General features: G+C 42.9%; 1 long non-coding RNA gene across 1 annotated transcript; it reads right to left on the reverse strand.

Moving 5' to 3' along the window:
* Positions 1-27832: 27832 nt before the first annotated feature.
* Positions 27833-59417, reverse strand: LOC114670478 (uncharacterized). The gene is made up of 3 exons (XR_003720126.2): positions 59222-59417; positions 57138-57205; positions 27833-28695 (listed from the first exon to the last, which is right to left on the reverse strand). It is a non-coding gene; the product is annotated as an uncharacterized LOC114670478 (long non-coding RNA).
* Positions 59418-60948: the final 1531 nt, after the last annotated feature.

Below are 60948 nucleotides of genomic sequence, written 5' to 3' on the forward strand. Positions count from 1 at the left end.
AGAGGTATTTTTAGGCCCCAGTGCCTTTGCACATGTTTCCTGGAATACCGTTTTCCTTGTTATGCACTGAAAGTAACTCCCATGTGTTCTTATTTATTTAAATTTTTTGCATCCAGACTTTGAATTCCTCAAAAACAGTAACTGGTGTCATAATCACCTTGTTATCCCCAGCACATAGTTCAGGATTTGTCAACATGTTGAAAAGAATGCCTATGAGCCAATCAGACTACTTGCCACAGTCAGGAGGAAGAGGAAGGCTGGAGTAGCTGGGAATAGTACAGGATGAACCTCCTTATGAGCGTGAAAGAGGGAGAGCATCAACAGAGTTACCATGAATTGACACAGTGGCCACGTTTCCACCTGGTGGAGTAATCCATTTTTAACTCAAACAATCCTCAGGAAGTTACTTTTCCTACCAGAGAGATGGCAGGCTAAGAACAACGCCCTTCATTAATTCCTCCCGACAACTTGAATAATGGATGGACCACAGTGAGTTTAGAAGCCCAGGTTATGAGTTGTAAATATAGCTCTGGGCACGCTGGGCAGGGAGATAGGGGTGGTCCCTTGAACAGAAAGCCAGGGAAACTATTTCCCAGAGTAAATTAGAAGCAAAGCTCCTTATGAATATTGGGGAATGCCATTGATGTCCCATAAAGTAAACTTTAGTCAAGACATAGCAGAAGCTGGAGATTTTCTGCAAACAAACAATAATGTGAGGCCAGACATATGTAGACAAGAAGAGCAAGGTATCTTCAGAAGGAAGTCAGCAGTATTTCCAGGAAGAACCAGAACATAGTCCATTCTCTGAGCTGTTTCTAGCCTTGGGTTTTCACCCATAGTGACAGTGAAATTGCAGCTTATATCAGGTTCTTGTATACCCCATACTATATCATGTGTAGTTTTCTCTGTACTAGTATCCTCAAGTTGTCTATGTAGGTTCTCATTCTAGAACATGAGCTCAGTACTTTCTATTAACATTTTTGTGGTTAAAGTCCTAAATTGCAGTCTCTCCAGTTACTACATAAGGATACCCGAACTGGATGCCTCTGACCTGACACATGAAAACAAGATTTGGATGCCCACATGGGACATTCCTTCATTTAACAAGTATTTGTTGAGTGCCTACTATGTGCCAGATACTGGGAGTATAATAATAAACAAGAGACCCTGTGTTCTGGGAGTTGATAGTCTAAGGGGAGAAGGGACACTGACAAGCAGCCAGGGCTTGCAATACAGTCTATGTACAATACCCTATACTGTGATGGGGCATTAGAGGGGGCCACAAAGACACAAAGAAGAGGATTCTGCTTTAGACCAATAGGGGTAGGAAAGGCTTACTGGAGAAATGATGTCCATGCGGAGACATCCCATTAGACGATGTGAAGGGAAATGGAAAACAAGGCATGCTCCAGGCATATAAGCTAGGCAACTGCATATGCAGAGACCTGAAGTTGAGAGAGAGCATGGCCTGTTAAGAAAACATGAGAAGAGCAGGACAGGTCCAAGTATGGGCCCAGCCCAGTTCAGCCCATCTATACATGTGTTACCAAGGAAGAGATCAGAAAGTTAGGGGCACAGCTCAGGATCAGCCCCCACCTGATACTCCATTCTCACCTCAATTGTGGATTTGAAGATTCAGCTTCACCAGGGCTGCGAGATCAAATGGTCCTTTAACCCCCAAGCCTAGCAGCAGCTCAGAATCTCCCAGATTTCATCATGTAAGGAAGAGTAAGAGGAAAGTTGCAGCCATGACCCAAGACCTTTCTTTGCCCTGCCTGGCTTCCTGCTCTGTGGTGGCTTCATCTCAGCAAAAAGGCTGCCATCTTGGATGGGAAAGGACACTGGGGTGGGGTGGTTTGGGTGTTGGGGAGGGAGACCCAAACACCTCTCCAATTCAGTCAAAGAAGCTGGTTGTCATCACATGATCAAAAAAAGAGACAAATGACTGAATTTCAGTCACATTTTCTGCAGGCTTATAGACCTCTACCATGTCTACATGGTAGAGGTAGACATGGTAGACGTCTACAAGCCTCCACAATAGATGGAGGTATCCCTCTTGGGTAGGTGCTTCAGGAAGCTTCCTGGAAGTGATTACTCCACTCAACAGCCAAGAAGCATCTCCTAAGGAATGTGTGTTCTTTCAACCTGGGATTGGAAGAAGGGCAAAGTTCTTGAACAATATTTCATGGTTTACAAACATCTTGAGGTTTACCTAGCACTTGCTGTACACCAGGCTTCTGCTGGGTATTTTAATATCTAGCATGAAGTTGGCTTCTCATGACAGCCCTACAGGATAAGTAATATATCCCAGTTTTCAGATCAGGAAATTGAGGCCCAGGGAGGTGTAAGAAACTAGATCAAAGTCCACCTTGTTAAGTGACAGAAGGAGAATTTAAATCCTGACCTCCTGCTTCCTCTCACTCCCATCCCTGCATTGTCTTATATCACCATCTCGAGAGCCATGGTAATGTTGGCAATATTAGTAGTTTCAGATGAAAAAAGCAAGGCTTGGATAGGTGGCAGAAGGTACCAGAAGCAGGTGTTTCCAGCTGATAAATTTGGGCCCATCAGCACATTTTCTGAGGCAGCTCCCCCCTGCTGAGCACCACCTCCCACAATTTCATTCCAACATTTTAATGAAAAATAAACGTCTGCCCACCCCTGCCCTGTGCACTAGGCTATATCAAGCAATTACACAGTGTTTGTGTGGGAAGAAGACTGGTTCTGAGAGACCAAGCTGATAGGGAGGTGTGATGGCAGAGAGAACCCAGCTGGTTCAGCTGGGTCTTCCCAGGACCCCTCGGGCCCCTCTCCCACTGCCTTTTCCACTCAGAAACCTTCCCCCGCTGTCCATCCTGCCTGGGTGAGGCAGGATTCCTTCCCCTGGACCCTGGAACTAAGGATTTTACATGCTTTCCAACCCAACTCTAACACAAGGCCATACAGCATAGCAGTGAAGGGCACAAGAATTGTAATGACACCCACCTTCACTACTCACTCACTCTGAACTTGGACAGTGGCTCCATCTCTTAGAACCTGTGTTGTCTTCCGTGAGATAAAGATGATAGTAGCACCCAGGACACAGTATTAAATGAAATCACCCATGTAAAGAGAATCTGCCAGGGATAGTTACATGACAAGTGCTCAGAACACGAGTCACTTGTCTCCATTTTTGCTTTTTATTGAAGTATAATGAACATACTAGAAAAATGCATAAGTGCATAGCTCACTGTTTTTGCACAAATTGAACACACTTGTGGAACCTGCACCCAATTCAAGAAACAGCATTCTCAGCACCCCAGAAGCCCCCAGACTAGAGCTTTCTGGTTACTATTTCCTCCCAAGAATAACCCCTATCCTTACTTCTTAAAGCATAGATAAATTTCACCTGTATTAAAATGGTACTATTTGAGCAAAGACATGGGATCAACGCAGATGCCCATCAAAGATAAACTGGATAAAGAAAATATGGGACATATACTCTATGGAATACTAGGCAGTCATAAAAAGGAATGAAATCATGGTTTTTGCAGCAACATGAAGTTGGAGGCTATAATATTAAGCAAATTAATGCAGGAACAGAAAACCAAATACCACACATCCTCACTTATAAGTGGAAGCTAATACAGACATAGAGAACAATAGACATTGTGGATTACTAGCGGGTGGAGGGAGTAGGGGGGATGGGGAATTTTAAAAAGTACTTATTGGATACTCTGCTCACTACCTGGATGACGAGATTTGTACTCCAAACCTCAGCATCACACAGTATCCTCATGTAACAAATCTATACATGTATCCCCTGTATCTAAAATAAAAGCTGATTTTTTTAAAAAGATGGTACTATTTGTTTCGTTAACTATAATTTAAAATGTACCAGGAATATGCACAACTCTTTAGGTGTGTTACCTTATTTAGTCTTCATTGCAGCCCTCTAATGTAGGTATACTCACATTATCCCCATGTCATAGATGAAGAAACAGAGAACATTCTATGGAATCTGCAAAAATGCAGGTAGAACTGCAAGTAAATTTAGCAAGATCACAGCATACAAAGTCAAAATACAGAAATCAGTTGTATTTCTAAATATTAGCAACAGACCATTAAAAATTGAAATTCAAAATATTACTTACAAAATATTTAAAATACATTTTAAAACCATGAAATACTTATGGATAGATTTAACAAAATATATATAAGGACTACACAATCAAAATTATAAGGCATAGCTGAGAGAAAATTTTAAAAGATCTAAATAAGTGAAAGTATATACTATATTCATGGGTTGGAAGACTCAAGATTGTTAAAATATAAATTTATTCCTAACTAACCTATAATTTTAGGGCTATCCCAGTCAAAATTCCAGCAGACTTTTAAAAGTAAATTTAAAAATTGATTCTAAAATGTGTGTAAATAAGCAAAGGCCCTAGAGAAGCCAAAACAATTTTGCAAACCTGGTTTCAAGACTTCCAGTAAAGCTACTGGAATCTAGGCAGTGTGGTATTGGCACAAGAATAGAAAAGCTGGGTGCAGTAGCACAGGTCTGTAATCCCAGCTACTCAAGAGGCTGAAGTGGAAGTGTCACTTGAGCCCAGGAGTCTGAGACCAGCCTGGGCAACATAGCAAGACCGCATCTTGCTAAGACCAAAAAAAAAAGAACTTTGGGAGGCCAAGGCTGGTGGTGGATCACGAGGTCAGGAGATCGAGACCATGCTGGCTAACACAGCGAAACCGTGTGTCTACTAAAAATACAAACAATTAGCCAGGTGTGGCAGTGGGTGCCTGTATTCCCAGCTACTTGGGAGGCTGAGGTAGGAGAATGGCATGAACCTGGGAGGCAGAGCTTGGAGTGAGCCAAGATTACGCCACTGCACTCCAGGCTGGGCGATACAGCGAGACTCCATCTCAAAAAAACAAAGAATAAAAAAAGAATAGGCATACAGATCAATGAAACACAATAGAGAGTACAGAAATAAACTCATACATATGTGGTCATTTGGTCTTAGACAAATATGCCAAGTCACCCAATGGCACAGGGATAACTGTTTCTACAAATGGTGTTGGAATAACTGAACATACATGTGCACAAATAATAAGTAAATATAAAAAAGAAGAATCTTGTCCTCACACAACACATAATAATTAATTCAAATAATTGATCACAGACTTCACTTTAAAAGTTAAGACTGTAAATGTTCTAAAAGTAACAGAAGATCTTTACAAGATTGGGATAGGCAAGTATTTCTTATATAGAACCTGAAAAAAGGACCTATTGTAAAAAAAAAATGATAAATTGGACTTCATCAAAATTTAAAAATGACTTCTCTTTAAAGGCACCATTAAGATAACGGGATACATATGGGAAAAAATATTCACAACACATATGTCTGAATGGAGACTTATATCCAGAGTATTTAAAGAACTCTTCCAAGTCAATAGTTGGAAGAGCCTAAATTTTGTAAGTAGGCAAAATGTTTCTCAAGATACACAAATTGTCAATGTTCACATTAAAAAATCATTAGTAATCAGGTACTGGAGGTAAAAAGCAAAATGAGATCATATGGTATGTCAATTAGGATGACTAAAATTAAAAAGACTGACAACAAACAGTGTTGACAAATATAGCAACTGGAACTCTCATACACTGTGGTGGGAAAGGTAAAACAGTACAACCACTTTGGAAAATATTCAGGCAGTTTCTTACAATGTTAAACGTATGTCTACTATATAACCTAGTAATCTTACTTGTACCTATTTACCCATGAGAAATGAACACAGATGCCCATACAAAGACTTGTGTGCAAATGTTTAGTGCAAATTTATTCACAGTAACTGAAAACTGGAAACCACTCAAATTCCCATCAACTGGTGAACAGACACACAAGTTGTTGTATCATCCATATACCATCATAGTCAGCAATAAAAAGAAGCAAAACACTGAACTGATATATGCCATCACATATATAAGTCTGAAAAACACCTGACTGAGCAAAATGAGCCAGAACACAAAATAATAAATCTATATGATTTTATTTATAAGTTCTAGAAAGAATAAGTTTAATCTAAAGTAGCAGAAGATAAATCATTGGTTGCCTGGTGGGAGACAGGGGTGGGGAATAGGGAGGGGGTCCCTGGGAAGTATCACAAGGAGACATTTAGGAGTGATGGAAATGTTCCATAGATTGATTATGATTGTAGTTAATGGGTTAATGAGTATATCCATTTGTCAAAATGTATTGGATTGGTCATTTAAAATGAGTGCATTTTGTCATGTGATAATTATACCTTAATTATTAATAAAATGATTTTTTTAAAAAATGAATAATGAAAGCTATTGGTTTTATTATTATTATTTACTATCTCCCAGGAACTGTGGTAAGCTCTTTATGTGTATCATCTCATTTAATCCTCTCAACTGCCCTTTCATCTATGCACACTAACATCATGCCCATTTCACAGAGGAGAAAACAGAGGCTCGCAGAAGAATGTGAAATAATGTAACCAAAGTTCCCCACTAATAAGCAATCCAGGATTAGAATTTAGGTAGTATTAATCAATGAGAATACGGCCTTCAAAGCATGGGAAACTTTCTCTGTGTACACTTGAGTAATTATCAGTACATAAATGATTGTTACTAATAATGTGTTTGTATTGTTATTTGCAGAGGTGGTACTGAAAGTCTACCCCTGGGAGTGTCAAGATCACAGGCATGTGGGGTACATTTAACCTGAAGGACAGCCCAGTCAGGGACTGGAGAGAATGTCAGCACCCCAGCTGGATCAGACAAATTTTATCATAGGCCTCAGCCAAAAGAGAGCTGGGTAGGGAAACCAAAGGGAAGGTGTGCACATAGGCTAAAGCATGAAGGACATGAGCATCCAAGAAACACACACGCACACCAGGCCTGGGGCTCCAACTACCAGAGAAAACTCTGAACCCCACCCAGGGTGGGGCTGAGGTTCCCAACGCACTTCCTGTACTTGTCAGGGTGGGTCAAGGATTGGGCAGGGCTGGGCGAGGTTGGAGGCCAATCTGAAGAGCCTGGTTGACCAGTGTGGCTGTCCTCCCTGGCCCCTAGTCAATCTGAGACCAGTCACTCCTAGCAGAATGAAAAGTTTTCACATGGCTGCTTCTAACCTCAGATTCTCCCTCTTTTTAACACCAGGAAAGATTTCCTTTGAAAATTCCCCTGCTTCTCTGAGTCTGCAGTTATGAAGGGTGAGATCACACCCTGTAGTCATGACTTTGGTCCTGAAACAATTATTCATCCTGTTCGGCCCGTGCTCACTGGGTGATGAGCTCTCCCCCTAATCCCTCTCCCCACCAGTTCTCTCATGGCTCACTGCCCTGTTGGCTTTGTCAGGTGCAATTGCATCAGGTTAAGGCAAGGGAGGAGGGGTGAGGGCTGGGCCCCAGCTTGGGAATTAAGAGGTGGAGAGAGGCCAGAGAGAGAAGGAAGCAAAAAGACAGAGACAGACACAGAAACACTCCTTTTTTCAAAGTCTTAGGCATAAGGGGCCTTTCTCAATAGGTTACTATTTATAGGAACATACACAGAGTTGCTGAACCCAGACACGGGAGCCCCAGTGGTGAGACTTCTGGTCCAATGGAAATATTTGAAAGTCGTTACTTAAAATGTTACCTCAAGCCTATAATCCCAGCACTTTGGGAGGCCGAGATGGGTGGATTACGAGGTCAGGAGATCAAGACTATCCTGGCTAACATGGTGAAACCCCGTCTCTACTAAAAAATACAAAAAACTAGCCTGGTATGGTGGCGGGTGCCTGTAGTCCCGGCTACTTGGGAGGCTGAGGCAGAAGAATGGCGTAAACCCGGAAGGCGGAGTTTGCAGTGAACTGAGACCCAGCCACTGTAGTCCAACCTGGTCGACAGAGCGAGACTCTGTCTCAAAAAAAAAAAAAAAAAGTGTTACCAAGACAGCCACAGGCAGGCTCTGTATGTGCCCTCAGTCAAAATCTTCCCCACCCTCCTTTAAGACTCTAGGTTATGTTGGATCCATGAGAGGAGTCACCATGTCATCCTCAAAATGCCACTGAGAAACTGTCATCCAATGACTGTCATGGCTTTCCCCTCTTTATTTCTTCTGGAAGAGTGGAAGTAGGGGGAGGAAGAAAGTGTAGTGGCAGAGGATGAGGCTGACAGACCACAATGGGGTGACTGAAGTACTAAGACAATGGGGAGGTGCAAAAGGATGCTGAGCAGCCTGTGTTAGAATTGTGTCAGAGTGAGGACTGGATCAGACGCAGACCAGGGTGAGAGATCTCAAGATGGGCCTGGAGCATCAGTAGTGATGATGGAGGGTAGGAGATAGATTTCTATGGCAGAAATTTATTATTTTACGTGTGTGGCTGCCCATTAATGTTTGTGTTTGTTCATTGTTTTAGAGACAAGTTCTTGCTCTGTTGCCCAGGCTGAGTACAGCAGCATGATCACATCTCACTGCAGCCTCAAACTCCTGGGCTCAAGTGATCCCCCTCCGCCAGTTCCCCAAGTAGCTGGGACCACAGGCATGCACCACCACTTCTAGCTAATTTTTTAAGTTTTTTGTAGAGCTGGGAGCCTCACTGTGTTGCCCAGGCTGCTCTTGAACTACTGGTCTCAAGCGATCTTTCCGCCTCAGCCTCCCAAGTGGCTGAGATTACAGGTATCAGCCACCAATCCCAGCTTTTTTTTTTTCATTATCTTTTTAACAGCTTTATGCAATTTGGGGGAAATAAGACATAATGAGTTCCAGTTTCTGATGTGGAAGTCAGAACTCAAGTGATTTCCAGACTCCCTTGCTGCTATGCCATGAGCACATAATCAACCTTCAGCAACTAGACACTCCAGTTGGGAAGCGGTCAATTTGAGGAACTGGTCTATTTGGAGCTCACGCACAGTTTTGCTGGTGTAGGAAACAACCAAGTCACCAGTTTTCAGGGCAGCATGTTTGCCAAGCCAAATTGCCAACCCAGAAGTGACACTGATGCTGGTGACAGTGGTCACTTGCAATAAAGTCAGGTTTCTGGCATCTAGTATGCAGTGATAGCTTCAGCAACAGCAATCAAAATCTCAATATTAAGCCAGATCTGCAATGTGGTTTTGGATGTTCTTAGAAGTTTGGCCTCAAGCCAGTTTCTCCATCTCCTCCATCAATTATGGGGGCTACTTGACATATTTTGCTAAATAACTTTTCTTCCTAGTTTTGTATTCTGTCATTTGCAACTGAGAAACTGGCTGACACAATTCTTAGATATTTATGGGTAATATTAAGAGGATTGAGTGACCTAGTAGCCCAACTACTAGAACAGTGACTGACACATAGCAGACATTCAGTATACTTCAAATACTTGTTGAGAGGCAGGAAGGCAGGAAGGCAGGTGGGAAGGAAAGGAAAGGAAAGGAAAGGGAAGGGAAGGGAAGGGAAGGGAGGGAAGGGAGGGGAGACAGAGAGGGAGGAGAGAAGAAAAGAAGGATGAAGGGAAGGATAAACAGAGTGTATGTAATATGAGAAAGGAAGGAGTGTAGGATGATAACACATATTAGACAATTTTGTGGATGGTAGTGCTATCACTGAGACGAGAAAGGCAGAAGACAGAGCAGGTTTGAGAAAATGATGAGTCAGGTTTGGCACCGCTGAATTCAAGTTTCCTCCAGTACATCCAAGTGCCAATTTCAGTAGCTTGTTGGATACTTAAATCTAGAGTTCAGCAGGAAACTCAGGGCAGTAGATGACTTTGGGGTGACCCAGACAGAGGAGTAAGTGAGTTTTGCAAATGGAAAAAATGCCCTAGTGCAAAGAAGAAATGACAACAAATGGAATTCTGAAAAATACCAGCATTGAAGAGATAACTTGAGGAGTTGCTCACAAAAGACACTGAGGAAAACTGCCAGAAGTTCATAGGAAACCAAGAACTGCCCCAGAGAGCTGAGCTTTGTGGACCTACATGTCATCAAAGGCCAGTGATGACAGGACCAGGTGAAAACAAGACATCTTTCTGCTTCTGTTTCCACAGTGCATGGACCAAAACACTCACCTTCCCAGCTCCTCGCTGTGAATGGTCATGGAAGGCAGGCCTCTTGACCAAGCTGTAGACATTTATGAGCATCTACTGTGTGCTAGGCACTGAGCAAGGCAATTTACATTGATCGACCTTCTTAATTCTACCAATTGCACTGTGAGTGACTTATTATATTTGTCCCATTATTCGCTGAGGTTCAAAAAAGTAAGGTCACTTTCCACTTCCCACAGGGTTGGCTGTTAGAATCATTCAGCAAGAGATTCTGTACAAGGCTGGAGGGAGGAGGCTTCAAAAAGAACAACCAGTTTGCCTTACAGGAAACTGAGGCACAGAGATGTTACTCGCCTGACATCACATGGTTAGTGACTAGTCCTAATCCCAGGCCAGCCTGCCTTAAGGATCCAATGATGATAATGTTGATGACAACGTGACAGGAATAGTAACAGTGATAGTAACAACATCAGTGATTGCTGCTACATTTATGGGGCACCTGTAATATGCCAAAATTGGTGCGCTTCATGCATTGCCTCACTTAATCCTCATGACAACACAATGAGGTAGGGCTATCATAAACCCCTCTTCAGCCCTGAGAGTAAAGGGGCTCAAATTGTCACCGTGAACAATAATAATCCTACTGGGGCTTGGAACTGGACGTTGGCGTGCAGGACAGGCTGGAAACAGGCTGCTCCGCAGTGGATCCTGGCTTCTCAGACCCCAAGGCGGCCCCAGGGAGCAGACAGCCCAGCCCAACCCAGGAAAGGGAGACATTCTGCCCAGACAAACCGCAGAAGCGTCTGGGGCGCTGCTGTCTCCTGTCCTCTACAAACTTGTACCAGCTTGTGTGTGCAGATCTCTGGGATAAGACGATCAAGGACCAGCCCCCCGTCCCAAGTGCTCATGAGGAAACTGCCCTGTGTGCCATAGGGCCCATCTCTCCAGGCCTGCCCAGACCCAGGACCTTGAACTGAGCCATGCACAGGTCTATAGGCTGGGGAGGTGGATAGAAAAGTGGCCCCAAATAGTAGACCCTGGTGGGAATTTTAGCACCACCATGAGCCTTTGTTCTAAGCTTCCTTTCATCTGGCTTCCGGAACTAGGACCTGCTAGATGGTTTATTGCCTTTCCTTTTAAGTCACATTAAAAATAACTTTTCAGTAATCACTCTAACCGAAGGTACTTGACTTGCTGGGGATCCCCAGTGCCTAGAAAGGTGCTCGGTATGTACTAGAAATAACAAATATTTATTAAGCACTATGTGATAGGCAAGGCGCCATGAACTTTACATTCTTTATCTCCTTTAATGCTCACTACAACCCTATGAAATACATTCTCTTATTATCTCCATTTTACAGATGAGAAAACTGAGACTTTGAAAGGTGAGGTGACTTGGCTCAAGGTCACATAATGAAAAAGCAGCAGAGCTAGTATTTGACTGCAGTCTATGCTCAGACAGTCCCACCATGATACTGTGTTGTCTAAAACAGGTGAAAGAGTGTGTGTGTGTGTGTGTGTGTGTGTGTGTGTGTGTAGAAAGGCAGCCTAATTTGGTGGAGATATTTAGTGGAGATATTTAGGAACCTTGGGCGTGAAGCTTAATTCTGCTCTATAAAAGCTGTGTGATCTCGATGAAAGAACTTTACATCTCTGAGATTCAGTGTCCTCATCATTCTTTTCAAACCTTTAGTTGTGGAAGACAAACTATGGCTCTGAAATAACAAGTACAAATGCAATAGCAATACAAAGCATGAGTGAGTATACATAGACACTTGTGTGGCCCATGTGTGTCTGTGTGTGTGGCAGCTCCCTCGGCAGGTCTGTGCGTTTGTGTGTACATGCATTCACACGTGAGCGTGTGTAGCAGAACTCATCTCTGTTTCCTCTCTTGAGAGCCCCTGATTATGCACTGTGGGTCCAGAAAGGGTGTCCAGAAAGGATGTCCAGAGCTCACTCCTTATGCCCATTTGCCTGTCATACTTAGAAACTTTATTTTCTACCAAAGTGATGGCTGCCTCCCAGCTGTTAAAAGTCTGGGCTATGGCATGAGTGGAAGATCAAGGCTGCTTCCACTCCCAAATGCACGCTCAGCCCCTCACTCTGCCCATTTGTTGACTCTTGGCCCAAAACTGTCCCCTCAGAGATTTCCCTTAGGCTGGGGAAGGGAGCCAGTTATAGCCACCTGGGGAAAAGGAGCCTCAGACAATGTGGAGGGGCAGGGGAGAGGATACCTGCTCCAGGTCTTATTTTCCTCTTTCAATACCTAAGCAAATGCACCGTGACAAAGGAGGGGACTTCGGCTTTTCCACATAGAGTGGGTGCTCCATAAACATATATTAAAGACATCAACAACCCTCAATGGTCACTTTTATAAGACCCATTTTACAGATAAGAGAACTGAGGTTCAAAATATTTAAGCAATTTACACAAGGTCACAGGGCACATAAGCAGCAAAGACAGGATCCTGGCGCAGCTCCATCCTATACCAAAACTTGTGCTTATTCCACTGTGCCCTCGAAGGTACCAATCTGGTGCACCTGGCAATGTCATAGTTGAGGCAGCTGGGATTTCCCAGTCTGCCTTGACACGTAGCCTTAGCCTGGGTGACTCAGCAAGAAAGCACTGTCTCTGCCTGAAATTGTGCCAGGGAAAGGGTGCAGGCTCAAGAGACCAGCTTAGCAGTGCTGTAAGGGGCATCGTCCTGCCTGCACACTGTTTCCTTATCTGCAAATTGGTCTAGCACGCCACACCTCTCAGAATCAGTGGAGACCAGAGGAGTGTAGGGAGATCAGCACATATAGGTATGTGGACCAGAAACGAAAACCTACTGAACATCAGTCAGTGGGGATAGAGAGAAGGCAGAGGCCAGGTCCTGAAGGTCTAGTGAAGCCATCTGTATTAGTTTCCTGAACTTGGCAGCCTAAAACAACAAACATTTACTATCTCTCAGCTTTAGAGGCCAGACATCTAAAATGAGTTTCAGTGGGCCAATATCAAGGTGTCGGCAGGGCTGTGCTCCCTCTGGAGGCCCTAGAGGATAATCTGTTCCTTGCCTTTTCCAGCTTCTGGGGGCTGCCAGCTTCCCTTGATCTCAGTTGCATTGCTCCAATATCTGCCCCCGTGATCACTTTGCTTTTTGGTCTGTGTGTGGTAGAACCTCCCTCTGCCTCCCTCTTATAAAGAGACATGTGATGGTATTTAGGGCCCACCTGGATAAGCCAGGATAATCTCCCCATCTTAAAATCCTTAACTTAATCACACCTGCAACAGTCTTTTTCCAAAAGAAAAAATAAGGATTATTTATAGGGATTAGGAACAATTATCTTTCAGGGGCATTTTCAGCCTACTACACCATCTAAATAAGCTGATACTACATCTTGGTGGCACCAAGGAGCCATTGGAAGGTCTCTGGTGGCAGAGTGCCATGATGAGATCTATTTCCTGAAATAAATGTGGACTCTCTCATGGCCTGTGGCAAGTCCGCTCCCTGCTCGAGGTTTCTGAAAAATCCCAAAGGCTTTCACTCTTTTGTCACTCCTGGCTCCCTTCCTTTTTTTTTAATTTTTTTAAAATTTTTTTATTATATTTTAAGTTCTAGGGTACAGGTGCACAATATGCAGGTTTGTTACATATGTATACTTTCTCTCTTACCTATTATCTCCTGCACTTCTGCTCAAATGCAGAATTAAAATATTCTTCCTTGATCTTTACCCCTCCCCCCAAAAAAAATTCATTCACACAAGACATTTTTGTGTGTCGATGACTTTACTAAAGGTTTGTAATGCCAGATGGGGTTGACATCATAGAATGCAAACAATTTTAAATTAAGCATTAAATATCTCATTTTGATGCATCCTTGACCCACCCTGGCTACCTTCTTTCCAGACTTTCCCCTTCTACCATGTTCCCAGACTGCTTATTTTCATTCTTTTTTATTATTTTCCTTTTCTCTGCTCTACCCCTTCCCTAAATTCCTGCAGTTTATAAGACTGAGCAGTTAAGATATGTCTTACCCTCTCCAGGTGATTATTTTCCTAAGCAAGGGTAACTTCCTCCCCAAGAGGATCCCTAATACTGTAGTTGACATCAGAATTTTTTCATCCTATTGCACTTATACATAGAAGCATATTATATGTTAAACACATTTAAAGGGACATCGTACATGTAAATACCCACACACTCTCACACACACACATGCCCCAAAGATCACAGCTAAGTCCCAACTTGAAGGAAGCGTGTTCTAATGTCATCGCCATGACCCACCCACCCATCTGTTTTGAGCTGTGGTTGGCAGCAAATAATTAGCATTCACCAGGATGGCCAAGCCCAGCTTCCACTGTGGATCCCAACAGCCTGCCTCACAGCAAGAGACTCTGCTTTGGTGTAATTACCTATTCCTTGCACACCAGTTGCCCTGGTGTGATGTCAGCCCCTCCACATTGTTTATTTTAATTAAAACAGAAATTGCAGGTCTTAGGTGCTTGTAATTACAGCCCATGAACTAAATTGACTGAGGCCCCTAATTAACCTGAAACACGTCTACCTGGCTGGAGGTGTGAGTTTGGACTTGACTAGTTCAGGGCACTGCATCAGCACCAAAAAGAAAGCAAGGAAAGAGCTAGTAGAGATTCAGATAGGGCATTTGCCCTCCCAAAACAGCTACACACAGCCTGTACCCCTCAGACCACATTGTGGGTTCAATTTCAATTCCAAATGTACCTATTAGCCCAGGACACATTCAGCAAGAGTGTAGTGATAGCATCTAAAAATTAACTAATGTAATCATCAATAGAATAGAAAGCAAAAACAAAGGAATAAAAAATAAAAAAATCACATGATCATTCCAATAGATGCAGAAAAAAACTTTTGACAAAATCCAACACCATTTTTTTTAATAAAAACACTCAACAAACTAGGGATAGAAGAGAACTTCCTCAACCTGATAAAGAGTATCTATGAGAAACTCATAGCTACATGATGCTCAATGGTGAGAAACTGAATGCTTTATCCTTAAGATTAGGAACATGACAAGGATGTCTGCCCTTACCACTTCAACTCAGCATTGTTCTGGAGGTTCTATCCCAGGCAATTGAAAAGTAAAAAGAAATAAAGACATTCAGATTGGAAAGGAAGAAGTAAAACTATCTTTATTTTTATATGACATGATCTTATATATATAAAATACTAAGGAATCCACTAAAAAATAGAACTAATAAATGAATTCAACAAAGTTACAGGATACAAGATCAATATACAAAAATCAACTGTATTTCTATACACTTACAATGAGGAATCTAAAAATAAAGAAAATAATTTAATATGCAATGGTATTAAAAATAATAAAATAGCAATAAATTCAACAAAAAATAAAACAACTCTGAAAACTACAAAATATTGTTGAAAGAAATAAAAAAAGACCTATAAAACTCTAAAAACATTCCAGGTTCATGGATTGGGAAACTTAATATTGTTAAGACGGCAATATTCCTCAAATTGATCTATAAATTTAACACAATCCCTATCAGAATCCCAGCTTGCTTCTTTGTAGAAATTGAAACTGATTATAAAATTCATACGTCATTTCAAAGGTCTCACAATAGTCAAAATCACCTTGAAGAAAACAAAGTTGAAGGACTCACACTTCTCAATTTCAAAACTCACTACAAAGCAACAATAATCAAAGCAATGTACTACTACCACAAGAATGGACATAGAGACCAATAGAATAGAATTGAGGATCCAGAACTAAACTGATATGTCTGTGGCCAACTGATTTTTGACAAGGCCAACTGGTATTGAATGCCAAGACCATTCAATAAGGAAAGAGCAGTCTTTACAACAAACAATGCTAAAACAACTGCACAGCCACTCACAAAAGAATGAAGGTTGACCCTTACATAATACCACATACAAAAACTAATTTAAAATAGATCAAAAGCATAAATACAAGAGCTAAAACCAGAAAAATAAAAAAATATATAGGTAGATTTTTATTACCCTGTATTTGACAATGAAGTCTTCAAAATAACACCAAAATCACAAGGAACAAAAGAAAAAATAGATAAATTGGACTTCGAAATTAGAAATTTTTGTGCTTTAAAAGACACTGTTAAGAAAATGAAAAGGTTTTAATCCAGCTTGAGTTAATTTTTGTATAAGGTGTAAGGAAGGGGTCCAGTTTCAGTTTTCTGCATATGGCTAGCCAGTTTTCCCAGCACCATTTATTGAATAGGATATCCTTTCCCCATTGCTTGTTTTTGTCAGGTTTGTTGAAGAGCAGATGGTCGTAGATGTGCAGCGTTACTTCTGAGGTCTCTCTTCTGTTCCATTGCTCTACATGCCTATTTTGGTACCAGTACCGTGCTGTTTTGGTTACTGATGCCTCCAGTTTTGTTCTGTTTGCTTAGGATTGTCTTGGCTATACAGGGTCTTCTTTGATTCCATATGAAATTTAAAGTAGTTTTTTCTAATTCTGTGAAGAATATCAATGGTAGTTTGATGGGAAGAGCATTGAATCTATAAATTACTTTTGTCAGTATGGCTATTTTCACGATATTGATTCTTCCTATCCATGAGGACGGAATGTTTTTCCATTTGTTTGTGTCTTCTCTTATTTCCTTAAGCAGTGGTTTGTAGTTCTCCTTGAAGAGGTCCTTGAAGAGGACCTCCTTGAAGAGGTCCCCACTCCCTTGTTAGCTGTATTCCTAGGTATTTTACTCTCTTTGTAGCAATTGTGAATGGAAGTTTGTTCACGAATTGGCTCTCTGCTTGTCTATTGTTGGTGTAAAGGAATGCTTGTGATTTTTGCACACTGATTTTGTATCCTAAGACTTTGCTAAAGTTGCTTATCAGTTTAAGGAGTTTTAGGGCTGAGATGATGGAGTTTTCTAAATATAAAATCATGTTATCTGCAAACAGAGACAATTTGATTGCCTCTCTTCCTGTTTGAATTCCCTTTATTTCTTTCTCTTGCCTGATTGCCCTGGCCAAAACTTCCAATACTATGTTGAATAGGAGTGGTGAGCGAAGGCATCCTTGTCAGTTTTCAAAGGAAATGCTTCCAGCTTTTGCCCATTCAATATGAAATTGGCTGTGGGTTTGTCATAAATAGCTTCTATTATGTAAAACTCAAAACCATAAAAAATCTAGAAGAAAACCTAAGCAATACCAGTCAGGACATAGGCATGGGCAAAGACTTCATGACAAAAACACCAAATGCAATTGCAACAAAAGCCAATCATCAGAGTGTACAGGCCACCTACAGAATGGGCAAAAACTTTTGCAATCTATCCATGTGACAAAGGTCTAATATCCAGAACTTACAAGGAACTTAAACACATTTACAAGAATAAAAACAAACAACCCCATCAAAAAATGGGCAAAGGATGTGAACAGACACTTTTCAGAAGAAGACATTTACATGGCCAACGAACATGTGAAAAAAAGCTCAATATTGCTGATCATTAGAGAAATGCAAATCAAAACCACAATGAGATACCATCTCATGCCAGTCAGAATGGCAATTATTAAAAAGTCAAGAAACAATAGATACTGGCAAGGCTGTAGAGAAACAGGTACGCTTTTACACTGTTGACGGGAATGTAAATTCGTTCAACCATTGTGGAAGACAATATGGCTATTCCTCAAGGATCTAGAACCAGAAATACCATTTGGCCCACCAATCCCATTACTGGATATATACTCAAAGGAATATAAATCATTTTATTATAAAGACATATGCACACATATGTTTACTGCAGCACTATTTACAATAGCAAAGTTATGGAACCAACCCAAATGCCCATCAATTATAGACTGGATAAAGAAAATGTGGTACATCTACACCATGGAATACTACACTGCCATAAAAAGGAATGGGATCATGTCCTTTGCAGGGATGCGGATGAAGCTGGAAGCCATCATCCTCAGCAAACTAACACAGGAACAGAAAACCAAACACCACATGTTCTCACTAATAAGTGGGAGTTGAACAATGAGAACACATGGACACAGGGAGGGGAACAGCACACACTCAGGCCTATTAGGGGATGGGGGATGAGGGGAGGGAACTTAGAGGACGGGTCAACAGGTGCAACAAACCACCATGGCATACGTATACCCATGTAACAAACCTCCACATTCTGCACGCGTATCCTGGAACCTAAAGTAAGATTTAAAACAAAACTGCACGTTCTGCACATGTACCCCAGAACCTAAAGTATAATAAAAAATAAAATTTAAAAAAAGAAAAGAAAATGAAAAGGCAACCCAAAGAATGAAAGAAGATATATTCAAATGCTGTATCTGATAACAGACTTGTTCTAGAACATGTAAAGCACTCTTAAAACTGGGTAATAAAAAGACAAATAACCCAGTTTAAAGATAGGCAAATGATTTGGATTGGCCTTTATCCAAAGAAGATATACAAATGGCCAGTAAACACATAAAAAGATGCTCAACTATTAAGCAGGGAAATGCAAATCAAAACCACAATGGGATGCCACTTCACAACAACTAGGATTGCTTAGATAGCAACAAAATCAGAAAGAACAAAACATCAGTGCTGGAGCCGTGGGGAGACTGCAACTCTCATACACTGCTGATGGAATGTAAAATGGTGAAACCACTTTGGGAAACAGCCTGAAAGTTCCTCAAAAAGTTCAACACAGAGTTACCAAATTACCCAGCAATTTCACTCATCGTAGATAACCAAGAAAAATGAATACATATGTCACATAAAAAACTTTTACAGAAGTGTTTATGCAATTATTCACAATAATGCATTATACTATGAATTATTTATAGTAGCCAAAAAGTAGAAATAACCCAAGTATTAACATAGATCAACTTATGATAGACAATATATGGTATATCCATACATTGGAATAAAATTCAGCCACAAACAATGAATGAAATGTTGATATATGCTACTACATAGATGAACTTTGAAAAAATTCAGGTACTTGAAAGAAGACAGTCACAAAATATCACATATTATATAATTATATTTAAATATAATAGCCAGAATAGGCAAATCTATAGAGACAGGAAGTAAATTAGTGTTTGCCTAGGGCTGGGGAAAATAGCGAGGTAGGGGAGTGATCACTAAAGGGTGCAGAGTTTCTTTGTGAGGTGAGGAATATACTCTAAATAGCTGAACATATCTGTAACTATACTAAAAACCACTGAATAGTACTCTTTAAATGGATGGATTGTATGATATGTAAATTATATCTCAATGAAGCTGTTTTACTAAGTGTACTGAGTACCACATACATCCCAGGCACCATACAGGTGCTGATATAAAAGCTATGTCAAATACATAAACTGAGTGTCTTCTTTGTTTTTTAAATGATTCTTCTTCAATTTTTGAAAATTAAGAAAAACTATAAGGAAGAAAAGAGAAATAATCTATAATCATATCCTCCAGTGACAGCCATTATTTATATTTTTCATGCATTTTCTCTGTTTCTTCCATTCAAAATCCTTTTAATGTATTAGATGCCCTTTTGAAAATCTTAAAATATGTTTACATAACAAACCCTTACATGCTTACCAACCAACTTAAGGAATAAAACATCAGTAGAAGAAAACACCATCTATATGAATAATTATCCTGAGGAAATAATCAGAGGTTATCCAAGATGTATAGGATGCTCACCCCAGCATCACCCTTAAGGCAAAACAAGGCTGGGTGCAGTGGCTCACACCTGCAATCCCAGCACTCCGGGAGGCCAAGGGGGTGGATCACCTGAAGTCAGGAGTTCGAGACTAGCCTGACCAACCTGGTGAAACCCCATCTCTACTAAAAATACAAAAATTAGCCAGGCGTGGTGGCGGGTCCCTGTAATCCCAGCTACTTGGGAGGCTGAGGGGGGAAAATCGTTTGAACCCAGCAGGTGGAGGTTGCAGTGAGCTGAGATCACGCCACTGCACTCCAGCCTGGGTGGCAGAGCAAGACTTCATCTCCAAGGGAAACACAAACTTAACAAAACTATCTCAGGGAAGGTTTTTGGGTTTTTTTTCATCTTTGTGAATGTAAAAAAAAAAAAAAAAAAAAAAAATGTGTCTTTCATTTTTAATGTAAAGTTTTCGATAATAATGAGATATTTTTACAAATGTATTGTCTTTTGATGCTTTAGCAAATTATATGTGCAAGTCTTATGACCATTTTTTCTTTGGTTTTCTTTTTTATATGGTCATTTTTTAAAATCTCTGCATGTGTTAAGGATAGTAACCATTCTGCCATATACACTGTAAGCATTTTTCCAATTTTGACATTTTTCTTTTACTGTTGCTTATAATATTTTTAAAGATATAGATTCTTTTTTTTCAGTGGCCAAATATATTATTCTTATCCTTAAGATCTCCTCTATTGCTCTTAGGCTTAGAATGTCTTTCATCATCTGAAAATCAATTAAATATTTATTATATATTATTCTAGTATTACATACTGGCAATCTTAACTTTTCACTATGCTGTGTTAAGTAAAATTTGTGTATGTCATAACTGCCCAAAGCAATAACTGCCTGTATTTTAAAAAGTAACTCTTTAATCCATTTATAATTTAATTTAGGAGATAATGTGAGGTAAGGTTCTCATTTTATTTTATTCCAACGTTCATTAAAAAATTCATCCCTTTCCAAATAATTAACATTTCTTTTATCTTCTATTAAGCTTATAGGTATTCTAGCATGCAATTCAAGACTATCTCTTCTATTTCATGACATTATATTTTAATTGTTGTATAATGCCATATTGTTTTAACTACAGTAGTATATATGTCAAACACATAAGAATGACATTTTTACTTCTGTTGCAGGAGGCAATGCTTGTTTTGTCTAATGAAATCCAGAATCACTTTCAAAATCAAAATTCCAAGACACGTTAAATGTATGAATTAATGAGGGACTAATTAATATCTTTGCAATATACAATCTTTCCAACTAGATATATAGTTGTCTTTCTATTCATTCTTTTTTTATATTTCTAAATTGAAGTTTGCAGATCTGATTTTGGTTTCTTTCCAATACATTATAACAAAGTTTCAGGTGTATAAAAAAGTTGAAAGAATTTTATAGTGAGCACTTACACAGATTCTCCCACTGACAACTCAATTCCTTTATCATGTACCTATCCATCTAACCAAACATCAATCCATCTTGAGTTTTTTATACACTTTAATTAAATTATGTGTATATACACATGTATGTGTATATATACATTTATGTGTGTCTATATATATATCTCTCTCTCACATATCCTCCTTAATATTTCAGAATACATATCATTAACTGCAGTTCAGTATTTGTTTACAGTTTTTTGTGGTAAAATGTACACAAAATGAAAGACAAAAATCTTAACTATATATTGTCTGAGTTTTGACAAATGCATACATCTATGTACCCAAACCTCTATCAAGATGTAAACATTGCATCATTCCAGGAAATTCCCTCATGCCCCTTTTTCATCAATGACCATCCCTTCCCCCAGAATCAATCACTGTTCTGTTTTTCTCCACCATGAATCAGTTTCACCTATTTTAGAACAACATATTATGGAATACAGTTCCCATATGTACTCTTGTGGATGACTTCTTTCACATGACAAAACCTTTTGAGATTCTTCTGTGCTGTTGCATGTTCAATAATTTGTTCCTTTGCACAAGTAGTATTCCATTGCACGAATATACCATCATGTGTTTATTCATTCTCCTACTGGTAGACACCTGGGCTGTTTCCAGTTTATTATTATTATATATTAATAATATCTTGCTAGGAACATTCTTGTACAAACCTTTCTGTAGGCATTTATTTTCAGTTTTCTTGGTTAATTACCTGGGATTCAAATTTCTGGGTCACAGGGTAGATATGTGTTCAGAATTGTGAAAAATTATCAGACATTTTGCCAAACTCCCACTTGAGAGTTCCAGTTGCTCCACATTCTTGACAATTGGGATTGTTTCCATCTTTCATTTTAGAACTTCTGAAGGGTGAATGAGGATATCACACTGTGGTTTGAATTTTCCTGATGACTAATGATACTGAGTATTTTTATATCTGTTCATTGGCCAGGTGTATATATTTTGTGAAATGCCTGTCCAATTAATTTGTCCATTTTTATTGGGTTTTTACTCTTTTATTATTAAATTGCAGGAGTCCTTTACATATCCTGGATACCAGTCTATTGTCAGATAACATCTGTTTTACTTATAATTTTATCCAGTTTGTAGATTGCCTACCTAACAGTGTCTATTTATGAGCAGAAGTTTTCTTAACAATGTCTATTTACGAGCAGAAGTTTCAAACTTTGATGAAGTCTAATTTACCAGTTTTTCTGAGTCTTGTCAAAGAAACTTAGTCTATCCCTAAGTCATAAAGATACTATCCTATATTTCTATTGAAGACTGTGTGGTTTGTGTATTGTATAAAGTAGCAGTTAAAGTCCTTTTTTTCACAAGAATAACTGGCTATTGCAGCATCCTTAGTTAAAAGACTTTTCTTTCTGCATTGAATTGCTTTGGTGACTCCATCAAAAATTGGTTGGCCAGTGGAGTATGTTTCTGAGCTTTCTGTTCTGTTCCACTAATCACTTGTTGATGATTATGCCAGTACCACCTTGTCTTAATTGCTTTAGTTTTAAAATAAGTCTTGAAATCAGATAGTAAAAGTCTTCTAACTGTTCTTCATCAAGATTGCTTTATCAAAGTATTCTAGGTGCTTGCATTTATATATAAATAGTAGAGTCATTTTTTCAGTTTCTGCGAAAGTCTTTCTATTGTGATTATGTTGAGTCTATTGGTCAGTTGGGAGAGTTGACAACATTGTATCCTTGTATCCATAAATACCCATTGATTTGGGTCTTCTTTATTTACTCTCAGCAATGTTTCATAGTTTTCAGTGTAGAGGTCTTGTGCATATACTGAAATCTAATCCTCAGTATTTTTTGTTTTTGATAATCTGTAAAGGGTTTCTTAAAATTTTACTTTACTAACATTTGTTTCTAGTATATAAATAATAAAACTGATTTGTGTATGTTTACCTTGAATCTTATGAGCTTTCTAAATTCACATAGTAGTTCTAGTAGTTGTTTCATAGATTTATTAAGGTTTTCTATGTAAACAATCATGACACCAGCAAATAATATACAATTTTACCTCTTCCTATCTGTATGTATTTGTTTAATTTTTGGTTTTTGTCCTTTCATAATGGCTGCAATCTCAGTACAGTGTTGAATAGGAATGGTGAGAGAGGGCATCTTTGCCTTGTTTCCAACCTTAGTGAGAAAGTGTTCAATATTTCACCAGTAAGTATGATGTTTGATGTACCTTTTTAATAAATAATTTTTATCAGATTGAGAAGTTTCTCTTTTATTACTAGATTGTTTTATTACTAGATTAACTACTAGATTGTTTTTATCATGGAATGTTCATTTTTTGTCAAGTCTCTTTTCTCCTTGATACCTGTTTCTTCTTAGTTCTGTTAATGCAGTGGATTATACTGTTGGATTATTAAGTGTTTAACCAACTTTATATTTCTGAGATAATTCTGACATAATAAATATGTCATAATGTGTTATTCTTTTTATATACACTACTGGATTTGATTTGCTAATATTTTGTTAAGGGTTTTTAAGGCTCTGTCATCCAGGATTTTTGTCAGTAATTCCCTATCTTCCTTTAATTTTTTTTTTTTTGAACAGGAGGAAGTATCTGTCAGATTTGGGTATTATAGTTTCATAAATGAGTGTCATAAAATGAATTAGGGAGTGTTTCTTCTTCCTGTATTTTCTGAGTTTGTAATCCGTGTTATTTCTTCTTAAATATTGAGAGAATTCACTTGTGAAAATGTTGAGACCTAGAATTTTCTTTGAGGGAAGATGTTTATTAACTTCGTTGACCCCATATTTACTTGGAAAATTTGGTATGTGTTTAGTTGTGAGTTGGGGAAGGGGTTTATTTTAAAACTGATTATTTTTTTTTTTTCCAGCTTTTTATCTAATGGAGCTCTGCTCTACTGTAGTGGAATTCCTTCCAACTTTCCCTGCCTTATTCTCTGACATTCAAAATCAGCAGAACACATTACAGTCTGCAGTGTCCAGCAGGCCCTGCGGCTCAGTCTGTCCTTGTCTCTGTCCTCATCACACAACTTTACTTATAGTATCTATTCCTCCCAGGATCTGTGTATTAAGGTCACAACATTCTACCCTGACATTTTACAAAACGTATGATCCTCAACAAATATATTGAGGATGGCAAGATTTGGCTGCCTTAAAAAGCAGTACTCACAGACTTGAGAGATGTCCATCCAACTTTTTAATTGCTGCAGATGCTATGTCTCTGAGCCAATGCAAAGAGAGGAAGAGGGAAAGAGCGTCTCCACTTTTACGATGGCAGGGCTGCACTGTTTCTGTGTCTTCATTAGATAGGTTAATTGGAAATCAAGAGAGGCTGTGTCAGGGGCAGGAATAGCTAGCCAGATGCCATTTTAAACTGGAATTTATCCAGCTGATTTCTTTGAAAACCTACCATGCTTTGCTCAATAGACATACTGCTGGCTGGCACCAAGGAAATGACTGGTACATAAGCACACATTCAGCATTTAGTAGTTCATTTTTCTCTTCCTTCTGCTCCTTCAGCTGATCATGTCCTCAATTATACTCAGAAATGAGGGATTCCCTTCGTGAATCAGTAAGGGTTGAGAGCAGTGGCGAAGGGTTCCGACTGAGTCTTCCTCAACACATCTGCATTCCTGGTTACTGCAAAGTTTTTATAAGATCCTGGAAATACTAGACCCATTTAGTTATCTCTGGCTCATGTGCCCCAGCCATCAGCAAATTAAAACTTGGATGTGAGATGTCAGTGAAAGAAAGAGAAGCATGGTCCCTTAACTGCTACAAATAATATGCAAGTGAGCTAGTAGAGGTATGTGATGAAAGGGATGAGGGGCAAAAAGGATCTCCCTCCAGGCCTAAGAACATTCTGAATTTGATGCTTTCCTTTGGATTATAATCCCACAAGACACAATGCCAAATGCCATAACCCCAAATGTTGAAATCCCTGATGTTCACATTTCTAAAGTCTAAAATTCATAAGGTCTAAAACTCCAAAAATCACAATCACAGGATAGTTGCATCAGGTTAGGGAGAACGATTACTCTGTTAGTGTCTTTGCTTGGAAGTTAAGTATGGTTTAAGGACACACATATGGGTGCCAAGTTGACAAGAGGTGGACTTGTGAATTTAATTTTAGGTGTCAACTTGACTGGATTAAGGAATCCCTAGAAACCTAATAAAGCATTATTTTGGGAGTGTCCGTGAGGATGTTTCCAGAGGAGATGAGTGTGAGTCTGAGTGAACTCTGTAGGGAAGATCTGCCCTCAACCTTGGCATGCACCCTCCAATCAGCCAGGGTACAGAAGGTAAATCGATTTCTCTCTGAGAGCTGGGACAGACTCTTCTGCTGTTTTGTACATCAGTACTCCAGGCTCGCTGGCCTTTGGACTTCAGTTATTATACCTACTGGATTTGATTTGCTAACATTTTGTTAAGGGTTTTTGAGGCTCTGTCATCCAGGATTTTTGTCAGTAATTCTCTTTCTATCTTCCTTTCTTTTTTTTTTTTTTTTTTTTGAACAGGAGGAAGTATCTGTCAGATTTGGGCATTATAGCTTCATAAATGAGTGTCATAAAATGAATTAGGGAGTGTTTCTTCTTCCTGTATTTTCTGAAAGAGTTTGTAATCCATGTTATTTCTTCTTAAATATTGAGGGAATTCACTTGTGAAAATGTTGAGACCTAGAATTTTCTTTGAGGGAAGATGTTTATTAACTTCGTTGACCCCACATTTGGGATCAACGAAGCCCCCCAGGTACTGACACTTTCAGTTCTCGACTGATAGACCACAGTCTTCTCTGGATCTCAATCGTAAACACATTGACATTTCCTCCGTGGAGTAAGTGATGTTATTTTTGCTCATCTTCATTTTTGAAAGCTAAAATTTCTTGAGATCTCAGCTCTTTGCAAGACTGCATATGCAGTGGTGAGCCATTGAGGGTTTTGATCAGTTTCATCAAAATACAGGTTGTCTGACACAACCTGTGACCACAGTTATAAAGCCGGGTGCAGCCAATTACCAACTACGATGATATGCATTCATACATTTCGCTTTTTGATCTATTTCTTCATGAATACATTTGTCTGATCATAACTGTTACACTCCTGCAAATGCTTTTAGTATACCTGGGTGCTTATGCTTATAAAAATATGTGTGTTATTATTCCCTATTTTATTGTATAAATTGGCCTATGAAGTATTCTGTCATGTTTTTATATGTTTCTCAGGAAAACCAGTTTTAGCATGTAAATAAATGTTTTTTAAAGAATCTTTTATTATTTTTTCCAGAATCATATTTTCAGGATTTTGATCTTTCGGGATTTCAACATTTGCAATTATGGCATTAAGATTGTATCTTCCAGGATTAGAATCAGCTTGTGAATACTTACAGTCTAATGCCAGGGAAGAAAGCTAATGGCCAAAATATTTAAATAGCTTAGTCTTTTGATGAACAATTAACTCAGCTATTTGAGTTGCTAATGTCAAGCAAAGACAAAATTTCCAGGAATAACATTCCAGACCAAACTTGCTCAATTTTTCCATGCGTTTTAACAATGATCATGTATTGACAGAATAGAACAAGGATTTTTTTTTTTAATTGATCTGCAGAAAAAAATGGCTTATCTATATCTATCATGTCTAACATGGTAACAACTAGCCACATGGGGCTATTAGCCCATGTGAAATGTGGCTAATCTAAATTAATACGTGTAAACACACACCAGACACACGTACAAAGACAAAGACATAGTATGGAAAAAGGAATGTAAAGTATTTTACTAACAATGTCTCTGAGAAGTTGCATGTTAAAATAATCATATTTTTTTAATTAATTAATTTATTTATTTATTATTATTATTAAGTTCTAGGGTACATGTGCATAACGTGCAGGTTTGTTACATATGTATACTTGTGCCATGTTGGTGTGCTGCACCCATCAACTCGTCAGCACCCATCAACTCGTCATTTACATCAGGTATAACTCCCAATGCAATCTCTCCCCCCTCCCCCCTCCCCATGATAGGCCCCTGGTGTGTGATGTTCCCCTTCCCGAGTCCAAGTGATCTCATTGTTCAGTTCCCACCTATGAGTGAGAACATGCGGTGTTTGGTTTTCTATTCTTGTGATAGTTTGCTAAGAATGATGGTTTCCAGCTGCATCCATGTCCCTACAAAGGACACAAACTCATCCTTTTTTATGGCTGCATAGTATTCCATGGTGTATATGTGCCACATTTTCTTAATCCAGTCTGTCACTGATGGACATTTGGGTTGATTCCAAGTCTTTGCTATTGTGAATAGTGCCGCAATAAACATACGCGTGCATGTGTCTTTATAGCAGCATGATTTATAATCCTTTGGGTATATACCCAGTAATGGGATGGCTGGGTCATATGGTACATCTAGTTCTAGATCCTTGAGGAATCGCCATACTGTTTTTCATAATGGTTGAACTAGTTTACAATCCCACCAACAGTGTAAAAGTGTTCCTATTTCTCCACATCCTCTCCAGCACCTGTTGTTTCCTGACTTTTTAATGATTGCCATTCTAACTGGTGTGAGATGGTATCTCATTGTGGTTTTGATTTGCATTTCTCTGATGGCCAGTGATGATGAGCATTTTTTCATGTGTCTGTTGGCTGTATGAATGTCTTCTTTTGAGAAATGTCTGTTCATATCCTTTGCCCACTTTTTGATGGGGTTGTTTGTTTTTTTCTTGTAAATTTGTTTGAGTTCTTTGTAGGTTCTGGATATTAGCCCTTTGTCAGATGAGTAGATTGCAAAAATTTTCTCCCATTCTGTAGGTTGCCTGTTCACTCTGATGGTAGTTTCTTTTGCTGTGCAGAAGCTCTTTAGTTTAATGAGATCCCATTTGTCAATTTTGGCTTTTGCTGCCGTTGCTTTTGGTGTTTTAGACATGAAGTCTTTGCCCATGCCTATGTCCTGAATGGTACTACCTAGGTTTTCCTCTAGGGTTTTTATGGTATTAGGTCTAACATTTAAGTCTCTAATCCATCTTGAATTAATTTTCGTATAAGGAGTAAGGAAAGGATCCAGTTTCAGCTTTCTACTTATGGCTAGCCAATTTTCCCAGCACCATTTATTAAATAGGGAATCCTTTCCCCATTTCTTGTTTCTCTCAGGTTTGTCAAAGATCAGATGGCTGTAGATGTGTGGTATTATTTCTGAGGACTCTGTTCTGTTCCATTGGTCTATATCTCTGTTTTGGTACCAGTACCATGCTGTTTTGGTTACTGTAGCCTTGTAGTATAGTTTGAAGTCAGGTAGCGTGATGCCTCCAGCTTTGTTCTTTTGACTTAGGATTGTCTTGGAGATGCGGGCTCTTTTTTGGTTCCATATGAACTTTAAAGCAGTTTTTTCCAATTCTGTGAAGAAACTCATTGGTAGCTTGATGGGGATGGCATTGAATCTATAAATAACCTTGGGCAGTATGGCCATTTTCACGATATTGATTCTTCCTATCCATGAGCATGGTATATTCTTCCATTTGTTTGTGTCCTCTTTTATTTCACTGAGCAGCGGTTTGTAGTTCTCCTTGAAGAGGTCCTTTAAAGGCAAGAAATAACTAAGATCAGAGCAGAACTGAAGGAGATAGAGACACAAAAAACCCTCCAAAAAATCAATGAATCCAGGAGTTGGTTTTTTGAAAAGATCAACAAAATTGACAGACTGCTAGCAAAACTAATAAAGAAGAAAAGAGAGAAGAATCAAATAGACACAATAAAAAATGATAAAGGGGATATCACCACCAACCCCACAGAAATACAAACTACCATCAGAGAATACTATAAACACCTCTACGCAAATAAGCTAGAAAATCTAGAAGAAATGGATAATTTCCTGGACACTTACACTCTTCCAAGACTAAACCAGGAAGAAGTTGAATCCCTGAATAGACCAATAGTAGGCTCTGAAATTGAGGCAATAATTAATAGCCTACCAACCAAAAAAAGTCCAGGACCAGATGGATTCACAGCTGAATTCTACCAGAGGTACAAGGAGGAGCTGGTACCATTCCTTCTGAAACTATTCCAATCAATAGAAAAAGAGGGAATCCTCCCTAACTCATTTTATGAGGCCAACATCATCCTGATACCAAAGCCTGGCAGAGACACAACAAAAAAAGAGAATTTTAGACCAATATCCCTGATGAACATCGATGCAAAAATCCTCAATAAAATACTGGCAAACCGGATTCAGCAACACATCAAAAAGCTTATCCACCATGATCAAGTGGGCTTCATCCCTGGGATGCAAGGCTGGTTCAACATTCGCAAATCAATAAACATAATCCAGCATATAAACAGAAGCAAAGACAAGAACCACATGATTATCTCAATAGATGCAGAAAAGGCTTTTGACAAAATTCAACAGCCCTTCATGCTAAAAACGCTCAATAAATTCGGTATTGATGGAACGTACCTCAAAATAATAAGAGCTATTTATGACAAACCCACAGCCAATATCATACTGAATAGGCAAAAACTGGAAAAATTCCCTTTGAAAACTGGCACAAGACAGGGATGCCCTCTCTCACCACTCCTATTCAACATAGTGTTGGAAGTTCTGGCTAGGGCAATCAGGCAAGAGAAAGAAATCAAGGGTATTCAGTTAGGAAAAGAAGAAGTCAAATTGTCCCTCTTTGCAGATGACATGATTGTGTATTTAGAAAACCCCATTGTCTCAGCCCAAAATCTCCTTAAGCTGATAAGCAACTTCAGCAAAGTCTCAGGATACAAAATTAATGTGCAAAAATCACAAGCATTCTTATACACCAGTAACAGACAAACAGAGAGCCAAATCACGAATGAACTTCCATTCACAATTGCTTCAAAGAGAATAAAATATCTAAAATAATCATATTTTAGATTTATTGGATTAAATAAAATGTGTTATTAAAATTAATTTCACCTCTGTTTTTACTTTTTTAATGTGGTTCCTAGAAAATTTTAAATTACATATGTGGCTCATAGCATATTTCTATTAGACAGCTCTAAATAATTAAAATACGGCATACTGAGAAAAGTTCTTGGGTATGTACATTAGTTCACCAGGGCTGCCACAGTAAAGTGCCACAGATTGACATAAATAATAGAAATGTATTTCTCACAGTCCTGGGGGCTGGAGTCTGAGGTAACAGTGTTGGCAGGGTTGGTTTCTTCTGAAGTTTCTCTCCTTGGCTTGCAGATGGCCACCTCCTCCCTGTGCCTTCACGTGGTCTTCAGCGCCTGTCTGCGTCCAAATTTCCCCTTCCTATAAGGACATCAGTCATACTGGAAAAGGCCCATAGGAAAGGCCTCATTTAATCTTAATTACCTCTTTAAAAATCCTATCTCCAAAAACGATTACGTTCTGAGGTACTAGAGAGTGAAGATTGCGAGAACAGGAATTTGGGGGAATGCAAACCAGTCCATAACAGCACGACATTGTCCTGGGTTTGGAACTTGTGTTCAGTATTTACTAGCTATATGAACCTCAGCAAGAAATGTCCCTTCTCTTTACCCAAAATTTCTTACCACTAAAACAGAGATAATGTATTATATTTCATGATATGTATGTGGGTATATGTATATAATATTTTTTCTTGAGCATTTCCTCAAGTTATTAGGTATCTCACTACAATAAAAATATAAAGTTTGAGGGCTGCATTTTTCCACTTCTGTCACTATACCAACATGTATTTAACCAATCCGCTCTTAGAGCATATCAAATTGTTTCTAACTTTCTACTCTTACAAACAGTGTAATAAGTCACAAGTCAGTTGAATCGTGCCAGCAAAGTCATGCTTCCTCCAAAGGTTTAGTGTAGGATCCTGCCTGCCTAGGCTCTTCCAGCTTCTGGTGGCTCCTGACATTCCTTGGCTGGTGGCAGCATCACTCCAATGTCTGCCTCTGTCTTCACATGGCCTTCTTCCTTGGATCTCTCTGTATCTTCTCCTTTTCTGTCTCTTAGAAGGACACTTGTCATTAGATTTAGGGCCCACCCTAATCCAGGATGGTCTCACCTCAACTGTATTAGTCTATTCTCATGCTGCTGATGAAGACATACCTGAGACTGGGTGATTTATAAAGAAAAAGAGATTTAATGGGCTCACAGTTCCATGTGGTTGAGGAGGCCTCACAATCATGGCAGAAGACAAAAGGCATGTCTTACCTAACGGCAAGTAAGAGAGAAAATGAGCTTGTGCAGGGGAACTCCTCTTTATAAAACCATGAGATCTCACGAGACTTATTCACTATCACGAGAACAGCACTGGAAAGACACGTCCGCATGATTCAGTTGCCTCCCACTGGGTCCCTCCCATGACACGTGGGAATTGTGGGAGCTACAATTCAAAATGAGATTTGGATGGGGACAGTCAAACCATAACAGTGCTATAATGAATAAGCTTGAATGTCTCTTTATTTATATCATTCACATCTCTGATATTTCCTTAGCAATAAATTCTGAGAAGCAGAATTAATTGGTCAAGGGATATGTATCTTTTAAGATTTTGTTTACATCTGTTGAGAAATTCAGGAGGTAAACTCCCAACATTAGGAATAAAATTTCATTTTTCCCCACACCATGGCAAGAACTAGGGCTTATCATTTTTTAAATATGTTTGTCAATTTGATGGATGAAATGGTATCTTTTTACTTTTTATTTTTTTCACCATTTCAACAATTATTTAAATTATTTCCAAAAAGAAAAGTATTTTAAAACAAGGAGCGCCTTCTGCCCTGCTGACTGGTTATTTGAAATGTTCACAGAGCCCTCTGGAGTTTTGGCTCTTCATTCAAACCTGCAATTCCATAGAGTTTCTCTATCACATCTCAACTGACTTGTGTCATGTTCTCCATATATGTAGTTTTTTAAGATTGCCAACCTCTATTAGTTGCCTACAGCTTCCGCAACACCTTACCCCAAAGTTGGTGGCTTAAAACAACAGAAGTTCATTCTCTCACAATTCTGGAGGCCAGCAGTCCAAATTCAAGGTGCCAGCAAAGTCATGCTTCCTCCAAAAGTTCTAGTATAGGATCCTGCCTTGGCTCTTCTAGCTTCTGATGGCTCCTAACATTCCTTGGCTGGTGGCAGCATCATCCCAATGTCTGCCTCTGTCTTTACATGGCCTTCTTCCTTGGGTCTCTTTGCATCTTCTCCTTTTCTGTCCCTTAGAAGGACACTTATCATTGGATTTATGGCCCACCCTAATCCAGGATGATCTCACCTCAAGCTCCTTACCTTAATTACACTTTCAAAAATCTCATTTCCAAATAAGGTCACATTCACAGGTTCCAGGGGCTAGGATTGGACATATCCCTTAAGGAACAGTTTTCAGTTCATTGTGACTCCAAAGCCAGGCTCCTTTGAAGTTCCCCATGGAGTCAGTTCACTTCCGTTCCATTAGCTGAATGGTGAGTGTTACTGCCCCCACTATCTGGTTTCTCTTGACACATGAGAAACCAAATAGTAATGGCTACAACTAAATAAAGGAATTGTTGATCTTGTTTCTATGTCATGTGAAGAGTTTCACTTTTTTTTCATTTACAATGAACATTTGTTGCTATGCATAAGACAGTCTACTGACTTAAGGTGAGCAGGGGGGCAGAGAGGAACAGGTGTCACATGTTGAACACACAATGCCCCCATCAAAAACCTCCATTAAAAACCTCAGATTCTATGAGGGAAAGAATGACAAAAATAAAACTATTTCAATATAAACTGAGCATTGATGAGAAATATAAGCCAAATTTCCTAGGGTATCTAAGAAAGGAGTGCACTATTCTGCCTGAGAAAAGCCAGGAGGGAGGAGACATTGGACCTGGACAAGGAGAGATGATCACTGATCCATCCAGTGGCTCAGGAAGGAAGGGCATTCCAGGCAGAGGGAACAGTGTGTTCTAGGCATAGACTCAGGGGTATGCATGGGAAGTTTATTGAGGAGGAGGGATGCCCAACATATCCAGAGTGGAAAGCAGCAGTAGGGCCATACGCAGAGTATCCCAATTAGAAAGTCTTATTGAAAGAAAATAAGATAAATTTGTGAATAACACAAAATGAGGTACAGTTCTGAGTCCCCCACCAAAATGCCAATCTCTCCCTCATTAAAGGCCAGACATAAAAGGGCACTGCATGATTCCATTTAAGTGATGTTTCTAGAGCAATCACAATCTATAGTGATTTTTTAAAAAAAAAAAAAAAAAGCAAGTTAGCGCTTGTCTGGGGCAAAGTGTCCAGGGAGGCTATGTGTAAAGGGATAGGAAGGAGTGGTCTGGGTGACAGAAATGTTATATGCTTTGATTGCAGAGATAGTTACCCAGGTGTATACATTTGTCAAAACTCACAAACAGTCCCCTTAGGTGTGTGGATTTCATTGTATATTTATACCTCAATAAAGACAATTTTTAAAATAAATAACTAAAAATGTAGGAGCAAAAGGGAATATTCATTTAGAATGAGAAAAGAAATTACAACTAGTTATAAATTTTATCAATAAAAGGCTGAAAAATACCAGAACCATCTCAGCCATTCAGGAAAATAGCCATATTGTGCATTAATTAACTGCCAACATCCTTCGATAACATTATTTTTCCTATTTGTTTTGGCTTCATTCTCCTTGTCTCTTCCCATGTCAATAATATCATAACAAGTTGTATAATATTAATGGTTGATTAGTTTGTCTTTTATTACTGATAATTTAGAAAACGTCTGTCCACTTCCTAACTCTTTGTTTATATCCTCTACAGTTTTTAAGGATTGTCATAAAGTTTGGCAAAGCCTCCATGAAATGTTTTTCATAATTGAGCTCTGGAACTTATAAGGATTGCCCACAGACTAGCTTCCAGTTCTGTACATTTCAAACTTGGTTTCTCCGCCATACTTTGGGCACCACAGAACACGTTCACGTCGTGAAACAGCCTCTGGCCCCAAACCTTCACTTGGCAACATCACTCGTCACATGTGAGTTGGCACAGTAGGTGGTACCAGTGTCCTTGGAAGCAGATTTCTACACTGAGATGATTAGCAATTACTTACCTGTATAAGGAAGCGACTGCAAATCACACAGCTATAAGCCCAAACTAAGTGTATCCCCAACTCAATTTCTTCTTAGCCAGATTCTCAAAGTCCTTGGGACCACTCTGACAGTACAGAGGAGATGGAGAAATTGTACAAATATCAGAGAAGAGAGAGTGGCCTTAACCTATGTCAGTTTAAATATCTTATTTTCGCAAATTTGGCAGAACCACATGGCCATGGGAATACATTGCTAGGACTGCTAGCAAGGACTGTAAAGATGAAAAACCTCAGGGGCTGCTCAGTGAGGCTGCTTCAGGGCAATGGGTGCCATGGGTAATTTTGGGAAAGTTGTCAGGACCAGATTTGGAGAGCTTTCAGTCAGGTGCTGAAATACAGCCTTTAACCTCCAGGCAGAGGGGCTTTTCCTTTAACCGAGAGAACAGAATCACTGTGTGTTGGTGGGGGAACTCTGGCAGCCATGGAAAGGGTTGTTTCAGGGTTTATTGTTTGTTTTAGTTTCTTCTTGTAACTCACAGCTTTTCTTATGCAACCCCCCTCAAAAAAAATACCTTTTCTATTTAAGCGTCTTTAAATTAAGAAAACTATATTAAATACATTAAAGATAATTTTGAAAAAAGCCCAGAACTCCCCGCTACCACAGCCAACCAATTCCACCAAGCTAAACTTGTTTAAATCACTTCATTATCTAAGTGAACAAAGTGGTTCAGAACATAGACTGCAAAGTAAAATTCTTCAGTTCAAAATTTGGCACCACTGCTTCCTAACTCTGTGACCCTAGGCAAATTAAATAAGCTCTGCAACCTCAGTTTCCTCATCTGTAAAATAGAAAAAACAATGGAAGCTAAGTGTAGAGTCACCGTGTGGATGAAATGAGCTGATTCACTGGAAGCACAGGGCACCATTTCTGACTCAATCAATGTTAGCAGTGATGAAGATTTTTGTCTACTCCTTCCCCAAGCAGATATGTTTTACTGAGTCCCCACCTCTGCAAGCTCTTTTTCATGATTCTTTATCATTATGCCAACCATTAAAATATTCAGAGCCAAGCGAAACATTTCAACTAAAAATAGCTAGTTGAAAGGGTTGTGTGGCCCGTTTCCTGAGAGCACTTGAGGGGAGTCGTATGGTGTCGGAGAAATTAGTCACTGAGAAGGGACACAGAAAGAGGGAAGCCAAGACAAACTGTGTCAGTCAGAACTCTTTGGGTTTTAAGAGACAAAAGCCCAACTCAAACATACTTAAGAATAAAGAGGCAAGACTGGCAGAGAGTGGAGGCTCACGTCTGCAATCCCAGCACTTTGGGAGGCCAAGGTATGCGGATCCCTTAAGGTCAGGAGATCGATACCAGCCTGCCCAACATAGCTAAACCCTGTCTCTATTAAAACTACAAAAATTAGCCAGGCATGATGGAAGGCGCCTGTAGTCCCAGCCACTCGGGAGGCTGAGGCAGGAGAATTGCTTGAACCCCAGAGGTGGAGGTTGCAGTGAGCTGAGATCACGCCACTGCATTCCAGCCTGGGTGATAGAATGAGACTCTGTCTCAAAAAAAAAAAAATTTTTTAAGACAATATTGGCCCCTATGACAGAAGGGAAATGGGGGAATGGTGCTGCTTGCTCATCTAGATCTAGGAGCTCAAATAATATTGTCAGGCATCTCCACTTTCTCTCAGCTTTGTGTCCCTCTGTACATTTCCTCATTTTTTCCTCTAGCTATTGTGATGCAGAGGGCAGTGGGCATGTCACCAGAAAACCCCAGGCCGACATCATTTTTGTTTAGCAAACCCAGAGGAAGAGGGAGTATCCATATAGCCCAACCAAGGAAGAGCTCGTCAGCTTGCCTCATGTGGCCACAGATGGTAGGATACTGTCCTTGGCAACCTCACCAGAACCCCAAGAAGGGAAGGGTGAGGTGATACTCCCAAGAGAAAGGGTGAAGGGATGCAAAACAGACAGAGAGATGCCACTTGGCAAGGGTTCTCAAGGCCAAGGTCAGCCATTGCGTCTTCAACCACAATTTCCATTTCAAGACTCATTTTCCACCCAAAGGGTGTGGGCTTCTTGGAGGCTTCAAATGGTGGGAGTCTGTCACCCACATGGACTCTGCAGCAAGCCGCCACCTGCTTCTTCACAAGAGGCAAACTCGCTCAGAGGCCTGGGCCGCGGCTGTGGGCGCACAGTCAGGCACTGGGCGTTCTTGGGCCCGGGCAATTGCTGAGTCAAAGGGCCGCGGGCCAAGGCACGGGCTGCCCGGTCCTGCTCCCCTTAGATGGGCGGTACTGAATGTTCTCCAGGCGATGCAGGGCTGCTGTGCCACTTTAATTGGAGATGGTGATGGTGAAACCTTCAGGGGAAATTCAGGTGCCAAATGCCTCTCCTAGAGGCGCATTAAAAGTGTCTGGTAGTTGACCAACCCAAATAGCAGGCATCTCTGGGGAATTTCCCAGCAGAGTCCCCACCCTATCACCTCCCCCCACCTCCCAGCACAGGAGAAAGAATCCTGCCATCCAGACACACCTGGCTCTGCCTCCACCCCTTCCAACCTGCAGACTCTTAAGCAATTTTCTTCACCTCTTTAGGCCTCAATTTCCTGATTCATAAAATAGGAATTATACTATTTTATCTGGAATAATAAGATAATGGCCATAGATATATTTCAATTGTTTATTTTTACTTAAGTCAGTTTTGGCAAATTATATTCTTAGAAGTGTTCCCTTCTAAAGATGTCCAATATTTTGGTGGCCAGGCACAGTGGCTCACGCCTGTAATCCCAACACTTTAGGAGGCCGAAGTGGGCAGATCACCTGAGGTCAGGAGTTCAAGACCAGCCTGACAAATACTGCAAAACTCTGTCTCTACTAAAAATACAAAAATTAGCCGGGTGTGCTGGTGCACACCTGTAATCCCAGCTACTCAGGAGACTGAGGCAGGAGAATTGCTTGAACCCGGGAGGCAGAGGTTGCAGTGAGCAAAGATCACGCCACTGCACTCCAGCCTGGATGACAGACAGAGGCTCCGTCTCAAAAAAAAAAAAATGTCCAATGTTTTGGTATAAAATTATTCACCTATTGTTTTGTTACTTGTAATGTCTGTCTGCTGTATATGTAGAGAGACTCTCCTTTTCATTTCTAGCTTTTTTGTAGAGTCAATTTGGGTTTGTTGAACCTCCCTAATAGGCCTTATGTTTGTATTATTAACTTTTGCTCTTATTTTGTTATTTCCTTCCTATGTTCTAAACCTTTCTGGGGTTCAGTCTATTATTCTGTTCCTATCTTCTTAAGTTTATTATCAGCATTCAAAGTTGTAAGTATCAGTCAAAGTACTGCTTGAGGTGTATTTTGCAAGTTTTGTTACGTAGAATTTCCTTTACTATTCAGTCACAAATTTTTTCTGTATTACATACTTTATAATGTCTAATTTGAACCATGAGTTATTTAGAAGTGGGTTTTTAAATTTCAAAAACATACATTTTTAAGCTATTTTACTCACCATCATATTCCTATTGTTTACATAGCAGAATGCTTGACACACAGTAAATGATCAAAAATTATTGTAAACCAAAAAGGGAGAGAGGAAGGGGGGAAAAAGAGGGAAGGGTGAAGGAAGGGAGATTGCTAAAATGACCTTGACTGCTTTAACCAAAAGTTTAAGAGGAACAGTTCTGCTGCCAGGACAAACGTTAGGATGGTCAGAGGTAAGCAGAGGAGAGTAGCACATGGCCCCAGTCCCAATCCTGAAAGTCTCAGAGGAAGTTCAGGAATATCTAAATTTTATACCCAAATGTCCTTCCCTCTGTGGCTCTCCCTGTTGCCACACTTGCCAGCCAGGTGTCCAGCCCCAGATGAAGAAGACAGGTGGCAGAATCTCCCCCACAGTCCCCTGGGTGCTCAATCTGAGGCAGCAGGACAGAGAATAAAGGAGTAACCTGGATGACTGGAGCTGAGCCTGGGAAGATGCCAGCAGGTCAGGTATATGGGCAGTTCCCCGTTGGCTGGAAAGGGCACTGCCTTCCTTCTGCATCTCTTTTAAACTGCTGGCTCCTACCTTAAGGAGCCTCAACAGCTATGCATCCAAGCACACTCTCTGCAACTTCCATTCTGTGACAGTGGTAGCCGGTAATCAATCGGGTTGGTCACACACGTGGTGCCCTACAAGTTTTGTCACCCTATGTCACATTGTGTCCCACATGGTCTTTTTTAGTGCTCCCAAGAACCCTTAGCTCTGAACTCGTCAACAGCCTGTCTGGTCTCAGATCCATTTGACACCCTTCCGCTGACCTGCTGTGGGACCTATGCTCCCCAGGGTCCTTTGTCCACGACTTCAGGGTACTTTTCACCCATGCGAAGCGTGTGAGCAAGACTAGAAGGGAGAAGCCAGGATATGTTTCTCCCTTCCCCTCTGCTCCTAGTGGCATCTCTGGCAGTAATTACTGCCAAGGTGCCCCACCCACGGGGCAAAAACCAACATGGTCTTAGCTTCTGCCAATGGCCAGACTCCTAGAATCTGATAACAATACCTCCTCCCATTGTTCCTGCAGCCCTAAGGGGGCAGGCGCAGCTTCCGGCTCTTACTAAAATCTGAATTGCCTCTCAGTGTCTTCAGTCATTTGTGTGACTAACTCTCTGTATTACATTTTCTTTGTTTGAAAAACCTTGAGCAATTCCCATTTCTTGGCTGGCAATGGATGAATACAAACCCTTTTTATAGGTGAACCCTAAAGTGAGGTTCAGAGAATTTAAGAAAGAAGATGTAGAAATATGAATAATTAAGAAAAAAGAAAGAAAAAAAAATACCAGTAATGAAAACACCAGCACAGAGCCTGAGCTCAGGTCTAACTCTGATACTTTCTAGCTGTGAGATCTTCTGAGCCTCGGCTTTCCCACGTGCAGATATGGATGATGACGGCACCTACTGCATAGGACTGTTGTGAAGATGAATGCAGCCACTACTTCTGACATTTAACTAAGCAAAAAGCCTGATGTATGGCCACACAGCTGAACACTGGCTGAACTGGGATCCAAACTTCCTATTCGGTGCTTATTCCCCTGTGCCAAGCAGCCTGAATCAAGCTGCTCATGATTTGGGTTCTCATGAAGGGACTTCCTCTCTTAACCTTGTGGACTGGATCCTTTCCTCAGAGATTTTCCCCCTAAGAACTCCCTTCCCTCCTCTTCCCACCGTCTCTGCCACATGAAATGATCTCTTCTCTTCCCCCACTGAATAATTGCAAGTGGCTCTCAAACTGGTTTGTCCTCCCAAGTTCCCATAAGGAACCAGATCCCCAGGCATAGCTGCAGAGTATAACTCAGCCTCAGCCTCCCTGAAAGCCAGCACCTAGTAGGGCTGTCACAGAGCCCAAGGCCCCTGTGCCCAAGAGCCCCCTGAACCTGCTCAGAGGTGTAATTAAGTGAGCTTTGAAAGCAGCCCTGCCAGTGTGGGCTCCCAAACCCCAAGGAACCAGGTCTCTAATATCCCTGTGAAAGTCATCCTAGCCATTCACCAAGGAGGAAGAGACTGCAGCCTATGAGTGTAGAGCCTGGACTCCTACCCTGGCTTTATCTGGGGCACTTTGGGCCCAAAGACTCTGAGGTTGGTGTCTATTGAGTCACATCTCTACTTCCCTCCTTTGGGAGAAATACATCCTTGCTTATCAATGCTAAAGCCTCTACCGCTTAGTATCAGTCTCGAGGATGAACCTCTGGGATCCAACAGAGACTCAGACGCAAGAAAGGAGGGCTGAGCTGGTGCAATATTCACCCATCTAAAGCCAGGGCATCATGGAGTACATCCTGGAGTGGCTACCTTCTCAATACATCCCCCTTTGGGGGCTCCTAGATGGTTTGCTCTCATGGGCATGCCCTGGCCCCCAAAAGTAAGATTCTCAGTGAATGCATGTGGTCCCTGACGTGGTCATTCATTCGTTCAACAAAACTGCCATGGTTCCAGCATCATGTGCTCTACAGACAGAAGAAACCCTGCCCCATCCCTGTCGGGGGCTACACATACAAAGAAACAAAGCAGCCTTGGATCCACCCTTTTATGAGCTGAGTGATTTTCATTATTTCTTGCATTTTAAAATTATTCTAAACATTACATCCTCTTAGGATGCACATGATGCCAGAACCATGGCAGTTTTGAGGAACGAATCAATAATAAGGGAATGTTATTAGAAAGCTAGTAATGTCTCTTAACTTTCAGAGGTACCCTTAAGTTAATAATCAGGTATAGTCTTATATATTTTGTCCTATATTTATAAAACATAGATACGGCTTGCAGTTTGGAGAAGTAGGTTGTTTTATTTTGGCTTTGGTTTAATTTTTTGTTTTGTTTTACAAAAATGAGATTATGCTATATAAATTTCTTAGCAAGTTGCTTATCTCAGTCATCAGACCACAGCTATCACTTCAGATCAATCCACTTATATTTGATTCATTTCACAGCTATATCCTATGTCATATCACACCGTATTCAGTCATTCCCCTATAAGGAAGTGGGAAATACATGTTCACAGCGTCAAGCCATTGCTGTTTTGTTGCAGGATCTGGTATTACCCTAATCCAATGGTTCTCAAAGTGTGATTCCCAGACAAGCAGCATCAGCTTCATCTAAGAAATTGTTAGAAATGCAAATTTTGGGGTCTGTCCCAGAACTACCAAATCTTAAACTCTGGGGTGGGTCACAGAAATCTGTGTTCTGGAGTTCTACAGGTGATTCTTGAACACATGTTCAAGTTTGAGAACCACTGCCCTAACCTGTACCATGTCATTCATGTTCCACGAGGACTATGTCTATTTGTTTGCCCTCCACAAGCAATTGCAGCAATTACAGCTGGGTGCCAGCTTCTTTGCAGAAAACTTTTTCTCAACCTGGAAAAATACGAGAAGTTTCTAGATAAGGAAAGTTAGATGAGGTGTTCAAGCTAGCTACCCAGTTGCTAATTAACTCATTAATTCACTCTTTCAGGATGTATTGAACTCATAGTCACAGGCATAATGCAAATATATGCCCCTGTGTAACGTATCTGGGGAAAGGTGACAAGCAGATTTTTCTCAAATGATCTGGATGCCCGATGTGATTCTTCCTTAGGTGCAAAGAGGTTGCAATTGGTGAGTTCTGTTTGCAAAAGACCAACCACCTGGCAATGCAGACGTGGAAGCCATGAGAGTGCCAAAAAAATGTGGAAGATGGAGGCAGAGAGAACCAGGCTTGAATCCTGGCCCCACCTCTCACCCACACTCCCTGAACCTCAAGTTTTGCATCTATAAAACTGTGGTGATAATAAAACCTACCTATAGGGCTGTTGATCCAAACTGTATTTTGTAACTTCTCCAGAGAAGTTTTCCAGTCAACCTAACACTTCTCTATGACTCTTCAGAGAATGAAAAAATGAGGAAGGAATTAATGAATTATTTCATGAGAATGCCATTTTCCTCTGCTTCCTCCATGTTAAGAATTATATAGAGCATGTGCCACTGCTGTCTTCTTCATGAAACCCCCTGAGAGGCAAGGGTAGGGTGGAGGGTGAGGATGGCCACGGGGGTAAGCATGAAACCTCCTGAGCAGTCCTGAGCCTGGCTGTCGACTCAGGAGCTATGAATGGAATGGTAACTAAGAGAAGCAGGGGGTTTCAAGCTTGAGCATGTGTTAGATTCCCCTGGAAGTTTTTTAAACCACAGATGACTGGGCCCCACCCCAGAGTTTTCAGATTAAGTAGATCTAGGGTGGTGTCTGAGATTTTTCATCTCTAACCCGTTCCCAGACAATGCTGATGCTGGTGGTCCAGGGACCACACTTTGAGAACCACTGGGATAGGTCAATGACCCATGCTGACGAAGGTTCTGCCATAATCAACACGTGGTTTCCAAGATTACATTGATGGTTGACATCCCACTGGCGGGAGAGCAAACAAACGAAGAAGCTCCATGTTCTTCTTAAGCTCCCTGGCCAGAAAGTGATGCACATTACTTCCACTCACATGTCATAGGCCCCACCTTTGCAAGAGGACCTGGGAAATTTAGTCCTTGGATGGGCTTCTTCTTAGTAAGCCACTTTCTTCCCAGGCATGCAAAGGGGTCACAGATCACTTAGTGTTGAACCACTGCCACTGCCACACGTGACAAGTCCTCTCCTCATCTCCAAATCTCGGGCCTTGCCACTTAGAAGTATATTAGCCCAGCCACAACCCCAAGCCAGATTCCTAGAGCTAAAAATATACTGTGAACAGAACATGCTCTGGAAGTCGTGGGAGAAGGGGGAGCAGAATCTATGGAGACATGGATACGTGGGCCTCGTCCTCCTTAGACTGCTTCTCAATGACACAAGTCCATGAATGTCTCCACTCCTGCTGAGGGCACAGTGGACAGTGGAACCATGCACTTGCGGTCGGATGGAAGAGCCATCACTCACCAGTTGTGTAACTTTGGGCCTCTCTGCCCCAGTGGGTATTGCTGGTTGACGTGGGGCGGCACCCAGACTGTGGCTCCTCCACTTCCTGCCAGGCCTCCTCCTCCAGCCTCCTCAACTCCTGGGCCATGAGTGTGTGCAGCAATGTGACAATAGCCATCATTTCTCCAGCAGGTTACTCACATCTTCAAAGTTGGGAACTTCGAGGAGATGAGAGACCTATGCGGATTCAATGCATCCTTGTATCATCCAGCTCACATTCTGCTTTGCCCTTGCCCTCCAGTTCCTGTCAATCCTTCCTTCCCCACCTGCTTGTTCTGTTGACTGCAGGCCCAGACACAGAAGCAACAGCCTCCTGTAGACAGTTGAACCAGCTTCCACAACTGCACAGAACCAAACCCTTGTAAGAAAGCCCTCATTTTATGCCATTCTTAGTGGTTTTGCTTGTCTGGCTGAATCATGACTGATACGGGTGCTTTTCTTCCAACATTCTCATTTAATTTTCTGAACAACCCCACAAGAACATTCTTGTTAGTCTTATTTTAGAGATGAGCAAAGTGAGAATCAGAGAGGCTAAGTCACCTGTCTCAGGTTCCACAGCTAGTGAGTGGTGTTGGGGCTGGCACTTGAACCCAGGCCTCTCAAACACCAGTACTTTGACCACTATGGTATTTTGTGGGCTCCTTGAGAAGAAAACTGGGCCCCATGAGATGGTCAACGCAACATCCAGGATCCTACTCCTCTGTGCCCCCAACAAAGGCTCATCCACTGCGACACAGGAAGAGCCTTCCTTGACCAGGGCCTGCTGTCTGCAGAGTGGCCAGGCCGCTATTTTCTCTCCCCTGTTTCCACTCCACCTCTGGCCAGAGGTTCCTGGTGGGTTGATTCCACAGTTTTTATTACAAATCAATAGGAAAAGGAGAAATGCTTTCTGAGAAGATTCTAAGCCTAATTAAAAACCCAGAAGAAGGCTGGACATGATGGCTCATGCCTGTAATCCCAGCACTTTGGGAGGCCAAGGCAGGCAGATCACCTGATGTCAGGAGTTCAAGATCAGCATGGCCAAGATGGTGAAATCCTGCCTCTACTAAAAACACAAAAATTAGCCAGGCGTGGTGGCAAATGTGTATAATCCCAGCTTCTAGGGAGGCTGAAGCAGGAGAATTGCTTGAACCCAGGAGGTTGCAATAAGCCGAGATTGCACCACTGTACTCCAGCCTGGGCAATAGAGCGAGACTCCATCTCAAAACAAACAAACAAACAAAAACAAAAACAAAACAAAACAAACCCAGGAGAGAACATCCCTCAAAACTACTCTGCTCTTGTGTAAAGACACATATTGATAAGAGAGATGGTGCAGAAGAAAGGCACAGGCTTCCATTGCGAGGTGTGGAGACCTGCCCATGAGAGAGGCAAAGAAAGGCAGAAAAGAAAACAGATGAAAATGGAGAAAATGACAGAGAAAAGGGAGAGGGGGAACCACCAAAAACAGCAAGCAGGAAGTAACATATAGATAGAGGAGGGAGAGAAAGGGAACAAGACATAAAATGAGAAATAATCAGAGACAAAGAAAAATAGAAACAGAAAATAAATGGGAGAAATGGGTATAGAAGAAGAGAAAAAGATGAATGAAAGAGGTGAGAATAGAAGAGAGAGTGAGAGTGAGAGAAAGAGAAAGGGAAAGAGAGACAGAGAGAGAGAGAGAGAGAGAGAAGTGACTGTCAGGTTCCTACCTAATTAACTTTCTCCCCTGTTCCCAAAAACTTGTGTGGGAGACCAGAGTGGAACCCAAGACAGCTGGTGGGGAAGGGAGGCCCCCTGGCCACTGCCCCCGTTGTGCTGGACAGTGACCACACTTGACACAGCAGCAGGAGATAGACATCTGCCTCTGAGTCAGCTCCTTTCTTCACAGCCCCACCTGCCCCACTTTTTGGGCTAATGTTGCAGAGTTAATTACAGAAAGCCTGCCAGACTGGGGATTTATGAGCCTCAGGAGAGCCTGGCTCTAGAGGGGGAGGGAAGACGTGAGGGAGAGGATGGTCAGAGCCACCTACTGAGCTGGGCACTGAAGGTTTCTACTACCTGGAATGGCCCCCAAGCACCCACAGGCAAAAGGTGTCTGAGACCCAGGGAAATAAGGGGAGGTCTGTCCAGGCTAAGGCCTAGGCCACAAAGCCAATTCTTTCAATATTGATTTAGACTGCCTTCCTACTCTTCTACCTATCCCTATAACTTTCCCCAGAGGGTTTTGCCAGTCTGCCTTTTTTTTTCCTGCCCCTTTGTCACCTCCTCTCCCCATCTGTCAATCCTTTCTCCTATCTGACATCTCCTCCATGTATCTACCATCCTCCATTTACCTACCTCCACCCATCCATCTAAACTTTCACCACCAGAAGCTCCAAAATCCCACTCCTCATCCTTCCACCAACTCCCTACCCACCTGCCAAACGCTCTTCCATCGATTCATGCTCCCTTATAGGCCAACTTTTCCACCCTTCCTCCAACTCCTTCAACCTCCACAGAACCTTCAGTCACCACCATTTCCACTATCCTCATGCCAATCCTCCAATCCATGATTCAGCTCCTGTATTTCCCAACTCCTCTCCATCTGACCTTCTCTCTCTTCATGCACCATTCTCCATTTATCTTCCAAACTCCTTCATCCATCCACCAAACCCTCCACCCATCTGCCAACTTGTCCATACATTTGTCAACCCCTCCCCCTTCCTCCAACTCCTCACCTAGCAGCCCCTCTATCTTTTTCCAAATCCTCCATCCACCCACCAAAATTTCCAACCCCTCTCTACATTTACTTCCACCCTCATAAATTCCTACATTCACATGCTAACCCATCCATTCAGTAAGCCATGCTTCCTTGCATTTATACATACAATTCCATGTCTGATCCACCAATACCTAACTCCATCTACCATCTCATTCATCTTTCCATTCAGCAACCCTTCCATTAATATGTCAACCTCTTCCCACACTGTCAACTCCTCCCTCATTCCATCCTTCAATCCCCCAACACTCCAACGATCCTTAATGCACTCACTGACTTCACAAAGGCCCCAACCTAGCCCTCAGGGAAGTTCTGTAAAAAGAAAATAGATTTGTAGAACTGCAGAGCTGGGATATAATCTTGGTTTGGAACACACTGGCAGCGTGGCTCAGTTCAGTGCTCCCTGACCTAGTCACAGCTTTGGGAGGGTCCTCAAGGCCATTGAGGAAGCTGGACAGAGTAGAAAGGAAAGTAGGGGAAAGGTTCTCTCACCTCTGTTAAGGACGCTGGTAAAGTTAATTACAGCCAGCTCCTCACCCCTCTCCACCCGCCCCAGCTAACTGGACAGTACAGAGGGAGCCTCACCCCGCTGATTTCTGCCCTGACCTGTTCTGCCTGCCCTAATGGACACAACCAGGCCACAGTCCCCTCCTCTGCCTAAACTCTGGGGTTTTGAGCGAACTCCAAAGACCCTGACTAGCCAAAGCCATGTTGAACCAAGGCCTAAGCAGATTTACCAGGCTGGGATTGCAGGTGGCCCCCAGCACTGCAGTGACCTACTCAGCCTATATGGTCCCATCTGTTAAATACCAGAAACCCTCTTGACTACTTATGAGCCAGTTTAGACCCAGGCCAGGTAGATTCCAGGTAACACAGAGAGGTAGAAACTGCATCAAACCTAGATATAGGTTATGGAATCAGCAAGACCTGGCTTTGCATTCTTCTTGTACTTCCTGGCTGTTTCACTTAACCCCTCTGAGCCGCAGTGTTCTTGTTTGTAAAATTAAGGTCAGAAAGCTCCTACCTACGGCATGGGATTATGATTTTAAAATATACACACACTGGGATAAAGCTTGAAACACAGTAGTTCCCCATCAAGAGATGCTTTCACCTCCCTTGGACTGGCTCTGGTGGCTAAGTCCTGGTGTTCTCTCTACATCAGGGAAAACAGGACAAATTGCCATTCCTAGACCAGGTTGCCTGGGCTACAAAACTAAGCCTTCTCCCCCAAAAGCCCCCTGTATAGGAATTTCCACAAAAATGAAAACAAAAACCTTTGTTTTTTAGGGAATTGTAAATGCCTGGAAAATTTTGCAATGGGGTGACACTTGGCCAGAGACAGAAGCAATTTTTCTTTTTGCAAATCTCAGCCCTTCCTTTTGGCCCAGGTTGGCCCCTTGCCAAAAATGTGAGAGATGACAGGTGAATGTGTGAGTTTCTGTGACTTGGGTTTCCGAAATGGCATTCAACAAGTGATCTGTCTAATTGCTTTTGATATCTAGAAAAGCTAATTAAGGTAATAATACTTGGCACTTGTATAATAATAATAAAAATAATGACCCTTTATATGTAAGGAGCGTCTTTCATCCAAGGATTACAAAGCCTTTACAAACATTAATTAATCCTCACAACTCACCTGTGAGGTGGGTGTAATTAGACCCATTTTATGGCTGGATGAATTGAGGCATGGATGGGGTGAGGGATGTGGTGAAGATCACACGCTGCATCTGCTGCCAAGACTGGGATGGCCTTGAAGATTTTAGAAGCCGTACTCAGAATTCTCACAACTGGTAGAATCCCTCTAAGCTGTCCCAGGGAGCACCCCCATGAGTCAAAGCTCACTCTTGACCAGCCAGAGAGAAAAGTAGAACACTAGGACCACATCTGGCTGGGTGACCTTCAGCTAGTTCCTTCCCCTCTCTGAGCCTTTACTTCCTTCCCCATTAGCCAAGAGGACTGGGTTCCCTGACACCTCACCTCCCCAGTGTTCAGCCCCACAAGCTTGTCATCCTGTTTCTGGCATCACTGTCAGGTTTTCAGGACCTTGAAGGCACCAACAAAGACCCAGATTCAGCCAGTATCCCTGGGCAGTTAGGTTGCCAGATTTAGCAAATAAAAATACAAGACACCGAGTTAGAACTTTTGAATTTCAGAAAAACAATGAAGAATTTTTCAGTGTAAGCATGTCCCATGCAATATTTGGAACATGCTTATACTGAAACATGGTTTGTTATTAACCTGAAATTCAACTTTAACTGGGTGTCCTGTGTTTTGTCCAACAACTGCTTGTTAGCCACTCTGTGCCAGGCACAGGCTGAATTTCTCACATCTCTGACCTCAGGTAATCCTTCCCCTACTCTGGGAGGCAGCCATTATCATTCCCATTTTGCCACGAAAACTAGTCTAGAGAAGAAAAGTGGCCTGCCCAGAGTCCTGAATTCCTCGTCTGCCTGGGTGTCCCTGGAGTCTCCACTGACACTCCCAGTGACTGATTCCCCAGTGCCCAGAGAACAAATTCCACACTCCCTGAGGGCAGCCCTTCCAGGCCCTGCAAATCTGCCCCTAAAGTCCTCTCTAGCTTCTTGTCGGCCCAAGGGTCCCATCAGGCATATGCAGATTCAGTGTAATTAGAGGTGCCCAGCACCCACACTTCCTTCCATCAGGCCTCCAGGCCTTTGCCTCTGCCAATCCCACCACCTGGAATGCTGTTCCTCCACCTTCTCCTGCAAAATGCCTACAGGTCTGCAGGATACTGCTCAGCGTCACCTCCTCAGAGATGCCTTCCCTGGCCAAATACTCGTTCTGCTGTGTTAACCTCTGCGCTACCACATTCCCCAGCATGCTTGCATGCATGTGTGTGTGTGTGTGTGTGTACGTGTGTGTGTGTACACTCTGTGTGTGTGTGTGCGTGCGTGTGTTTGTGTGTGTGTGTGTGTTTTCTCTGTGCTCCACCCTTCCATGACCAGTACACCTAGGGCTGTTTCTTGGCCCCATGCCTTGGCACACACTATTTCCTCTTCCTGGAATCATCCTCCAAATTAAGTCATGTATTCATTCATTCAACTGATACTTATTAAGCACTTGCTGTGTGTTGAGCTTATCCTTCCTGCCCTTATGAAATCAACAGTCTAGTGCAGGGGTCCACAAACTTTTTTCCGTAAAGAGACAGTTAGTAAATAGTTAGGTTTTGCAGGCCATAGGGTCTGTGTCACAACTACTCCACTCTGCTGTTGTAGCATGGGAGCAACCATAGACAGTATTAGCTGGGTATGGCTGTGTTCCCATAAAACTTTATTTACAAAAAAAAGGCACTAGGCCACATTTGGCCTATTGGTTGTAGTTCACCAACTCCTGATCTGTTCGAAATGGACATTGAGCAAATATCACACAAACGCCAGATTTAACAAACTTTCTTCAATCCTGTGAAAGCAAAGATTCTACTCAAATTCTCCCCACTCTGTGAGACCTTATAGCAGTGGCCTCTTCCTCTGTGCTTTCAGTGCTCCTGAGTTTAGGGGGCTCATCTGTGGTCATTCAAGGCAGGGACAACCTTTCCAACCAGATGCCTTAAGACCCACTGCTGTTGCTGCACCTACTCCTGCCTGAGGTGCCCATGCTGGGACCAGATGGAGCTGGGCTGGGGTGGATCTTGTTTAGGACCCTTCCCTAGCAGAAGGGAAGTTCTGCTCACCCCTTATCCTTAAAGATGATCCTCCTGCCACTTCTTCCAATCACTTGTCTCTGATTATAACCCAGGGTGAGCTGGACTGGGCATCTTATTTAATAGAGAGTGACTGTGCTCGTATATTTGAGTGAGAAGCATCACATTTTCCTGGCAAGAAGGAAACATAAAACCCTCTCCAGAGACCCCAGGGCTAAACGAAGGGACAGATGTTTCCAGCATCATGGTTTTGTATCCCCTCCTTCAGTGGCTCCATCTTGCTGGGCTCCAAAACTGTTTGTCAGGATGTGCACCTCCCCAACACACACATACATACATTAAAATCAGGCCCCCTATGCATTCATACACATGTGTTCAGCACACAGGTTTACACATACCTCAGGCAGATGTATGTTTACATATATAAGCACATATGGACACACACAAATTCCTGCTTCACACATATACCAAGAGTATTCACAACAAGGCAGACAAATTTGGGCACAAAAACAGATTCATCTAGAGACACACAAACCCTGAATTTTTGCCCCACAGCTACTATACATGTGTGTATGCACACACACACTATGCACATGTATGTGCACATGCCCACACTATGCACATGTGAGCACACACACACCTGCACACATACTATGCATGTATATATAGTGAAATCCAATCCCACCACGTCTTGCCTGAGGAACAGGCCATGAAAATCACATCTTTGCATTTCTGGCCTACCAGTTCCATCTGGGTTCCTGCTGCCAGTCTCAGCTCCAGGGAGGGACACAGGAAGTTCCCATTTCCCTGGCTGCCAAATCCCAGCCACCTCTGACCCTTAGAAAGACAGAAACTCCTCCAGCTTCCTGTGAGCCGGTCCTGCTGTGTGCCCAACACTCCTAGCCGACGTGTGGCCTGAGGAGATAACGCGAGGCTTGATGTCCAGCCCCGTCTGTGGCTCCCGCAGTCAAGGCAGCTTCCTTGGCCTCCCCTGTAGGTCAGGGCCTGGCATGCTGGGGGCCTCCAGGGAAGGGCCTTGGACTGCACCCAAGGTCAAATGCCCCCTTTATCTGAAGGACGCTGACCACTTTCCTGCCCTGCTTCCCTCTGCTTCCAACACTTCTAGCAGCCTTGGGGAGCTCACTGTCCCCAGGAGCCAACGCCTACTGCTCTTTTAACTCTTACTGAGCCATCTGCATCCAGGCTCTGCTGCCTTCCTGGTGGGGAGCCAGTGGCACAGATGGAAGTGATAGTGGCAGGAATTAAGAAACTGGTGAACCCCAGCTCCCAGGCTCTTGGTTGAACTGGTCTGCAGAGTCGGGACCCCTTGTGGGTGTCCTCATGTTGAACAATTCACATTTGTTCAAAACACTTGTGCTAAGGCTCTCCCCTGGTGCTGGGGATTCAGTGGTGACTAGACAAGAGTCACTGACCTTGCTGTGGGCATAAAAACCTGGGTGCCAAGGGAACCCATCAGCATGGGCTTCTGTAGTCAGGAAAGCTTCTCAGAGAAAGCAGCATCTGATTTGGGTCTAGCAGGCCAAAGAGAAATGTGCATAGAGGAACAAGCTATATGTAACCAACAGCAAGTGGAAAGGGCCAACGAGGCTGGGGCTAGTGCATAGTAGGAGCTCTGCAAGTGTTTGTCGACTGAATGAATGAAGAGGAACTTCTGGAGGCTTTTCAGCAGGGAAGTAATATAGATTATTATTTATAAGTGATGCCATCTACTTCTCACTGAAGGCTTTCTTTGCCCAGGATGGATGGGTCTTCTCCCAGAGGTTTAATTGCTCCCTGGATTCCCCAACCCCAGTCCCCACCACACACTTACATATAGACACAAACACACCCACAAACAAGCGCTGGCTGCAGATGCCCACGTGCACACGCACACTCACACACACGTGAGCCAACCACACATGTGCAACCACATGCGGCCCATGTCCACATGTCTAAGAATGACAATCATAGCAAACACTTTTATTCAACTTTCCCACAAGCTAGGTGGCAGTTCTCTGCATTTATTAACTCAGTTAATTCAGTCCTCTAAGGTAGGAGCGATTGGGATTCCCATTTCCACAGATAAGAAAACCAAGCCATGGAGATGGGTCAGTTGTCCAAAGTCATACAGTTAGGAAGTGGCAGGGCTGGGATTCAACCTGAGCCACCTGATCCCAGAGACCATGCTCATAATCACCACAGCAACGTGGTCCCAGCCTCCTTCTCAGCCTCCCTCTCACTCCCCGCCCTCCACACTTCACCACCCATCTTGTAGTCCAGCCACGCTGAAACTTGTGCAGTCCCCCATACACACAATTCGCTGCCATGCTCATCTCTCTGGCATATTCCCTCCCATCTCTTTCCGAGGTCCACATCTCCTTATGAGATCCGTTTCATTATTTGTTTACCAAACATTTGTTAAGCACAGATTATGGACTGAGGCTTTGTGCCCAGCATTTTACATGCATTCTCTCATTCAACCCTCACTGCAACCTTATGAAGGTTCTGTTGTTATTAGCCTCACACAGATGAGTAAACTGAGGCACAAAGTGGTTAAGTTACTCCCCCAAGGTCACAAAGAGGGAGAACTTGGAATGGACTCAAACCGTCTTGACTCATGAGCCTCAACTCTTCATCTCATCTTAGTCTGCGTCCTGCTCAGCTTTGGCCTCTGTGACTGAGAACAAACTCCCAGAGGGAGGAAGAGGAGAAGATGGAAGGAAGGAGGAGGAGGAGGAAGAGGAGCAGCATTAAAACAAAACTCAAGGCTAGCGGAGATTTCGAATCCTAAGTGTGGGTGGGGTGGACAGGAGGATTGCAGAGCGACCTTGCAAACTTTTTACCCACATTTTATTGTGAATATTCTGAAAGCATGGAAAAGTGGAGAGCACTGTGCCATGGGCGCCCCTAAACCCACTACCTTGATTTGGCAATGAGCCTCTCACGATTCCTTGCTTTATCTCCCGTCTACGCATCTCGCCAGCCATCGGTCCACTTACAATGCAGATACTTTGCAGACTTTTTCAAACCTGAAGAAATGGTCAAGGCTAAGCTCCCTTGGGAAAATCACTGTGGGTGACGCAGGTGGAGATTTTTACTGGGGCCCAAGAGCCTGTGCACAGTTTACATGTACACACACAGTTAGATGCACGTGTGTGTGTGCGCGCACACACACAAGGGAGCAAGGACACAAAGGGTGAAGAAAGTCTCAGGATTTGGAAGAGAGCCAGGACTACCTCAGTTGATTAGTCGGCCAGTTCCTTTCCACCTGCCAGGCCCCATTAGCCCCATCGAGGCCACTAGGGGCCCCAGGGGCTCAGGGCCAGGCTAGGGGGTGGGGTATTTCCCTAACTGGCCTGCTTGTCCTTCACCCAGCAGAGGAAACAGCCGCTGGCTTCAGCCTCCAAATGACAGGAAACGCCACGGAGGGCTACTCGGCAGTAATTACTACTTTGAGAAAGGAGGGGAAAAAAACTGAGGGGGAAGAGTTCCAACTCAAATAATCCACTCCTCGGGGGGGATGGGAGGGTGTTCCAAGGAAAAGACATTTTGAAAAGCCTTCAATCAATCTGACAAGCAATTATCTGCTTAGCGGCTGGTACAAATCCTCCGCTGAGGACTTGTGCCCCCTCCCAGGAAGATCAGAACCCCAGACTGACATTCAGCCCCCCAAAGCCCCCATCCCATCCTCCTAGTAGCCGGAAGGTGAAACATTGAGATCGTAATCCCGCCTGGGAAACTTCAGCTCTAGGAGCAGCCAGGGAGTGGTTACCTGATTCTTTCCTCCACACTCCCATATCTACACACACACACACATGCACGCACACTCCGCCCTGCACGACCACATGCCCTGTCCCACATGTTGTAGGATGAGCTTGTTTCAAATAGTCTCTCCTTCCCCCAGCAACCATAAGCATTCTCTCTCATTTCATTAATTCATTCAACAAACATTTTTCTTGAAGCTTCATTAGGATACTGGTGATAAGGATGAGAGATCTCCCGGGTCTTCTGAATACAGCTGGGGAAGAAAGTCTTTGTCACCTCCTTTGTGATTCCTACCCCAGTTTGGGGAAGCAGCACAGAGAATTGGAGAGAGCCTGGCTGGGAATGTGAGAGCTGAATTCAGACCTAAGTGTGACCAGGCAGGCTCCGGTCCCCTCTGGGGCTCCAGAGGCTATGTTGAAGGGGTCTCTACTTTACTTCATCCACCTGCCCTAGGCCAGGCCTCCTCCTCTTACCACCTCTCCCAGGCCCTGGGCCTGCCTCACCCTCAGCGAATCCCAGAACTGTCTCTAGTCCAGCCTACGTGGGACAGAGAGAGAGCAGGCAGGTTTGGCCCACCAGGGAGGGTCTTGCCCCTGCCCTGCACTTCGTAAAGAGCTGAGAATGAGCCCCCAGCAGCGCAGAGTGGGGCCCTGACAGGCTGATGTCCTTGCTCACCGTCCTACACACTTCCTCACACAGTGCTTGTGTGTATATGCACATGTGTGTATCTCACACACAGCCCCTCACTGGCACATTCCGACATCACACGCCTGCAGGCTGTACACACATGGGCTTAATGCCACAAGTGAGAGTCCTGTATCCCTGGTCTCACTCATGGGCACACAGCATGTCACACCTGCACATTCACTACCGTGGATATCCGTGCTCCTCCCCATGCCGGCACAGACTCATACATACACATGCACAAACAGCCAGATATCAGCCGTGGGTACAACCCTCACAATCACAGACACTCACACGAATTTCTCACCCCTTCACACACCCAGAGTCTCATGAAGGAGACAGCACACAGGAAGGGAGCAGGAGGGGAACGGAGCAGGCAGGGAATGGAGCAGGCAGCAGAGGGAAGCCCTCCCAGGCAGAGTCCTCATCAGCACCAAAGAAGGAAGCCCTCATCCAAGACACAAGTGAGGAGAGAATGCAGAAAGGACTCCCAGGCCAGAGGCTGCAGCAAGAGGGAGCTGACGGCGACAGGGCAAGGAAGGTCAGAACCCTGGCCAGGAAGGAGCCTGGGCTCACGGTTAGGAGAGCAGAGATCTCAGGGAACAGCAGAGCGGCAGGCCTCGTGGAATGATGATGCCTGCCCACCAACACTGTACTGTCCTGAAAGAAACACACACATGCAGGCTCTCTGTCAACCTGCGAGGTACGAGGGCTGTCACTAGTCAGAACATGCTTCAGGGTGAGGAGACAGGCACTCAGATAGGTGACTTGCCCAGGGTCACACAGCTCAGAGCAGAAAAGTCATAATCTAAACCCAAGTCCTGCTAACTCTGATATCCATGCTGTTAAGCACTTTGAGATATCAACAGCTTAGAAGAGAAATTCCGTGTAAAATGCTTGACAGGGAGCAAATGCACAATAAATGTCAGTTCTGCTCATTTCTATCATTGCCTATCTTGGAATCCACGGTCTCATCAACAAAGCTGAGTGCTCTGATGGGGAAACCAGATAAGATACATGTGAAAACCGGCGCCCTGTGTTTTGCACTGGAACCTTGGGTGCACATCAAAAAGTAAGCTCCATGTCCAGCCAGGTAGGCCCCACACTCCGTTCTTAGAGCAGAAGGACTAATTCCAGCTCTACCTTCCATGGCTGGAGTCTGCTGACCAGCCATTCAGGCTCTGCCCAGAGCTAGGTAGAGAGGCAAAGACTGACCCTGGCAGGCCCTGTCTGACATTACAGCCCTGGGATATGGGATCCTGCTTCCCTCAAGAGTCTGCAACCTGGAAAGACATGGAACCCACTTCACCCAGACACACGGGCCATTGCAGCTCCCACTAAATTCACGACAGCTGTCACAACGCTCAGGGACACACATGGAACACATTATCTCCCAAGGCCATCAGCAGGGAGAAGACAGGAATGCGTGTGTAGACAGAGCAAAATGATCCTGCTCTCCTGGCACAGGAGGGAGGCAGCTGTTTGTTCTCCCAGGACATTTCATTTTGCCGTCAGAGATTGGCAAGACATATCTGATGCATTGGAAAGCAGGTACATGGCTCACCATGTCCCCAGGAAGACACACCCTCATGTTTTATGACCAGAACAACTCAGGTACAAGATCAGCCCCAAGTTAATCCCAGTTCCCATCCCCTGACTGCACTGCATGAAAGCAGAAACTCCCTCCACTTGCAACAGAGCTGAAGCAGACACCAACTATCCATTCATCCATTCATCTATCCTTCCATTTCATCAGCATTTATGGATGCCTACCTATGCCCAGCCTCGTACCTGGCACTGGAAGTGAACGGACAAATAAGACACTGTTTCTAAGAACTCAAGGGCCAGAGGTGGAGACAGTGGAGGTGATATCGTCACGAGGGGCAGCGCAGCAGAGTGGAAACTTTGGCAACACACAGAACCGGGGTCAGATTCCAGATCTGTCCCTTCCTAGAAATTCAGCCCCAGCAAGTGACTTATCTTCAGCAAGTCTCAGTCCCCTCTTAGCGGAATGAGGATGATGATGGTACCTACCTCCTTGGTTGTTGGGGAGATGACATGGGACAATGCTTGTAAAGTGCTGAGCCCCGAGCCTGCTGCATTGAGACTCTCAGTGAGGGCCAGCTGGTATCATTGATCCCTTCTGTAAAATGGGTATAACAATATCCAGCCTCTCCACCTTTATAATGAGGTTTACCAAATAAGATCACGTGTGGTAAGTGTGCTCTATAAATGGTGGAGGGCTTATGTTATCACTCATTCATTAGCTTACCATTCCTTGACAGCCTGCAAAGGGCCAAGGCTACAGCTAGGAATGAGGTTATCTTACAGGAGCAAGAAGTAAGGGAAACACAGATGTGGCTGCAGAGTCCGGCGTCTGGGAATGAAGATCAATTACGATCCTGATGCAATAAGAACAGCCATAAAAGCTTCCACAGAGGAGGGCAAAGGAGGTGGTCATTAGCTAACTGGTGAGATCAAGGAAAGCTTCCTGGAAGAAAAGGGAGTTAGCACTGGTGCTGCAAGGATGAATGAGCATTGAGGCTTCACCTTTTAAGTCTGAGCAAGCTTCCACTCTAATAAGAGAATCAGCATGTCTTCAGTGACACAAGAGGGGTGGACACAGGCAGATTTTACTCGCTACCCATCCAGTGTACAGACAAGTGTTGGAGTTCTGAGGACAGAAATCTGAGAAGCCTGGAGCCAGCTGGACTCAGGCTCAGCCTTGGAACCAGGAGAAGCAAATGGGGCAGGACGTGTTACCGAGTTCTCAGTTGTCCCTCAATCCACAGTGACATCTTCCACAAGTCTCAGTGGCAGCCCCAAGATCGGAACCTGCATCTGGCTGTTCATGACACTCTGCCAGACCCAACAGAGGTGCTCAGTTCTGGGCTGGGTTATGAGCCTCTGTTTGAAATGGCTAACCTCACCACCACATGCCCCTACCTCAAATACTCTCAGTTTCTATCTTTTCATGAACACCCTGCAAACTTTCTCTGTGAAGTTCTTCCAGATCAGTCGTTTTCTGCTGGCTGTGGAAACCAGACTGCGCACTCACCCCAAATAGCACCCCCTCCTCAGCCCCATAAGCACCTTTTTTACCTCCTCACATCACTTACCACTGTCACTAGGACCTAATGTAAGTCACAGGGGAGGCCGTTGGCTGACAGCCACTCCAGGAAGTCACATTAGCAACTTCATTCATCAGGGTCAGGATTGAGCTTCCATTGTCTGCTGTGACAGTTTGTTTATTTCGACTTTGGCGGCAGCCCCAATTTATTACAATTATCACTGTCTGGCATGGAAGAGAATATACTTGCCTTTCACAAGCACACAAGAATGGCATTCTTGCATTTTGTAGCAAAAGACTCACCTGACTCAATACCTCCCCAAATATCAAATAACGTTAAAGAGAGAATATGAATCTAGTGATACATATACTATATATATACATCTTTGAATCCACAAATCAATCATTTTATTTTATTTTAGAAGAATAAGGAATAACTGTCTATCTAGCAGCAAACAAAATAATAAACAATAATACCTAATGCCGGTGAGGTTTCCTTGAAGTGGCTAAACGGACAAACTTTGCTGGAGGCAATGTAAATCAGAACATCCTTTATGGAAAGTAAATTGGAAAATATGTATCACAAACCACAAAAATGTTCTTACCCTGAGACCCACTGATTCTCCTTCTGGGAATTTATCCTAAGGAAATTAGACAAATAAAGAGAAGCGCTCTGTGGAAAAAGAGAAGAGTTCATTGAAGCATTATTTCAAATAGGGGGAAATTGAAAGTAAAATTCAACAATACTCAGCATCAATTTGATGAAATAATAGGGAGTCATTAACATGATAATCTGTACTATTGGTGGAGTAAGCAAAGGCACGTGTATACTGTATTCACCTTTCAAGTTTATTATCAAGACCAGCATGTACAAACTACATATTAACATATAAGTCACTGTACTTGCAATGGCAGGCTGGTAGCCTTATGGAGAAGGTTTTTGCCCTTGTTTTCTAAACTTTCAGTTGGGTTCTATATGGTTTTATAATTTCTTTTAACTGGAGCTAACAAATGATCATGCTTCACAAAAGAACTACAAACAGTGCCTAATTAGACACAGCAGCTTTCACAAGACCCTCAGCCTGTCTGGGCCTCGTTTCCATGTTCCTTAAGATCCTTCACCCATAAATATAGTGTGGGAAATAGACAGGCCTGGCAAGCCTTTTTAAGTCTTTAAGTCCAGTGCTGTGAGGAAGAATGGATTTGTCAAAACAATGGCTGATGGTAGTTGACCACTTCATACCCATCTATTAAATTTGGTCCTCATGGGCCAGGCACGGTGGCTCACGCGTGTAATCCCAGCACTTTGGGAGGCCGAGGCAGGCAGATCACCTGAGGTCAGGAGTTCGAGACCAGCCTGGCCAACATGGTGAAACCCCATCTCTACTAAAAATACAAGAATTAGCCAGGCGTGGTGGTGCATGCCTGTAATCTCAGCTACTCGGGAGACTGAAGCAGGAGAATCGCTTGAACCTGGGAGGTGGAGGTTGCGGTGAGCCAAGATTGTGCCATTGCACCTCCAGCCTGGGCAACAAGAACAAAACTCCATCAAAAAAAAAAATCAGTGCTCAACAACCCTGCAAAGTGGATTGTATCATCCCCATTTTACAGATGGGAAAACTGAGGCTTGTCCAGGAATAACACAGGTGGTAAGGAGAGGAGCCAGGATTCAAATCCACGACTCTACTCCATAGCCTGTTTGTTGTTGTGTTTCTCAATTCATGTTGATTATTTTTCTCAAATGGATGTAGTTTAAAAGAAGTTGATTCACTAAAAGAAGTTTGAAGCTGTGGCTTGAAGGGAACTCCCAGCAGCCCATTCAGGCTGCCTGGGAGGCCCTTCTGTCTTGAAAGGGAACATACGGTTAGCTGACTTTGCCTGAAGGAGGACTGGCCGAGCCAGCGGCTGCAAAACCTATTGGGTTCAAGCATTCCAAAAGAAAACACCCCCTTCACCAAGAATGTACCTCAATAACCACAGAAACAGGCCCCAGAGAAGAAAAAGGGGCTTGGGGGAGCCTCTGATTGGCTCCCGGTGATGTCATGCCCCAGCCCAGAATGCCTGTAAAAGGGCCTACTCTGGGCGACTTTATGGGGGCTTTGGTGTCTGCACACTCCCTCCCTGGCAGCCAGGCCAGCATGACGGCTCCTGTCTGCCTCCCTGCCCCCTGCACGTCCCCAGCGTCCTTGCCCTGGCCTCTCTCAGCCTGTAATTACTTTCAGTGCCCTGCTTTATGGGCTCCAGCGAGGGGGACTTAGCAGCAAGAGGAAGTTCCTTGAAAGGCACCCAGGAATCTTCCCAGAAGGGCCTCTTTCTCCTTGCTCTCTGAGGGGCTTTGAAAGCAGACCCAGGAGGCACTGTGGGGCCTGGCCTCCTCAGATACCCTCCCAGCTCCCAGGTCCTCTTACCTGGCCCACTGGCTGGCACTTCTTTGCCAACAATCTTTCAGTTGTCCCTGGGGACTCTTAGAATAAAATACAAATCATTCCCTGTGGCCTCCAAGTCTGGGGTCTGCCTCATCTCTCACAATCCCCCACCCTCCACTGTCACAGACCAGCTGTAACGGTCCATCACAGACACACCACCCTTCCTTGCCTCTGAGCTTCCTCAAATGCCAGTCCCCCTGCTGGAACACTTGTCCCTCTTCCCTCTCTGCTCACCACGTTTTAGCCGACTAACTCCCACTCACCCTTGAGGTCTCCATTTAGACTTCTTTTCCTTCGGGGATCATCTGTGGACCTCTGTCCTGGCCGGGCTCAGCGCCTCCTCTTCTAGGCTCACAGAGCCCCTGAGTTTTGTCCTATGCCACGGTCATTTGGGTCCCTCCAGAAGCCAAGTCTACAATGAAGATTGAAGGTAGTGTATGTAGAAGGCGATCGCAGCATCTGCTGGCAGGGAAATGAGAAATGAGGCAGGGACAGGAAGGCAGCCAATAAAGGATATTATCAGGCAAGTTCCCACCATGGGCAACTTCAGCTAAGAGTTCAGTGTAGAACACACAGCTCCGAGTTACCTCAGCCTAGAGGGAAGGAGCCATGGCATTAATCCACCAGTCCCATCAATCATTGGTTGGAGCTATTCCCGATGGACGTCAATTTTCCAGCTTGCCTTAAGTGTAGGCACAGTGGACTTGGGCAGGGAGAGAAAGGCCCTGGGCAGGGACTAAGTGGTCAAGGGTAAGTCAGGACTACAACAGTGAGGTCCAAAGGGAGATAAGTGGGGCCCTGATATCTGCTCTACTCACAGCCCCACCAGCCCACACTGCAGTTGCCTCTTCCCTGCTGTCTCTTCAACAAGAAAATAAGCTTCAGGCAGACAGGCATCTCTTCCATTTTGTTTATGGCTGCATTCCCTACATAGGCACATTGGGTGAATCAAAATTATGTCCTGCTTGGGGTGGGTCCACCAGCCAACCACTGGTTGAGGGATTCTATCACGTGTCCTCACTTTTCCAGCTAGTAAATCCAAAGATCCCAGAGGCAGAGCCATGAGAAGAAACTTGGAACACCTTCCATTATCATAAACGTTGGCCAGAGACTTCGAGGGTCAAACTTGCCCCTGGAAGATCCATGGGCAAGGACAACCGTAGGGAAAGCCAGAGGCCTGGATTCAAATCCCAGATCTGCCAATTACTGTGTGGCCTTGGGCAAGTTGCTCAATCTCTCTGTGCTATAGTTTCCTCAACTATAATAACCCCATAAGGTAGGCACAATTAATAGCATTGTTACAAAATTCTAATGAAATTGTGTATGTAATATGTTTGGTCATCATTAAAATGATTCTTACCTCCTAAGTATATAAGGAGCTGCCTGGATGTAAAAAAAAAAAAAAAAAAAAAATGATTTTTAAGAGAAGCCAGGTTTACTCCTAAACCTTAAGGGTTCCCTGATGCACGCACCTACCCTATGCCAGGCATTGTGCTAGAGGCGTTACACATGTCCAGCAGCCCATCCACTACAGGCCTGCCTTCAATGGCACTTCTAACCTGTTTGAACACCTCTAGTGACAGGAGGCTTACTACATCACAAGGGAACCAGATAGATTTTCAAACAGCTCTAAATGGCTAACACAGGACCATGCTCACAGGAAACATGGAGCTCTCTTTGCCCCACAGCAGCCTCTTGGAAATATGAAGGAGTGGTCCTGATGTCAGCTTTCTCTCTCCCACATCAGGCGCGTGTTCCCTCACAGAACATGACTGTGAGGTCCTATGTCTCCAAGGTCTCACTCTTTCCCTCCACTGGAAGGTCTCCAGTACCTCTGAATTAAATGAGAGCCACCCCTGAGGGTGATCTGGGCAGTGCAGAACACAACGTGTCTCATCCCCTGCTCAGGACACTTTCTTCTATTCATGCAGTCGGGGGTTGCATTAGCATTTTGGCAGCTGGAACACAGCATGTGGCCCTGGGCAAACCA

The sequence above is a fragment of the Macaca mulatta genome, chromosome 10, assembly GCF_049350105.2.
Source record: "Macaca mulatta isolate MMU2019108-1 chromosome 10, T2T-MMU8v2.0, whole genome shotgun sequence".
Classification (NCBI taxonomy): Eukaryota; Metazoa; Chordata; class Mammalia; order Primates; family Cercopithecidae; genus Macaca; species Macaca mulatta.